We start from the raw sequence: 72,089 nt of genomic DNA on the forward strand, positions 1-72,089 counted from the left end.
TGAGATCCAGGGCTCCCTTCTCAGATAAAGAGAGACAGAGACCCAAGTCGAAAAGCTCATGTTTTCGATTTGGAAACCACAATTTTGACACAATTCCATTTCATGAGAACATTTAAAAGGTTTCGGTTTTGTTCCAACGTGGAATGAAAACAAATTTCCAAACTTTGGACACTGTCACGAACCAGAATCGCAATTCTCCGGAGAGCTGTACTTATAATGCCCGTGCATTTGCACTGCTGAATCCGATTCCTTTCTGCTGCAGCTCATTGATGCAGTTTTTGCAGTGGTGAGTTATCCAAACAGATTCATGCCTTACTAATAATTATGTATCAGAGGGGTAGCCGTGTTAGTCTGGATCTGTAAAAAGCAACAAAGAGGCCTGTGCCACCTTACAGACTAACAGAAGTATTGGAGCATGAGCTTTCGTGGGTGATTACCCACTTTGTCAGATGCACGTGGTGGAAATTTCCAGAGGCAGGTATAAATATGCAGGCAAGAATCAGTCAAGATAAAGAGGTTAGTTCAATCAGGGAGGATGAGGCCCTCTTCTAGCAGTTGAGGTGTGAACACCAAGGGAGGAGAAACTGCTTTTGTAGCTGGCAAGCCATTCACAGTCTTTGTTTAATCCTGAGCTGATGGTGTCAAATTTGCAGATGAACTGAAGCTCAGCAGTTTCTCTTTGGAGTCTGGTCCTGAAGTTTTCTTGCTGCAGGATGGCCACCTTAAGGTCTGCTATAGTGTGGCCAGGGAAGTTGAAGTGTTTTCCTACAGGTTGCTGTATATTGCCATTCCTAATATCTGACTTGTGTCCATTTATCTTTTTACATAGGGATTGTCCAGTTTGGCCGATGTACATAGCAGAGGGGCATTGCTGGCATATAATGGTGTATATTACATTGGTGGATGTGCAAATGAATGAACCGGTGATGTTGTGGCTGATCTGGTTAGTTCCTGTGATGGTGCCGCTGGTGTAAATATGTGGGCAGAGTTGGCATCGAGGTTTGTTGCATGGATTGGTTCCTGAGTTAGAGTAATAATAATTATGCAGAACATCCTGGTAGTCATACTGATGCTGATGGAAAAAATCTCCACTGATTTGATTGGGAACAGATTTTATCCCGATATGCTTTGATTACGTAACTCGATTTCCGTTACTATCTGTGCTGCCCCAGTCTGTGCTGCCAACATTTAACATTTGGCTGAGGTTCTGAATATGTTTCTAAAAGATATGCTCTAGTTCAAAAAGGAATTATTCCGTGACCTGTTTATGCAGGTGGTCAGATTATTGGTCCCTTCTGGCCTTAGAATCTATGACTCTGTGTTTCCTGCTGCTGCTGCTAACTGTTCTTAATTATTTGAGAAGAGTTCTGAAGTTAGGCCGTACTGTTTAAGAGCCTGATCCAAAGACCAGTGAAGGAGTCTTTTCCATTAACTTTATGGGTTTTGGATCAGGCCTTGAGGTATTGTTGCACATTAACTGGTCCATATAAATTCTACTGGTGGGCTTTAATGTTGTGCTGTTTGAAATAGCGCTAGGCTAAAAGGCACTAGGAATCTTTAATGCACACCAGTGGGGTCTACGCGGACCAGTTAATGTGCAACACGTTAGTGAGCTTTAGAAATCGTACCACCATAGAGTGCATTACAGACAGGCCCTCCCTGAACAGCACTGTGAGTTCTTGGCAAAAGATACAGGGGACAAAATTCTGCTCTCACTTTCCCTTGTGTAATCCCATTCATTTTGTGCTTGCAACTCAGCGCAGAATTTAGGCCTATTATATGTGTGCTTTTGTTGCTGTTGAATGACTAAGAGCACTCGGGGCTATCTTGTGGCCTGTAAAGTGCAGCCTACAGAGGGGTGGAGGAGAGAGTGATGTGGAATTCCTGACTCAGCTAGAATTACTCCATGAACGCAAGAGGAGCACACACAAGGAGTGGGAACTCTGCCACTTGTTTACAGGGTGCAGCATGTGCTCCCTGACCCAGCTCCCCTCAGCAAAGCCTCCTTTATGCTTTATTTCAGCTCAACATATTCAGGATGGTCGGGGACTACTTTACTAAAATGAAAGTGGGGTGGGGGACGGACTTTAAACAAGAAATCCCACATCTCAGACTAGTGGCCATGTCTATTTCAATTGAATTTTTAGCCTGCTTGGGTAAGATATATATATAAACAAGAGCCAAGATTTTCCAGAATGACTATAGTTCCTTAGTATTTGGGTGTTCAGCGTGAAACATCTTAGAAGGAACCTGATCTCTGGAGGTCAGGTGCCCGGAGTGGTAGAACTGTGGTGGTGGGGGGTAGGGCTGGGAGAGCTAGTGCTCCTGTTAGGTAAATATTGTGGGGGTTCTGTCCCATGTATACTTGTGAACACCCAGAGTGGAGGTGAGGGTCAGAAATGGAGGGGTTGGAGTGGTTGTCATGTGGCCCAGGATTGGTCTGGAGAGCAGACAGTAGGACCCAGGGTGGCCGAAATGGGTCTAAAAACAGTTAGGATCCCCAGGACCATCTGTTCCAACCTAGAGCCAGCTGGCTTCCTTCCCAGCCTCATAGGTGCTGGAACCAGGGGTGCGGCCATACCCCTTGGCTTGGAGTGGATTCCATTATAAGAACAGCCAGACTGTGTCAGACCAAAGGTCCATCTAGCCCTATATCCTGTCTTCCAACAGTGGCTAATGCCAGGAACTTCAGAGGGAATGAACAGAACAGGTAATCAACAAGTGTTCTATCCCCTGTTGCCCATTCCCAGCTTCTGAGAAACAGAGGCTAGGGATGCCATCTCTAATTTAATTTAATATTTGGAGATATCCTATCTCCTAGAACTGGAAGGGACCTTGAAAGGTCATTGAGTCCAGCCCCCTACCTTCACTAGCAGGACCAAGTACTGATTTTTGCCCCAGATCCCTATGCAGCCCCCTTAAGGATTGAACTCACAACCCTGGGTTTAGCAGGCCAATACTCAAACCACTGAGCTATCCCTCCCCCCTCTCTAATAGCCATTGATGGACCTATCCTCCATGAATTTATCTAGTTCTTTTTTGAACCCTGTTATATTCTTGGCCTTCACAACATCCTCTGGCAAAAGATTTCAACAGGTTGACTGTGCTTTGTGTGAAAAAAAAACACTTTCCTTTTGTTTGTTTGAAACCTGCTGCCTATTAATTTCATTGGGTAACCCCTAGTTCTTGTGTTACGAGAAGGAGTAAATAACACTTCCGTATTTACTTTCTCCACACTAGTCATGATTTTATAGACCTCTATCATATCCATCCCCCTTAGTCGTCTCTTTTCCAAGCTGAAAAGTCCCAATCTTATGAATCTCTCCTCATACGGAAGCCATTCCAGACCCCTAATCATTTTTGTTGCCCTTTTCTGAACCTTTTGCAATTCCAATATAATTCTATCCAGGGTTTACAGTTTGGTTCAATGGCTCTCAGCTCACTCACTATAAAAATTGTCCCAGCCGCCCAACCCCTCCCCATCGCTGAGTCTCAGCACCTTCCTTTAGTCCCCCTCCTATCTCTCTGCCTCCCCCTATTCTTCAGGAGCTCCCACCCCTCCTTGCGGATGTGCAGCACTTTCTGAAAGCCAACCATCTCACGCTGGACACCCTAACAACCAAAACACTCTGAATCACTGGAAAAATCTTGGCTGAACTTTCCTCACCATCACTTTGATGATATAAAAAACGGCAATGCGCAACTATCCAAATTTGGTTTCAGAAACAAAATTGTTTCCAAGCTGAGGCCTCGTCCATCCAGTTCCAGGCAAGAGGAAAGACACCCTCGGAAGAGAGGGGTTTACAATGGAAATGTTGACACAACCTTCAGCTGTAGCGTCTCGGGGAATACGAGGGTTGCTGGAATAAATCTCTCCACTGTTCCTTGGAGGGGGTCAGAATGAGAAATTCACTCTCCATATCAAGTTTCACTCATTGAAAGCCTTCTGGAGATAAAGCTCATAAACTATGCAGGCACAGATACAAAGTGGCCTAAAGGGTTAAGGGGCTGAAGAAGACACTGTAATTTTCATAAATGAGGAACAGATGTTGTTTGGAATTTTGAAAGCGCCCACTTTCCTGCTCCCCTACTTACCTTTCTGATACTGTGAATTGTTAAATGGAGGGACAATGAGACGTTACTGAATATGCGGCTTCTTCTCTATAGTCCCATCTGGTTCTACAATAAAATGAACGAGCATATTAGTAATAGTAAGGCCACATCCAGATCCTCAGCTGGTGTAAATAAGCGTAACTCCATTGATAAACCAGAGCAGCTACTCTGATTTACAGCACATGGGATCTAGTCCATAAACTTTATTTTATATAGTATCACTCCTACTGACATATCACAAGGGACCTTTGGTAGGTAGGTTCAAAATTATGTCATGTACTTATTTATATGGCATGTGAGGCCTGGTCCTCAGCTGCTAGGAATTGGGTTAGCTCCACTGACCTTGATGGAGCTATGACAAGGTACTCTAGCTGAAGATCTGGCCAGTTATATCCAGGGGAATTAGAATGGAACAGCAGGAGAAGGACATTAAAAACCATAAACAAAGGAGAAAAGAGGGATTGTCAGGTGAGGGTTATAGAGAAGCAGGCAGGTAATGATGAGGAGAGAGATAACAGGGTGGGTATTTAGTAGACAAGAGGTGCAATCGAGAGGGCTCTGATACCAAAATAGTCAGGACGGGCATGGAGCAGGTGCTAGGAAAATTGAAGCTGCAAGGAAAGGAGGGGAGAGTTTTAAAGCTGTAGAATGGTGTGAAAAGTTTGCAGCAAAATCCAGCCACTAGCCACATTCATCTGGCATCAAACTAAGTCAGACAAGTTTGAAGGCTTGAAAGGAAATGGTTAAAGCCGGGAACTCTCCCTTGGCTCCGCTATGGATTTGTTCTAGTAAACAATAACACCCAACTCTTCCACAGCACTTTTCATCAATAGATCTCAAAGCTCTCCACAAAGGTTGTCAGTATCATCCCCTTTTAGAGATGGGCAAACTGAGGTGCAGAGAGGGAAAGTGATTTGCGAAGGTCACCAAGCTGGCCAGTGTCCAAGCTGGGAATAGAGGCCAGGTCTCCTGAGTCTCCTAAATCCAGTGCAGTAGCCAAATATTCAGGTCTCTGGGTGGGACACCATTGACTCCAGCGAGGCACCCAATATCAGCAGATGCTTTTGCAACAGTTGGACAATTTTCCCTAAGCAACTAGTGATTCTGGCATAGTGTTGAGACCAGCAGGGGACCTGACTTAACAGAAAATGCTGAACCTCCTTACTCCAACAAACATGCTTTTAAGGTGGTGAACATGTTGAACACCCAAAAAATGGGGCAGCCAAAGTCACTTATGTAACTCCCTCTGCTTACGGTTCTCTGTCTGTTAAAAAGGGGATTCATAATAATACTTGTCTCCTCAACGGGGGGGAGAGGGTCAGTTTATTAGCATTCACTAAGTGCTGTGAGATGGAAGTACAAGGCATTGTTATGGCCCTCAGTGGGTTGGCTCATTTCACCAACCTGGGCCCAATCGTGAGTAAACCTGGAGCTTCTTTGTTATGGGAATGTCCCCCAAACCATGTACAATTCTCTTTAAAACAAGAGAAACTTGTCTTCAAATGGGGCTCGGTGGGTGATTTGAGATTAGGTCAGGCCCCAAATTTTCTGTGGCACTGGGGTCCCACAAGCCTCCATGGATCAAAACAAAAGGCATTGCTCACACAATTCTTTGTGCATCCAACTCTCTGAACTCCCTGCAGCCAGATCCTCTCCTAGGCCTCACCAAATGGCTGCCTCTCACTGGGCCAGGTCCAGCACATTAGCCTCCTTATCGAAAACGGCTGGGGTCCCTCTCTCCACTACCAACTGGAACCATGTCATAAGCGGAACAGGAGACAAGCGTGCTGTACTTGGGTCCTGTGAAATGGCTGCATAGATAGGGATGAGAGTGTTAAAAGTGCTTAGCGTTAGCTTAACTCTGTTCCCTTTGAAACCAATAGAAAAACTCTAATTGAATTCAATAGGAGCTAAGAGCTTCTGAAAATTCCCCTTGTAGGAAAATCCCTGTAATGCCCAGCCTTTCTAGATCAGTAAACCTGGTAAACTAAGTATCTTGGTGTCTTTCTATCTGCACTCATTTCATTTGGTTCATCCATGGCCTTTATCCTGCTTCTATTTTCCTCAGTCATGTGTAACACTGAGCTGCACTGTTAAATAGGTCCTTACCATGCGCATACAAGATAGTCAGCTATATATATATTTTAACATCCTCCTTTGACTTATTGTGTCTTGCTAGCCTTTGTGACAATAGCCAGTAAAACACATTACCCTAAGATTCAGGGATTTCCCTCCGAAGTCCTCTCTATTTAAAGAAACATTGGGCAATGTCCAGGTAATTTCCTGTGTTGGCAGCCTCTTTGCTTGCGTCCAGTAGAGATGCAGCTCATCTCCCACGGACACTTCATGTTTCCCCAAAGTATATAGTTCTAGTAGTCTAAAAATCCTTATGCTTTCTGTCTAGGTCACCCCCTCACTGGCTCCAACTTCCTGCTTATGAGCTCATTTACATCAGCATCTTAATATACAGCCAGATTCTCCCATCATTATTCACATGGAGTAGTACCCTATTCTGCAACCAGTCTAAATGAAGCCAGTGGCTCTGCTCATGGAATGAGGTATTACTTAGTGGAAGGAAGGTAGAATTTAGCCCTTATCAGCAAGCAAGGTTGCATTTCTCACCTTTGTCTATGGCATGATCCTGCATCCTGGAGCATGTAGACAAATGCTCTGAAGTTAACAGGGCTCTATAGGTCCATCTGCATGGTACAGTTTGAAGGACCAGGATCATGGCCTAGATGAGGGCAGTCAGGCCTAATGGTAAGAACCATTGGGGTAGCCAGGCCTGGCGGTTAGAGTGGAGCAGAGCCAGAGTCAAGAATCAGAGCCATGGGTCACCCAGCAGCACAGCTGAGAGCAGATCAGAACCAGGAATCAGAAGCCAAATACCAGAGCCAAGGGTGAGCTAGAGACATGGTTAGGAAACACAGCGGCGGGTCAGAGCCAGCCGTGTTATGGATGGTGAAGGGCAGGAACTGGAGCAGGCACAGGAAACAAGACCAAGTCCAGCTGCAACATGAAGTAAATTGAGCAGCCAGGAAGCTCTAGTTGCTGCTGGCTGAAGTAGCAGCTTCACTTCCCCCTCACCAATGAGGAAGTGCAGTCAATCAGGCAGCCCCAGCCAGGATCGGCTGAGCCCAGTATTTTGCTAGGAGACTGATTTTTTTCGCAGCTGGCTCCCTGAGAGGAATTGATCAAAAGTAAGTCAATGGAGTTACATTGATACTAAACTGGAGTAAGGGGAGAATCTGGCTGTTGGTTTACAGGCCAGGCGTGAAATTCTGCTCTCACACCAAGCCAAATGCAAAGTAACTTCATTGACTTAGGTAAAGTTACTCCAAATTTATACCAGCCTCAATAAGATCAGAATCTGGCCCCTCTGGATTTAAACCTCTGTAACTCAGGGCAAAACAAAGCAGAGCCCCCAATAGAGGCTTTCAAATGCACCCAGACTGCTTGTCTCAGTCATGAGCAGCAGGCTGGGGAGAGAGATGTACAAAGAAACCCACTTGCCCTGCCCATGACAAGGGCTGAAATCTTTCTCTCTGCGAGAGATTTTATAATATGTCAGAAATGACAGCTTTTTACCAGCATTGTTTTCTAGAGGTCTTTTTGTTTGTGGACCATCTCACCAGGTTAGCACAGAGCTGCAGGAAATCACCCTCTGGCCTGATATTTCAAATGGAGGTGCCAGATCCTGAGCTGATGTCAACTGGCAAAAACCCATTGGCTTCGATGTTTAAAGGAGAGATGCAGCCTAGGGTTTTTGAGACCAAAGAGTTAATCGCTGAAGCAGGCTCTGTTGCTACAGTAAGGAAATGACATTGGTAAAAAGTATTTCACAAAGTTCTGGACCCCTTCCAGTCAGACCGATATTTTCGTTATGTTTTAATACTCACATAAGTGTTTTGTTTAACTCAGCCTGTTAGGAGAGGAAGGGACTTCCTCGAATGTAATGTTAGATATTTTCTCACTCTGGCTCAGACACGTTCGATTTGATTCCACCAATGGAGGAACCATCAGTATCTATCAAAATATATATTCTGACACTTATCCTCATTGCCGTTTCTTCATATTTCTCTGAGAAATAACCTCCTCCCTCTGCTCGGGCACAGACTGAGACTGTTCTGCGTGGGACAGGGGAAATGTAACGCAAGTAACCCAAATAGCGTCTCACTTTCCTTTAACCTGGGTAGCTGCATGGACAGAGAAAACAGATGCCTCTGAATCCTCTTCTTTATGGTCTGTGATGTTTGATAGGGGATGGAGACAGATCTCAGTGCAGCAGAAACTGCTGGGTAGATGGCATGCCTGTGGGAGGAATCTGCAGTCCTAACGTATGGAGTGGTTGGGCTCTGCATAAACCTGAGCGAGGGGATGGGGATGGAGGAGATTCAGGAGCCACAATCTCCTCCTTGGGAAGGTCAGGTGTCATTACCCGAGCTACTGTTTTATCCCAGGGGCTAGCACAGCAGCAATGAAAGGACTGGAGCTGCCCCTTGCCCTTTCCACAGGGGCTCAAAAGGGTTCAGCTCCTCATACAGAGTCCCCTCATTCAGAATTTGTGCAATGTGTGTGCTTGCATGTTTCAAGCATCTGAGATTGTCCTACCTCTTTTTTTATTGGAGGCAGTGCTACCTAGTGGATAGAGCACTAGACTGGGGCTAAGACTGGGGATCTATTCCTGGCTCTGCCACTAGCTTGGGGGATGACCTTGGGTGAGTCGTGTCATCTCCCCTTGCCTCAGTTTCCCCCATTGAATAACGCTACCTACTTCCTCTGCAAAACGCCTTGTGATCTATATTTGCAAGTGTGCAAATTACAACACTCAAGGTCCTGTACAAACTTGTGTCATTCAAATGCCATGTGAGTCCCTCTTTACATGCATAATCAGTGCTAAGCACTGAATTACATAGAGATAAGTCATCTTGCCCCATCAGGGTATTCTCACTTTTCCTGCATGGAAGCAGGAGGGTGGGAGATTGCCTTTGTGGCTCCATTCCGACCCCTTCCTAGGACTGTTGAGGGCTCCACCTAGGGCAGGATCATCACGGGTTGGAACACAAGTGAGCAGTGGGCCCATGGTGCCGTGGTCAAGGCGGTGACCAGAGGAACACACGTTCTATTTGGACCCAGCGGAGAAGGAGACAGAGGCAGGGGGAGCTGATTTAAGCACAGGCATCTGCCGTGGTGGCTTGATTGTTCTGGCAGCAGACAGAAATTGAACAAAAGTGAGGCTGTGCAACTAAGTGCAGTGGGACCAAACCATTTGAAGACACGGCAGGTCACATCTTCCACCACCCCTGGTGTAGGTTTGCACCAAAAGAGAAAGCCCTAGCAGCAGTTGAGGGACTCAGCAGGGGGGACCTTGTAGAGTTCTCCTCCCCTTAGCTATCGCCAGCAGGTTTTAACGTGGGAGGGCTGATCGCGCTTCTGATAATTACTATGTAGTGGGAAGGCAAATTAAAAAATAAGTACCTATAAAGTTGCTGAGAGTAGAGACCTAATTATCTCTGTCATCTAAGCTTCATTGCAGGTGATATGGAAATTCCTTAAGGGGCTAATAAATGCAATTACTCAGAAATCTGCAGGGAGATGTCATCGCTCTCTAATCACCTGGCATTTATTTACCAGTCGGCCTCATTAAGTACCATGTCATGAAACAGTAGTCCCCTGCTATCCTGCGTTCCGCCACTTAAATCGCCACTGACATTTATTGAGAATGAAAGCTGCCCTTGAGTCCCAAAGGAGACACTGCAGCCATTTGGGGGATTAAATCTCTCTAGACACAAATGACACGACAGACTGGTGGTTCCCAATTGCTTTGGGATTTTGCACCAGTTGAGGGGCTCCTCATTTCCCATTCATTGAGCTGCAGAACTCTGCTCCAATTCCAGTTTTGTGAGCTACATGATGGGATAATGTGCTGCAAAACCGAGCCAAGGTAGGTGAGCGCACACACACCTCTCCTGGAAATGGCCGCAGTGAGGCACTGGGTGTTGAGCAGGGTGTACAGTTCTGAGAGGTGCCAAATGCATGCTGCAAGATATTATGTGCCCTCAGCTCTCATTAAAACCAAGAGGCCCTGTCCTGAGAGGTGTCCTGCACTTTGCTGGATCATGCCTCAGGATCAGAAGAATCCCTGAGAACCATTCGCAACAGCTGGAAATTGCCATGATTCTTCCTGGTGGGAACAGTGCTACTGCAATAGGCCCAGTGGTTAGCGCCATCTTCTGGGCACCAAGTATATCTAAAAGGAAGGTCGACAGAGGTCAGCGGAAGTAGGCTAGAAAGAGACATGGAAACAGACAGGGCATGGGAACCAGGACTGCCTGGTGGGAGAGGGGGGGAAGTGGGGCAAATTGTCCCAGGCCCCGGGCCCCTCAGGGGCCCCCACAAGAACTTTTCAGGGCCCCTGGAGCGGGGTCCTTCACTCCCTCCAGGGCTCTGGAAAACTCTCGCGGAGCCCGGGCCCTCGGAGCTTCTTCAATTCCGGGTCTTTGGAGGCAGGGAGTCCTTCCGCCCCGGAACCCACTGCGGAAGACCCCAGGCCTCCTGAATTCTCTTGGCGGCTCTGATGGGAACTCTCTGAGGGACCAGCTAAATCCATTACGTTCCTGATGCAAGAGTATAATAAAGGCAATTCACTGAAACTTCAGAGTCCCTGCTTGCTGAGGAATACTGCTGCAATCGTGGCAATAATGCACACTGACCTTGTTTAAACTACTGTAAAAACAAAACAAAAAAGTCCCCCCTAAAGTATTGTTGCAGATCTGACTTACAGATGCCAAAGCAAATAATTCACGATTAATATTTCCATCCCATTCTTAAGTCACTCTGCATTGTCTACATCTTCAGGAATAGCTAGAGGCCAAATTCTGTCCTCAGTGATGTCAGTGCAATTCCATGGATGCATTGATTTCAACGGCACAAGTGTCACTGGTGGCACAATCAAGCCCAACATGCTTGCATAACATCATTGATCTATTATATTATTGCTTATTATTTGTATGACAGTGGCACCTAAGAATCCCAGGCCTGGCCGAGGACCCCCTTTGCTAGGTACTGTGCAAACATAGAAAAACAACAACAAAGACAGTCCCTGCCCCAAAGAGCTTACAGTCTAATTACAATATAAGAGACAGCAGATATATACAGACAGTCAGATTGGGGAGTACAAGGAACCAGTGAGATAATATTGGTCAGCATGACCCCTGCAATAGATGTTCTAGTGCAATTATAGGCTCAGTGCAGGAATCACTGGGTGAAATTCTATGGTCAGTTGTCATGGGGCAGGACTCGCCGCTGCGGTGCCTTCTGTTGGTCGTCCTGGGAATTAGCTTCTTGATTCAGAAGTGCCCTCTGCAGGCCAGTGTCCCGCTTGCCACTGGGTCTCCCCTCCCCGGGGAACCTCCACCCTCTATCCCCACGTCGCCTCAGACTATGGCTACTGTCAGTCTTCATCTAGCTCCCTTTCACTGGGGCACACTGCAGTGTAAATGCCACTCATCACTGGCAAGGGGGGTTTGAACATGCTGCCTCTGCAACCCCAGTACTTTTCCAGCCTTTATCAAGGCCTGCAGCCTGGAGAGTTTCCAGGTTGGAGCTCCCCCAGCTCTTCTAGCCTTTCTCCAGCCCTGCTCCACTCAGTCACCCTGTTCAGCTCCCCAGCAGCCAGGCCCTTCACTCTCTACAGGTAGAGAGAGAGAGACTCTCCCTGGCCCACTGCCCTCTTATAAGGGCCAGCTGGGCCCTGATTGGTGCATGGCCACAGCTGAGGCTGCTTCTCCAATCAGCCTTTCCCCAGCCACAGCCCTCCCCAGGGCTGCTTTTAACCCCTCCGGGCAGGAGTAGGGTGACCACCCAACTACACCTGGGTTATGCAGAAGGTCAGACTAGAAGATAACAGTGCCTTCCGGCCTTAAAACCTATAAATAACAAACAATAAGAAAACAAGTTGAAGCTAAGCTTTGTGCACTAACTCTGCATTTCCTTGAGGAGGAGGACAGGACGATGCAGGGAACTGTAATGAGATACAGAGCCTTCCATTTCCAGCTGTGCAGGTTGGTAGGGACCAAAAGCTGTTACCAGCTGATGCTCTTGGGGCCCTTATATGAAATCAGTAGGTGCTCTCCGTTGAGTCTTCTTAGGGTCTGACCCAAAGCCTGTTGAAGAAACTTCCATTGACTTCAACAGGCTTTGGATTAGGCCTTTAGGCTCAGATCCTCAAAGGTATTAGTTGCCTAACTCCCCATGGGTGTTAGCTGCCTAAACACCTATGAGGATCTGGGCCTTAGTGGATAAGCATCCAATCAGAAACAAACTGTCAATCTGATGGTATTTGCTGTCAGTCTAATGGTATTTGCTGTCAGTCTGATGCATTCTGTTTAACTTTCCTCTCTCCTCCCTCCAACACACAGGCCTGTTTATGTCTGTCTGAATGTCTTGCTCTGCTTGAAAAACAGGGAAAAACAATGACACCCTTTTCAAAGCAGCAGTGCAGTTGGGTACCAGGGTAGCGAAAGACCCTTGAAACTTTTTTTGAAACAGTTTTACAGCAAGTACAAATTGGATTTCCTCAATAAAAGTCTCTCATCAACTAGCCACATCCTTACCCCAGGGAGAAGTTCCCTGTAAACAGCTCACATTCTTGTGTTGTTGTTGTTTTACCTTTAACAGTCTCATATAGTATCTTGTCAAGATGTCAGCACTACAAATACTTTGACATTTTTAGTGCAGAGTTTGGATAGCGGGTTGGATTTTTCAGTCCTCCGTGCCCATATAAGTCAGTCTACAATACTTAATTTCTATCTGAGATCCTTCACTTCTATTACAAACAGATCCAGCAGTTGGGAGATAAATTTTGTGGTAACAGTTTGGACTTTTTTATGAACCACCTGCAAGTTTTCTGCAAACATGTTTTATGGGAGCTCAAGGCAATGTTCACCCATCAAGACCTGACAGTAAGAGGAGGATGAATGAGGCCTTATCTCAGCCACACATGTAACCTTTTGTGTCCCCTGGCCTGACCTCCCTCTGCACTCATTTATGAAAATGATTCATCTTTAAAGAGCTTCCTCGTTCTGCCTGGAGGCGGTAGATCTTTCTGTGCTGGACTTGTGTAGGCCGAGGTTATAAACTTCAGTGTGGAAAGCATATATGAGGGCTTAATTTTGAACATTAGGCAAAAAGAATGAGCAATAAGAAACACTTAAAGGGGTACTAACGGGTTAATAACTAGAGAGTTTAAAAAAAAAAGAAAGAAAAGAAAAAAACAACCCTCCGCCTGTTCATATCTCTGTTCCTAATAATACCTTAGATTACCCAAACTGAAATAATTTCTCAAAATTCAGTTCAGTTTTCACTATATGTGCTGCCTGCTTTATATCTTGCTTTTCTTTTTGGAGACTGAAGATGAATGAGTCCATTTCCAGTCAGTGTTACTTCCTGCTTCTCAGGGCCTCAGAGTAAGGAGGACCATAGCTTCAAACTGAGCACTTTTTAGGGTTTATTTATGTATTTGACACTAAACTGGGAGAAGTGGTAGATACGCTGGAGGGTAGAGATAGGATACAGAGGGACCTAGACAAATTAGAGGATTGGGCCAAAAGAAACCTGATGAGGTTCAACAAGGACAAGTGCAGAGTCCTGCACTTAGGATGGAAGAATCCCATTCACTGTTACAGGCTAGGGACCAAATGGCTAGGCAGCAGTTCTGCAGAAAAGGGCCTAGGGGTTAGATTGGATGAGAAGCTGGATGTGAGTCAACAGTGTGCCCTTGTTGCCAAGAAAGCTAATGGCATTTTGGGCTATATAAGTAGGGGCACTGCCAGCAGATCGAGGGAAGTGATCATTCCCCTCTGTTCGACATTGGTGAGGCCTCATCTGGAGTACTGTTTCCAGTTTTGGGCCCCACACTACAAGAAGTATATGGAAAAATTGGAAAGAGTCCAGCGGAGGGCAACAAAATGATTAGGGGGCTGGAGCACATGACTTATGAGGAGAGGATGAGGGAACTGGGATTATTTAGTCTGCCGAAGAGAAGAATGAGGGGGGATTTGATAGCTGCTTTCAACTACCTGAAAGGGAGTTCCAAAGAGGATGGATCTAGACGGTTCACAGTGGTAACAGATGACAGAACAAGGAGTAATGATCTCAAGTTGCAGTGGGGGAGGTTTAGGTTGGATATTCGGAAAAACTTTTTCATTAGGAGGGTGGTGAAGCACTGGAATGGGTTACCTAGGGAGGTGGTGGAATCTCCTTCCTTAGAGGTTTTTAAGGTCAGGCTTGACAAAGCTGTGGCTGGGATGATTTAGTTGGTCCTGCTTTGAGCAGGGGGTTGGACTAGATGACCTCCTGAGGTCCCTTCCAAACCTGATATTCTATGATTCTATGATTCTATTTCAATTTCAATAATAATTAAAAGACCAAGGCTCTAGGCATCTTTGACAATGTAATTAAATTAATAATGTGATTAAATCTCAACAGCATTAAAAGATTAGTTCAACAGGAACTTAGCCAGCCACCGAGCAAACCTCTTTCTACTTCTTCATCATGATTGGAAGCATACCCTTCTCCAGAAACCCTAACAAATGCCTGAGAAATGCCCCTCAAAATGCCAAAAGTTCATTTAAAAAACAGTTTGCTGGTGACACTCCTGCCAGCTTCTGACTCAGCAATGACCTGTTCATGTTTCTTGCAATCAAGCAGTTTTTCTAGTAAATTAGGTCCAGACCCTCAAGGTATTAAGGTTCCTAATTCCGTAAATTGGAGTTATGCCTTAAATCATTTTGAAGATCATGAAACACTGAACAAATGGCGCTCAGATTCACCAGCTTTGGGATAGTGACCGTACTCTTTTGATTTTCTTTTCATTCTAATTGTTCATCACACTGAACCTGTGCCCCACTGTACTATTTGACCCTGGCAACAATGGCAAAAATTCTACTTGGCATAGCAACATGCCTTGAACAAATAAAAACTATGTTTAACTAAAGTTAAGGTTGAGAGCACATATCAGGTGGCTTAAGAGTAAAAACACTGCAGAGATGTTATAATTATGCCCAAATCAAGAATTATAAAGTCAGGAAATTCAGAGTTAAGATTCAACTTTTAAAAAATACAGTGTGTTAAGATATGGAAATGCACAGTTAAGGAACCAAAACAACCTTAACTCTGCCCTATAGTGACACCAAGAAATAAACATATCATTAGTAGAGTGCTATAGTGTTTGAAGTTGTAAATTAAATGAAAATTATTTAAAAGACACAATCTAATTTGTGTCCTCGCCCCACAATGTAATAGTTTTTATTGAATACAAAATTTAATTAATTTGAGGTTTGTTAGGGGGCGGGGGTTGTCTTATTTATCTGTTTGGTATGTGATGCCACTCAAGTCCAGATCCTCATCGGCATTTAGGTGCCTAACTCCCACTGAAATACCTTTGAGGATCTGGGCCTCAGTAAATATCACAAGGTGACTGTAGTGATCCCTCGGTCTCCAGTGGAGAGGGAGGCCACTCTGCCTTATTGTATTGAGTGGAATCCTCAGGCTCGGGTCACATTGGTGGGGCCCAGCTGTAAGTCGTCAATAGTTCTGGGCCCGTCTGACAGAGGCAAACAAACAACAATAGTCGGGTGCACTTGTCCCCACCCTCGGGCGTGGCAGAGCACTGGGTGTTGTTAGCTCACAGCACCTCATCTGGGGCTGGCAGCACTTAACAGTCTGGAGCTCTAGCCCTTTGGGCAGGGTGAGCAGGGAACAGGCTGTAGCTTAAGCCTCCTGGCAAAGGCAGCCAGCAAACACTCAGTTCTGGGTGCAGGTAGTGATGAACACTCACACAGTCTAGTGGCTCCGGATGGGATGAGCACCCACACAGTATAGGGGATCCACTAGGGGTGAGAGCCCCAGCTGAGTCTAGCGTCCTAGCTTGGTGGGCAGTGGATTCATTCAGGCCTCCTGGCCTATGGTGGGGAGTCGGCCATCTGTGGGGTAGGGTGGCAGGGGAGGCGGAGGCAAAGGTGGGTCCATCCAACCCCACCGTCTCCCAGCCCAGGGCCCTAATAGCAGCGGAGTGGTCCACCACTGGGTCAGTAGGAATTCAGCTGCAACACACTGACCTAGAAGCAATCAGCCATGCAGCCGGACTGTCGTCAGTTGCCCCAGGGCTACTTCCTACCTCCCTGGGTTTGGCACCTCTGGGATTCACAGATCCTCTGGCTCCTCTGGGTACACAGCATATGGTAGTCCCAGCAACTCCCCTTCTGGGTCCATCTCCTCTAGAGGCAGGGTGCTGCAGAGCACAGATTCAGCTCCCGGGTCATCTTCTTCCCTGTCTCTCACTCAACTAAACTCCCTTTATGTTTCCTGTCCTGCCTTGGTTCCTCCAATGAGGGGGGTGAGGCAGGTTTGGCTCCACCCACCAAGGGGAACGTAGTGATCCCTTGCTGTCCAGTCCAGAGGGAAGCCACTCTGCCTCGCTGCAGTGACCAATGGCAACCTATGGATTATTTACAAATTATCTAATATTAGTATTTGGTAGTCAAGCTTAGAGATTGGTCACCCAGGTCACATGGTTTTGTTGATGGTACCCGAATGGATAAAGAGGAGGAAGGTCTGAACACACCCCATCCAGTTTGTCACAGGGAAAAGGAAGGACTCAGGGGAATCAATCACACGTGTTCACTGTTCAATAAGCTAGACCAGTTGTGAAAGGTTCAGACATTTGCATATACCAAAGGTCCTGCCTACAGATGAATAGGACTGAAGCTGGAGTCTACTGTGGTCTATGAGGTTCTTATACTTCACCCGTCACGATGATATTGAAGTTCCTTCCTGGAGTTCATTAAGTTAGGTGACTAGCATCTAGCATGCATGATTGTTTGCCTAGTATTTGACCAGCACTGATTTTAACCATGTGTTTTGGTTCAAATAATTTAATTTTTCACTTCTCTGAATAAGTGACTCTGAAGATTCCTTTTCTGGTGCCTTTCCTTTACCACATTAGCGTAACAATCTTGCATGTAAGTGGTCCATTTGAAAAGTGTGTGCCAAGATGGGCTATTGAGATGCCAGCATGCCGCTCCTGTCCAGTGGAGGAGACAGATGAAAGCTTACTTTAGCGTTGTGGTTGGAAAACACTGAATTTTGATCTAAGATGTGGAGGAGGAGTACCTTACCATGAGGTCTATGGGAACTGTGGTAAGGCAGCTGACTTAATGAGTTAACTTCTCTTTGTAGCGCAACGGGGTCCTGGTCCATGACTGGAGTTCCTAGTCACTATGGCAATACAAATAAATAATAATACTAATAATAAATACATTAATTAATAACAACAACTTTGGAAAAGCTGGACCAGATGGTGTAATTGGCATGGCTCCATTGATTTTTTACAACAGCTCAGAATCTGCCCTTCTACATTCAAGAATCAGTATAGAATATTTCATTCCTAGTGGTGCTTGAGAGCTGACTTAGTCCCTTTTGATCTGCACACAGACAGAAGACTTGTGATTTCTTTAGTTCAGCCATCATAACCATATTGCACATTGATATTACTTTGAGTGATGCTCAGGATCAGAAATTGCATTACAGAAAGGGACATAGCCAAAGGCGTTTTTTTTTTAGGGACTCAGGAGTCTCTTACTATTTTGGGGCTCATGAAAAGCAAGCGACCCATAGCACTGATTACTCCTGAACTGGGCAGATGCAATGGGAACTGATCCCTCGACACCTGCCAGCCCTGATTTGCACCATCCCAGCTACAGTGCTCTTTCTCACGGGGAAAGACTGTGGAGTATTGCGCCACACTGCCTCCTCCTTCTGTGATGTGCCCAAACATCCATTAAATCTGGCTTGAGGCTGACCACTGGACTAATTTCACTTGTCTGACCTGAATTCCTTCCTTCATGTTGTGATTGTATTTATATATGTATTTGTTTTTCAGATTGAACGCTCCCTGGACTTTGAACAACTCTCGTTCTCACTTATTGGCATAGTTACAGCATTCCACCGGCAAGACAACTCCCTCCAGAACTTCCCATGGCTTGGAACACAGCTTCCTCCCTCTCCACCTACGGTAGCTGTGGAGCACATGCTGTACTATGCACACACATTCATGCCAGGGCTAACTTAAGTGGGCTGAGGCAGCCAGATCTGAATAATAGCACAGGACTCGATATAATAATACCGTGGTACCTGGAGAGGTTATGAAAAGTTGTATTTTGCCCCAAGGGCTTTTTTATTGGGGAGGGAGGGGAAACTGCAGCAGGATTAGAACCAGGGTACACTGCGCCAATGAGACGTTCATTTGGGGCACCCCCAATATTTTTTGTTGCCCAACGTGAGACACCTGAAGCTAAACTCAGCTCTTCTATCCCATGGGATGGTGGGTGTATATCACACAGTCAGATTTAATAGTGCAGGCAGCTCTGACTGTGGCATCATAGTGTTAATTTATCCCATAAAATGAGGAAGTCTGAAGGACCAGGGGATTGGCTAACAAGGCTTCCAGCCTATGCAGATATGAGAGAACAGCAGTGCAGGCTGGAACTTGTTTGCCACATTTGCTAGCTTCAGAGCCAGCTGCCAGAAAATGTAGTGGGGGTGGAGGGAGGGAGAGAAAGGGGAAAATATTCCCAGGTAGTGCTTCCCAGTGGATGGCAAACTGGCTTGGGATATCTGGGTTCTAAGTCTGGTTTTTTTCCACTTTTCCTCATTTTCATGCACCCTACTGCTAAGCTGTGGTCGGAAAAGCTGGTTGTAGTATGTCTAGCCCTGCCAAAAGCAAGACGTACCAGAAATGAAAGGCTTTCTTGAACGATTTCCAGCCAGCTGTCAAAGATTCAATAAGTTTGGACCATTCATTGAACTCTTTGGTTAAGCATCCACATGTAAGAGTACTTCTACTAAAGCAGTGTTTCTCAAACAGAGGTTGCCACTTGTGTAGGGAAAGCCCCTGGCAGGTCGGGCCTGTTTGTTTACCTGCCTCGTCCACAGGTCCAGCCGATCGCGGCTCCCACTGGCCATGATTCGCTGCTCCGGGCCAGTGGGGCTGCTGGAAGTGGCGCGGGCCGAGGGACGTACTGGTCGCTGCTTCCAGCAGCTCCCGTTGGCCTGCAGCAGTGAACCGCGGCCGGTGGGCGCTGCGATCGGCCGGACCTGCAGACGGAGCAGGTAAACAAACCAGGCAGGCCTGCCAGGGGCTTTTCTGATGCAAGTGGTGACCGCAGTTTGAGAAACATTGGTCTAGACAGTGCATGGAGGGGAAGTAATTTGCTTCTGGGGTGTATCTGTTGCAGATTACTGGCCCCCGGTGGAGGAAAGGAACCAGGGAAAGGATTGACAGCTGCAGTTCCTCTCTAGATCTGCTCCTGGAATGATGCTGTTATGTGCTACCCCTTAGTCATGGCTAGAGGTATGGGCACACGCTAACCCTCTGCGGGCAATTGTATGAGCCATTACTATTGTGCCTGATTGCTTAAGTTGCATTTCCTATCTTAATTGGAATCCAAAGGCCATAATAATGAGCTAACATTTTTAAAGTGAAGAAGTGCTGACTGGGTGGATTAGTAATGTCAGCGACCATAACCAATTCATGGGGCGAGTCATTGATCAATGGCCAATAGGGCTTGGGAATGTCATGTCTCAGGAATTATGAGGCAGTTAGCTGTCTTAAAAACATACTGTTAAAGCAATCGGAGGATAACATCTAAATCTGCTTATCGAAACCACTATCAGGAAGAGATGACAAAAAGTAGACGGTATGTTTACTAAAAGATCAGTTCTCTTTGTTAATTTTGGGCTCAAATTATATAGCCAGTAGAAACTTACGTGTTATCATGTTGAGATATCAGTGACACTGCATTATAACATTATAGAGGGGTTTATAGACTAATGACAAGGAGCAGAAAGTTTTGCAACTACATATAATTATCTAATATACTATGAGTGCCAAAAAATCACTACTCTGGATGGATAAACTGAAAGCACAGAAAGGGAAACAAAAAATACCTGCAGGTATTTGCTAAGGGGAGAGAGGAGGAAATTCAGTAGAACTTGTTTCTTGGGGAGATATCCCTGGAAAACAAATAATCCCCATTGAGGCCTCAATCCAGCAAAGCATTCAGACAAGTGCTTAACTTTAAGCATGTGAAAGGTCCCACTGAAATCAATAGGCAAATCAAATGTGCTTTAATTATGTGCTTAGGAGGTTTGCTGGATTGGGGCCTACCTGAATAACAGCTGGTGTGCTCATGCATTCTGAGGTTCAGAAAAAAATAGAGAGGAATTTGAGATGAATTTGGAACTGCCAACATTTGAATCTGGATCCAAACTATCACACATTTCCAGGTGTTTAGATCTAGAGTTTTGGTTCAAACCTTCATGGAGATTATGCAAAGTTCAGATCTGGGATCAGATCAATTGGATCAGACAGATCAAAATTCAGATAAATGGGGGTTAGAAGAAAATCTGGCCCCGTGTCTCCAGATGAGGGACCTTTCTACTGGTAATGCTACAACATCTACCCACCTGGCCCCTTTTCCTCTAGAACCATACTGGTTCCAAATGCTTATAAAATTGTGAACATTTTTACCCAACTTTCTTCTGTTTTCTTTTCCAATCAAAATTCATTTATTTAAATCAACATTTGAATCCCTTGATGGGGGCATTCAATCCTTGAGGGGCCATTTAGGGAACTGGGGTAAAAATCTGTCTGGGGATTGGTCCTACTTTGAGCAGGGGGATTGGACTAGATGACTTCCTAAGGTCCCTTCCAACCTTGATATTCTATGATTCTATGATTCCCTGAGAACATTTTTTTGATAAAGTTTTGACCAGTTCTACTTCTGGTTAGAAAATAGGTGGTAGTCATGCGGTATAGAGTGAGAACTGAGAAAACTGAATCCAAACTCCTCTTACCTTCATTTTATTTGTCAAAAGTCCAGTGAAAATCTTCATCCACATTTCACATTTTAAAAAGAGTTCAATCAGCCTTGATGTTTGACCTGTATTGGAGAATCAGTAATTAGGCAAACAAAGAGATTCCCAGCCAGAGATGCAAAATTCAGCTCCATCTCAGAATGATGTTTGTATTAGGGGTATGGCTTAGTCCTTTATAGAGATTGGGGCCAGAAACAACATTTGGGTACCCCCAAAGTTCAGGGATATTCTGATATGGCATTTGAATTTAGATCCACTTGAAGCCCTACCTGACCTGTTCTTCTACCTCAGAGCTGCAAATAGAGTGACCAGATGTCCCGATTTTATAGGAACAGTCCCGATTTTTGGGTCTTTTTCTTAAATAGGCTCCTATCACCCCTCCACCCCCATCCCTGTCTCCATTTTTCACACTTGCTGTCTGGTCACCCTAGCTGCAAACATCATTGCAGGCATGAGCTTGCCCTGCACTGTTTTTTCCTATGTATAGACTCTCTGTAGCTGAGCAAAAAACCAAAACCAAAACCAACTACTCATTGATTCCCTTTTCTATGCCTCCATGTAATTAATTACATGTGTGTGTGATCTATGGGATTTTCATTGGAGACAGAGTAGACTAGTAATGAATTGCTTGTGAGCATGTGCAATCCTGCTGATGACTCCACCATGTGGTGATACTGCTGTATTGCAGCTAAATGTAATTTCCTTCTCCCCAAGCCCTTTTCTTCTAACTAGTTTTTTAAAAAAGGTATTTAGCTCTTCACCGCAGGTGGTTTACTCTTGCATGTCTCTACCATACCCGAGTGCATGCTGCTGATAAGACCCTTCTACCAGCTGAATGCCATATCAGACACCTTCCACCTGACAGTCAGTGGTAAAGTGAGGTTGCAGAGCAATAGGAGAAAGGACGGCAGTGATGTAGTAACCACAAGCGATGATATAGACAGACATGTCACATCATACTTGATGCTCCAGTGGATCACAGAGCTGTATGAGGCAGGAAAGAGTGGGCCCTGTGGGATGTTATAGGCATGTATGAGGTGAAAAGGACATGGTCTGAGAGAGGGACATGTACCTCCCTTTGTCTTTCCTTTCCCAGAGCAGTAATCCCTCCATGGGCAAGGAAGGCTGGCTATCACTTCCTTTAGAATCCAGCATTGCTGTTCATCACATGGCCACAAAAGCCATCACTTAGCTTCGAGGTTATTTTTGAAATTCAGCTCTGTACCCATGTTCAGCCCGTTCCAGATCTCAGATACAGCCATGGGCTTTAGTTCTGACTCATGTCCATTTTACCTGTAGGATTTTGTACCTAGTCCTCATTTACGTAACAGCCGTAGTCTGCTTAATTTTCCACTTGGGATCAGTGTAGAGGAGAAGACAATACTCAAGTGGTCCCATTTGTGGAGCAAGGTGCTACCATCTGTGATAAGGAGGCCTACAAAAACATGACAGTGACTTGGCTGTTGGGGTGCTGAGACCACTGCCTGTCATGCTGACAACAAACATTGTCTCCTTGTTTCCTTGTACTCTCCATTGGTCTGGGTCCCCCTGTTGCCTCTTGTCTTATACTGAGATTGTGAGATTGGGGCAGAGATCTTTTTTTTTTTTGTTTTGTGTTTGTACAGCAATCAGCACAATCCATAAATTCATAGATTCTGAGACCATTGTGATCCTCTAGTCTGATCTTCTGTGTAGCACAGGCCAGAGAACATCCCCAAAATATTTTCTATTTGAATAGAGCACATCTTTAATGAAAAAAAAACAAAAAAACCAGCCAGTCTTGCTTTAAAAATTACTCGCGATGGAGAATCCACCACAACCCTTGGTAAAGGTTCCAGTGACTAATTATCCTCACTGCTACAAATTTACACCTTATTTCCAATCTGAAAATGTGAGGCCCTGGGCCATGCTTAGGGTTCCTTGGCACCACTGCAATATAAATAGTGGTATCAAAATCTGGCCCTTTTCAAACTCCTGGAGCAAGATGTGAGTCACCAAATTGCATTAGGGACACTGGTCTATCGTGGACTTTTGTAGGAGTAAGACTTCAGTGGGAAAGTCCCTTTTCCAGACCTATGAGGTTCTGGAAAGTTTATCTTGATGTTTCCAACCTCTTATCTTTTGTTACTCATTTTGGTTAAAAATCTATAGTAGTTAAATCGTGTTTAAACAAATGCTACACACTTACCTTTGCACAGAGAAATGAATCAAATGCCCTGCTTGTGAAACAAGAGGAAAATAAATACATGAATTAAAAAAACAACCAGGCATGTTATAGTTTTAAAGGTGAAACTTTGACTTCAATAGAAACTTAATAATGAAAATAAATTCAGCTCCCAGGTAAATGATTATGTCTGGGAAATTCCTTATCTTTCATTAACAATAATGCTTTTTATTTGCATCAGACCACCTTGCTTGGCATAACATCCAGCAAACATATTTCTCAAAGACCAGATTCTATACAATATGTATAGGGGTGCAATGTCAGGAATGGAGTTGCTGCATGGCACATATTATAGTCAGGAGGAGTAGTAGTCTCTGTCCTCAGAGGACCAAGAGGCTGCTCTCTCCATTCTCCGGTTTAGCTGCACAGTGATCAGAAAGGGTAGTGAAGAGCCAGAGCCCATAAAGAGGTCACAGGAACAGAGCGTATGTTAGAGCAGCCTAGAGGGTGCTCTAACTTATACAGGGGGATGGGCAGGTCCAGCATACAGGGAGCACAATGGCCTGTAGACATCCCTCTCACCCCCAAGCCCAAGTCATGTGACTGTCTACACCTCATGGGATGTGATCTGTATGTGCATTAATAGTTTCACACCTCTAGCTCTACATGTGTGTCCCATGGTGGGGAAAGGCTGGGCTTTCACAGCAGTAGCCTTTTTTTTTTACAGGGTGGCTCCTACATGGCTATTTTATAGGTAGTTGTTTTAAAGAACAGACCCCTGCACAGCAACATGCTTTGTGCCAGAGCCACACCCCTGCCCATTATATGTTACAGTCTCACAATCCCCTTTTGAACTAGGTAGGTGATGGTTTGGGCTGGAGTAGACCTGTCAGATGCAGGTACTACATCACCTTGAGCTCAATATGTCCCTGGGCAAGCTCTTGTGTTCTTGTTTACTCTGTAACAATTTATGGCCGTGCTTACCAGTGGGGAGGAGCAGGTCAAAAGGAAATGCGACCTTTGGTATTTTTCAACTGCACGATTGCTATGCAGCTCTTCAAAGGCCGGGGTTGTTGAAGAGCAGCAGAAGGGATGGTGAAGGGATCACTGTGTCCTTAGTATTTCAAGCTTGGCAGAGAAACCAGAAGAACCTGTGGATCCTGTGAGAGAGAATAAGAGGCGGGGCCAGGGCTAACGCACTGTCCTCTTGCCTTGCATCTGAAACTGACCTTATTAGTTGGCTGTACAGGGTGGCAGAACTGGGGCTTCTGTAAGGCAGCTAAGCACGTGCACAAAGACAAAGCAAGGAAAAGGAATACAGAGGAATCTGAATGGCAAGGTCATGTGAGAGCTTGTTGTTGGGGTCAATGAGTTTCTATTTCTGGACTTCTCTGGCCCCCACCACTAGTATCCGAGCACCTCACAGTCTCCAATACGATTGTTCTCACAATCCTCCTATGAGGTAGGGAAGTGTCATTATCGCTTTGTGTAGGTGAAAATGAGGCCCCGATCCTCAAAGGGAGTTGGGCGCCTAGATACCTTGGAAGGTCGGGGCCAGAGAGACTAAATCCAAGGTCACTCAGAAATGGTGCTGATCAAAACTGTCTTTTGATGGAAAATTGATGTTTCAATGCAGGAAATTTTTTTCGCAAGAAAAGTCTGTTTTCTGTGGCGTTTTTTTATTTTAGTTTTTATCAAAAGATGGAGTGCCCAAAACTGAAATTTTTTTTTGTCAGCTGGAATTTTGGAATGTTAGAATTTCTGCCAAAAAAAAATATCTAAATTTCCCATGACAAACAAAGCCATTTTCTAACCAGCTCTGCAGGTAAGGTTGGTAGAAAAGCAGAGAACTGAACATAGGTCTCCTGAATCACCTGCACCTTCCCCCAGACCATCATTCCACTTGCCTCACTGTTATATTAGCCAAATGTAGTAAGTGCCCAATGTATGCATATAAAATGATGGGGTCTAAATTACTGTTACCACTCAAGAAAGAGATCTCTGAAAACATCCACTCGATGTACAGCAGCAATCAGAATGTTGGGAATCATTAGGAAAAGGATAGATAATAAGACAGAAAATATCATATTGCCTCTGTACAAATCCATGGTATGCCCACATCTTTAATACTGCGTGCAGATCTGGTAGCCCCATCTCAAAAAAGATCAGAGGTGAAAGTAAGCCAGTCCAGCCTGGTATGGCATACTGGCAAGAGCTGGTACACAGCAGACGGCAGCTTCCCCAGGCTGGCAATTTAAAAGGGCTCTGTGCTTCCAGCAGTGGCCGGAACCCCAGGCCTTTTAAATTGCTGCTGGAGCCCCAGGGTAGTGGCAGCCCAGAGATTTAAAAGCCCCATTCCTTCAGGGTGAGGCCCTGCCCCCTTGCTCAGGAGTCCTGCCCTGCGTAAGTCCCTCAAGTTACTTTCACCCCAGAAAAAGATATATTGGAATTGGAAAAGGTACAGAAAAATGATGAAGGGTACGAAACAGCTTCCGTATGAGGAAAGAGTAATATGAATGAGACTTTTCATCTTGGAAAAGAGGAGACTAAGGGGGGATATGACAGAGGTCTATAAAATCATTGCTGGTGTGGAGAAAGTAAATAAGGAAGTGTTATTTACTCCTTCTCATAACACAAGAACTAGGGGTCACCAAATGAAATTAATAGGCAGCAGGTTTAAAACAAGCAAAAGGAAGAGTTTCTTCAGTCAACCTGTGGCATTCTTTGCCAGAGGATGTTGTGAAGGCCAAGACTATAACAGTGTTCAAAAAAGAAGTAGATAAATTCGTGAAGGATAGGTCCATCAATGACTATTAGCCAGGATAGTAGGGATGGTGTCCTCTGTTTGCCAGAAGCTGGGAATGGGTGACAGGGGATGGATCACTTGATGATTACCTGTTCTGTTCATTCCCTTTGAATTTCCTGTCATCGGCCACCGTCGGAAGATAGGATACTAGATGGACTAGATGGCGAGATGGACCTTTGGTCTGACCCAGTATGGCTGTTTTTATGTTCATATGTGTGCTGGCACAATGCTATAAAAACAAAAGAGTGTAATTATTGTACATTCCACAGTGGGGCTTGTAATATGACAGGCGCACTGCACAAAACCAATGAAACCAAAGAGCACAGCTTTTCTTAAGCAGGAGTTGGTGAAGCTGGCGGGGTTGGGTTTTGTGAAGGAGTGAGTAAACTGAGCTCGCTCTCCTTCTTCCTCTCTCTCTGTCGCAGAGGTTATACTGTGCACATCGCTGTTATCTCAGTGTCTGACTTCCCACCATTTCTGTTAGGTTGTGTCTTGGGCACAGCACTTACGCTGCTTGGTAAAAGATGTAGGAATAAGCTGGTCCAGTTCAGCTGAGCCAAAGCAGGGTAGGCGAGTGTTAAAATTTGCGGATGGCATCATCCAGCAGCTGATTGCTATTGTCCTGCAGCTACTGTGGCCAGGAAAGGAATCGTGGCTCAGGAACCCTACCCCTTGTCCCAGGGTGGGCCTCCAGGCACAATCCAGCCCTCAGAGATTTGAGTTCAATCAGTCCAAAACCATAAGGGGAGCTGTCCCACCCCTCTGCCTCCTCTTTGCTCCTGGCTACCTCCTGCTCCCCAAGGAAGGAGACTATTTGCAGTGCAAGCTGGACATTTCACCCAACTATAACTAGTCATGAATACAGCTCATAATAAACCCATACCTGGCTCTAGCTCCTTTCATTTGGGGCTTTCAAAGTGAGTTTACAGATGTGAAAGAACAAAAGCTCTCAACAGTCCTGGACGGTCGGAAATATGTCCCTATAAATGATGGGGAGTCCGCACGCAGAGGGACACCATGGAGGAAAGCTCCGTGTTAGAAGGTGGATTGTCTCTTGGCAACATCAATCGGAGTGATGAGAGAGTGACGGTGAGGCTGGAGGGAAGGGCTGACTGTGCAGCAGCATGGGCGTGCAGGCTTTCAGCTGATAGCATCAGCAGCACCCAAACCCGATGCTCACTCATGTCGAAGACACGCGTGCATAGGGTAACCAGACAGCAAATGTGAAAAATCGGGATGGGGAGTGGGGTGGAGTGGGGGTAATAGGCGCCTATATAAGAAAAAGACCTAAGAATCGGGACTGTCCCTATAAAATTGGGACATCTGGTCACTCTACACATGCACAGTGAGTGTGGTGTTACCCCGTCTTCAGTGGCGTAACGACAATGGTGCAAGTGGTGCAGTCATGCCAGGGCCCATGAGGTGGTGAGGGTCTAACCAGAGGACGATTTTGATATAGAACCTGGCAGTCTGGAGAGAGACGGAGATGGAAGGGGCTTGCGTCCTCACTGGTACAGTGGATAGGACCCAGGCACCCAGGGGACTTTATAGCCATTGTCTGGAGGTGTACCTGTCTGGAGATCGGGGTGGAGGACTATTCCTTCTGGCACTGCTAGCAATGGAGAGTGCTTGGATTTAGACACAAGGCATATACCCCTTCGTGTCACTGCCAGCCTGGCAGAAGTTGAGTTGAGTGTGCCATAACAGACACCTGACTAAGGGAAAGCCGGGTGGCTGCCCACCATCCCCACCAGGGCATGAGACGACTGAGATGAGGGGCCTGTTTGGCTGGGGTGATCCCAGGGCCTGGTCCTCAGCGGTTGGCAAGAACACACGGAGACTACATGGGGGGATTGCAGTTCTGTGGCATATGGGGAAAGCAGGGGTCTGGGGACTGAGCACACGGTAAAAGCACTGGCAACCTTACCTGGGAGGGGAGAGGGGAAGCTAAGGACTAGATCAGAGCTGGGAGGATGGGAGAAGCATGGAGGACAACTGAGTGGAGCTTGGGGGCTGGATTGGGGCTGTTGAGGGCAGGAGAAGGGGATTGGAGCACAGCTGGGGTGCTGGATCTGTCCTGGAGGGATGGAGAGAGTGGGAATTGGAGTGGAATTGGAGGGGACTGAGGGAGGGCTTGTAGGAGACCTGAAATGGAACTAGGGGTGGATCAGGGAAAGGGAGGGGGAAGGAGGGGAGCTAATAGGGCCTAAGGGGTGGGAAAGCTGAAGATTGGACTGAAGGAGGTTGGTGGGGGGTGAGGGAGAGCTGGGGGGGTGCATCAGAATTGGAAGGGAGTGAGGGGATCATGGGGGGGAACTGGAGGGACAGGAGGGCTGGAGCTATGGGAAAGCTAAGCAGGAGCTATGGGGCTGGACTGGGGCCATAGGAGGGGCTGGAGAAAAGCTAGGTAGAAGCTAGGGGATGGAGAGGCTGGATTGGAGCCATGGGGGAGATGAAGGGAGGGCAGATTTTGAAACTGGGAAGGGGGCCCCTAACCTCTTTTGCACCGGGGCCTTTTTGCACCACTGCCTATCATGGGCAGAACATGATGCCATGGGCACAGGTGTATCGCAGCCCCTGTGGAATGACAACAGTGCTTTGCATACATAGGGCGCCTTCCCTCTGGCCATGTGCAAGTATTAATTAATCCTCACAACACTCATGTGTGGCAAGCATAGCAATGTCACTGGCAAAGTAATTTCAGAGGTAGTGTCTTTAATATCAAATTCCCATGTCCGCACTGCATCATCTCTAAAACAATATATTATTTCCTCAGCCTGCCTGCTGTTGTTCAACCCTGTTTTATACCTTATGGCATTCTATATATATGATTAGTATTTATTATTTGTGTTATGGTAGGACCTACCAAAGTCAGGCATCCCACTGGATATACACACAGAGTAAGAGACAGTCACTGCCCCCACAAGAGTTTACAATCTGAACAGACATGACACACAAAGAATGAAATCTTTCTGCAGAGCTACAGATTTTTTTTTCATTGAACAGTAATTAGTAAAAAAAAGAGGTCTTTAGTCATTTAAAAATTTAATTGTTGACAAGATTTTTCACTAAAAAAAAAAAAGACAGACATCAAAACCAGCAGGTTTTTTGGCTTTTGGTACCAATACTAATAATAATAATAATTTTTGGTAACCCAAAAATGTTTACCAAAGCCCTACATTTTTTTGAACTGAAAACAACGTTTGGATTTCGGCTGTTCATGAAAAAATAAAAAATATTAATGGGACATTTCCACAGAAATGAAAAGAAAACCCAAATTATTGATATTTCCTGAGGAAAAAACATGAAAATTTTCTGCCATCTCTATGTGGAACCCATTACCTGTAGCGTCTAGGCATTATCTATCCACACACCAGCGGCAGGTCTACACTACAGCTGGGATTGACGCTCTGAGATCAATCCATTGGCGCTTGTTTTAACGGGTCTAGTAAAGACCCACCAAATGGACTGCCCTCCATTCAACCCCTGTACTCTACCCCAGACAAGAAGAGTAAGATAAGTTGACGGGATAGTTTCTCCTGTTGACCCCCCGGGTGTAGACCCCACGGTAACTCAACTTAAGGTACGTCGACTCCAGCTAAGTTATTCACATAATTGGAGTTGCATAGCATAGGTCGACTTACTGCAATAGTGTAGACATAGCCCAGATCTCAGAATTTAACCTCTATGAGCTACCTCATCCCCATTGCAAATAGTGGACCTGATGGGTCGCACTCAAGGTATTGAAAGCTTTGATTGGTCCTATCACCCTTTGGTCTAAGATGTGGCTTGCCACTGATGCACATTTATGCTGTGGTTTCTACGTGGACTAGTGACTAGACTAGTCTCTTTGCCTGCACTAAGATCTTATGATGGTACCTGGGGAGATGTTGCTTCCGGTGCCTTCAGCAGTCATAAATTAGCATGAGTCACTACTTTTTACTCCTCTTTTGGGCAGGGACTGAGCCTTGGCATGGATGGCTCTACATCAGGGTAGGCGAGGCTGTTTTGATGAGACATTAGTTAAGCTATTTTCTTTCATTGTTTTTGGAATCTTTTCCTTTCTGTGCTTCTTTATATCGTCGCTTTTCACCATTTTTATTACAAAAATGACTTGTTCTTAGAAAACCCTGGGTCAGAATTTAATCATGTAATTTTCCACAATTGGTAGCGAATATTTTTTAATGCAGTTTAGTTGTAGCTGTGGTCCCAGGATATTAGAGAAACAAGGTGGGTGACGTAATATTTTTTATTGGACCAACTTCCAGAGACACTTGATTTATGCCTTAGTTACAGATTATTGTATTCACTACTCCCTCTTTTTGTCCTATGACTGCAGAAGTGTTAATAGGCTCATAGACTCATAAACATTAAGGTCAGAAGGGACCATCATGATCATCTGGTCTGACCTCTTGCATATTGCAGGCCACAGAACCTCACCCACCCACACCTGTAACAGACCCCTAATCTCTGGCTGAGTTACTGAAGTCTTCAAATCATGGTTTAAAGACTTCAAGTTACAGGGTATTCACCATTTAAAGTAGTTTAAGCCTGCAACTGACCCGTGCCCCATGCTTCAGAAGAAGGCAAAAATCCCCCAGAGTCTCTGCCAATCTAACCCAGTGGAAAATTCCTTCCTGATTTCAAGCATGGGGCTCAGTTAGACCGTGAGCATGTGGGCAAGACCCACCAGCCAGACATCTGGGAAAGAATTCTCTGTTGTAAGTCAGAGCCCTCCGCATCCAGTGTCCCATCTCTAGCTATTGGAGATATTTTCTGCTAGCAGTCGCAGATAAACTATATGCCATTGTAGGCAGGGCCACCCAGAGGATTCAGGAGGCCTGGGGTCTCTGGGGCACTTCGGCGGCTGCTTGTCCGGAGCAGAAGGACCACCCACCACTGAATTGCTGCCGAAGACCTGGAGAGGAAGAAGCTCTGGGGGCCCGCGCCCAGAGAGAGTTTTCTGGGTCCCCCAGAGCGAGTGAAGGATCCCGCTCTGGAGCTCCAAAAAACTCTTGTGGGGGCCCCTGCAGGGCCCGAGACCCGGGGCAAATTGCCCCACTTGCCCCCCCTCTGGGCAGCCCTGATTGTAGGCAGTCTCACCATCCCATCCCCTCCATAAATTTATTAAGCTCAGTCTTGAAGCCAGTTAGGTGCCCCCATTGCTCCCCTTGGAAGGCTGTTCCAGAATGTCACTCATCTAATGGTTAGAAACCTCCATCTAATTTCAAGCCTAAACTTGTTGATGGGCATTTTATAGCCATTTGTTCTTGTGTCCACATTAATGGACCACTCTACTCTGAATGGTCCATTAGAATATGCGCTAATTACTTATGCTAAATAATTTCCACGTTTGCATTTAGCTGTGACCTGGGAGTACTTTTCCCATACCTTAGGAAGAAAGAGCTCTGTGCGGCTCGAAAGCTTGTCTCTCTCACCAACAGAAGTTGATCCAACAAAAGATATTATCTAACCCACCTTGTCTCTCACATATTTTTGAATGGCTAATTCCACTAACGCCATTCTGAGAGTCAGGATGTGCATGAGAATATTAATACCTTTTCACTCATAGATCTCAAAGTGCTTTACCAAGGAGACAGACTAGAACAGGGGTGGGCAAAATATGGCCACTAAATGTCTCGTGGCACAGTGGGGCACTCAGGCAGGCTAGTTGCCTGCTGTGGCCTCACGCTGCTTCCGGAAGGGGAGGCAGTTCCGCATTCTGCCTCTGCCCCAGCACCATCCTCACAGCTCCCATTGGCCGGAAACCAGCCAATGGGAGCTGTGGGGGTGGTGCTTGCGGGCGCAGGCAGCACACATCAACCTGCTGCCTTCCTCCCTGCAAGGGGTGCGCAGAGACATGCCAGCAGCATCAGGCCACAATCACTTCTGGGAGAGGCGTGGGGACATGGCATGCATGCAGCCTGCCTGAGCCCTGCTGTGCCGCCAGCTGGGAGGCCACCTGTGGTAAGCACCTCCCTGCCAGAGCCTGCACTTCACCCCCTGCCCCAGGTCAGAATCCCCTCCTGCACCCAAACTCCATCCCAGATCCCCCACCCCATCCATTAATATAGTATAAATGTGCACCCTGTGATGATTTACCAAAATTTGTGAAGTAGCCCCCCCGAAAAAATTATTGCCCACACCTGGACTAGAACCTAGGTGTCCCGAGTGAAGCTGAGCAAAATTATTCAGGCAAAAAAAAAAAGAGTGAAAAATGCAGATTCATTGACACCAAAACATTTCGCGAATTCATGTCAATTTTGCTGAATGATACGTGTTGTTTCAAAAGTTCCTTCTGTTTCATTATTTCCCCCCAAAAACATTAAAACTTGAAATCACAGTGAAAAGTTTAATTTTGGATCAAACAAAATGGTTTGACTGATAATTTTTTTTTACTTTTCGATTCAATGAAAATTTTCAAAATTTGTGGTTTTGATTTGACACCGAATGAACTTTTTCCTCCGGATTTTTCAGAATTGCCACCGTACTGAAAAGTCCTATAGTCACCCAGCTCTGGTCCCATACTTTAGTGATACTGGGTCATACAGCCATCCCTCATCTGGAATGTTAAGTGTTCACATATTCACATCATTTATTCTGACTTCTCATATTCTTTTCTTTTCCTGCGTGGGAGTTTGTTTATGGGAACATACAGTGATTGTGAAAAAACAGGCAAAGTAATTGTTCCATTTAAATGATCAGAGGTGTAAGTAACATGCCTTTAAATATATCTATGAACCAAATTCTGCCCTCATATACCTGAGTGTGATTCTCGCTGACTTCGCTGAGAGTGATGTGTGTATCTCCAAAGGCAGAATTTGTTCCTATCTATTAATCTACCGCCTACTTATTCTAAACTTATCTATTTTCTGTCTGCTTAATTCTATTAATTAGTGAATGTTTGTAAAACACTTTGATGATGTAAAGTCATATATAAATGTTAAGTATTTCAATTATTTTTATCTGTCTGCCTGTATCCTTTTACCTATCTGGCTGTCTACCTTCACTATAAAAATAAATGTAATACACAGCACTTAAATAGTATTTTTCATCTTCAAAGTACTTTACAAACGTTAACTAATTAATTTAATCTAGCCATCTTGCAAACAACTTCTCCAACCAACCAGTGGTTGTTGTTTCTGTGAAAGAATATGCCTTGCAAAAAAAAAGAGTTACATTTGATTTTATTATTTTTTAACACTTTATTACGACATGGTAATAAATAGGTATGGTGACATGGATTCCAAGGCCAGAAGGGGCCATCTAGTAGTCTGACTTCCTGTATAACACAGGCCATAAAACTTCCCCAAAATAATTCCTAGAGCAGACCTTTGAGAAAAACATCCAATCTAGGTTTAAAAATCCCCCATGCCCCTTGGTAAATTGTTCCAGTGGTTAATTACTCGCACCATTAAAAATGTACGTTGTATTTCCAGTCCAGTCTGCTGGGTGGGGAATGCACGGTAGTGTTGTGGTAGCTGGGTAATATAGCTCATACTAGAGGCAGTAACATCATATAATAGCCCAGACCATGGTGAGATATCACAGCACAGTTGTGTTTTAGGTTTACCCAGGGTTGGCGCTTCCATTTAGGCAACCTAGGCAGTCGCTTAGGGCACCAGGATTTGGGGGGGGGGGCCGCATTTTGCTGCCCTCTGCGGTAATTTGGTGGCGGGGGGGTCCTTTCGCGCTCCGGGTCTTCGGCGGCAATTCGGCGGAGGGTCCTTCACTCACTCCGGGACCCATTGCTGAAGTGCCCTGAAGACCGGGAGCGCAAAAGGCCCCCCCTGCTGCCGAATTGCCGCCAACTGGGAGCGCGGAAGAACCCCCACCTAGGGCGCCAAAAACCCTGGCGCCGCTCCTGGGTTTACCTCTGATTGTATGTGTTGTCATGGCTTTAAGTCAGATACTTCATATTACCAGAATGTTATGTTTTTCCCCCCAGTGCTGATTATATAGAAGCTACTGTTTAATATTCTGTTAACCCCCCTTCTAAAGATCATTTTGTCAAACATGGGTGCCTACCATTAGGCTCCTGGTTTGGATCCTCAAGGGGACTTAGGTGCTTAACTCTTATTGAAATCAATGGGAGTTGGGTACCTAAACCTCTTTGAGGATCTTGGCCCAAGGCATTGTCAAGCCGGGTCTTAAACCTTTAAGGAAGGAGATTCCACCACCTCCCTAGGGAACCCATTCCAGTGCTTCACTACCCTCCTAGTGAAATAGTGTTTCCTAATATCCGACCTAAACCTCCCCCATTGCAACTAGAGACCATTGCTCCTTGTTCTGTCTTCTGCCATCACTGAGAACAGCCGAGCTCCATCAGAACATGCTTCCACTCAACTGGAAACAGTTGTCTGATAGGAGGTTGCCAAGTCACCCTGGTTCCAAGCCCCCACCAGCTAGCTGAAATGGGCCGCCCTTCCTGCAAGCAGGACAAATCAGGAGGCTTTTTAAGTCTGTTCAGATTTAAAAATTCAAATCTGTTATTATTCCCAACACCTTTGATGGTAAAAAATCAGAGTTTTTTTAAAATATACTTTTCACCTTGAAAACTGTTTGTTTGCTATTTGTTTTCACTTTTTAAATAGATTAGCCAGTTTCACTTTAATGTCTCATCAGTTTCTGGTTCGGGTTCTCATATATTAACAGAAAGCTGTAATGTTTGGGTTGCAAACAATGCTCTAAGGGCCTGTTCCTACCTTCACTGAGCAGAGAAATGGGAATTTTGCTACAGGATTGGGCCCCTGTTCAAAAAATAGACCACTTCCATGATTAAAGTAGGCAGGATTCACCCCTAAATTCAAACAAAAAACCTGTTTTCACTGGCTTTTTTTTTTGATGGAATTTTCTACAGATTCTATTATATTTGCTTACGTTGGCAGAATGTAACTGCAATTTGACTAGGGTATTAGTGCTCACCTCCTTACACATGTCAAGGAGCCTTTGAGGACCACTAGTGATTAGGGTGTGGATTCTGTACTGCGTGCAAGTTGACGCTCTTAGCCGCACAGTTCTGCCTAGCGCCATGCTGAGGTTTAAATTTGGTACTGATTCGATGAGCACAGCACCTCCTGCTGAATTCCCATCACCACTTCCTCTAGCACCTGCGTTTTCATAAAACATTGCATTTTTATTTTTAACCTTTCTTAACAATTAAAATTAGATCCAAATTCTCTCACAGCCGGAGACTTTTTATGCCAGGTAACATCTGAAAGCATTTAGCATCATGTACTGATCATTCTCAGAGCGCAATGTACTACAACTTGATTTTGTGTGATAGCCTTCAGACAAACTGCATCCCAAACCAGGAAACAGATGTAAATAACAAATTAGAGCAGAGGCAGAGAAAGCTACGGATGGTTTAGTGGATGAGGCAGTGACTTGGAAGTCAGGAGACCTGGGCTCAGGCGTAGACTCCCTTAATGACTTTGAGCATGACGCTATCTATCCTGTGTCTTAGCTCCCCATTTCTAAAGTGGGGATAACATCTTCCTACTACAAGGCAGTGTTGTGAAGATACAGTCACTCCTCACTTAAAGTCGTCCCGGTTAACGTTTTTTGTTATTACGTTGTTGATCAATTAGGGAACATGCTCGTTTAAAGTTGTGCAATGCTCCCTTCTAATGTTGTTTGTCATCTGCCTGCTTTGTCCACTGCTTGCAGGAAAGGCAGCCCATTGCAGCTAGCTGGTGGGGGCTTGGAATCAGAGTGGACCAGCAGTCCCCCATCAGTCCCCCCTACCAGCTCCCCACTCCCCTAAGTTCCCTGTGCAGCAACTTCCCAGCAGGCTATCAATTGCCAGGCAGTTCAGCTATCCCTCCCCCCACTGCCATGTGCTGCTCCTGCCTTCTGCCTTGGAGCTGCTCCCCAAGCCTCCTGCTTGATGTGCAAGAGGGTAGTAAGGTGGGGTGAAGCTAATGACACGGTGTCCCCCTCCCCCCTGCTCCTACACCCAGCTTACCCCTTCTCCCTATAGAGCAGGGTGGGGACACGACAGAGAGAGACAAAGAGAGCTTAGGGCAGCAGCTGCTGTCTCAACTTCCTAATCCACTTAAAAAGACAATGCACTTAAGAGTGGGTCAGCTTACTTAAAGGGGCAGTGTGCATCTCTCTCTCTCTCTCCCACACACAAGGTGTGTGTCTGTCTCTGTCTGCTATGCTGTCTCTCCTCCCCTTCATTCCTGCTGCCTTGTGAAGTGTGAGAGGCTACATTAACAATAATGTGTTAACCCTTGAGGTCTCAGCCAGTGCAAGTTCATCATTTAGCAGCAAGACATTCCCTGGGAAATATCCTACCCTCTTAAGTCACATATTTCAGGAACATAACTACAACGCTAAGAGAGGAGTTACTGTAAAATCTGTTGATGACTGTGATGTGCTCAGATGCTCTGGAGGTGAGTGCTGTGTAAGACCCTAGATAAATAATGGCAAGCAAGGAAAGATGATTTCCTAGAGAAAGACACACAGGTAGCCTCTTCCAGGCAGATGGGAGGGTTCTTGCCACCCCTGCGACCAGATTGTCTGGAGGGACAGTGTGGCCTACAGAAGGAGAGAGATTGGAATAGGAGGCTATAGAAAGAGACAAGGTTAAGGAGTCAGAATAGAAAAAGCCAGGTCAGCAATCTTCTGGCCTTTGCTTTAAAATGATGAAGCCTCAAAACAACCACTGAGGATTTGCAAAAGCAATGAGAGAGAGAGAGTGAGCGAGCGAGCATTTATGTAGCCCAGTGACACTGGAAGGTGCTGCTATCTGAACATGAAATAGGTGAAGCTGACAAGTCAAGATGACTTCAGAGCCAGTTTGTAGCAGCAAGTAAAAGATCATAAGCATTCTGATTCAAAACCGATTAGACGATAATTCTCTGGCCTGCACTGTGCAGTGAATGGTTAACACAAGGTCCTTTACAGATGCAAAACCTCTGAAATGCCCCTCTGGGAAAAAAGGAAAAAACAACCAACTGACAGAAACTCACAGATCTTTTGAATTCAGAAGGAAAAATATTCAGAGCGAATGTTATTTAGACATTTTACTCATTGATGCAGAGGAAGACAGAACATGTTTTTAATTGCCAAGCCATGTGGTTATGCATGGGCCTTGTCATGCTTGTGAGGACTTGTTCCTTCAGAGCTCCCCCTCCACCCCCGCACCTCTGGCCCCCCGCGCCGAGACGGGCTTGCCAAGACTTTGTCTCAAAGTGGTCACAGTTATAACATGAAGCTTCACAGGTATTTTTTGGAGAAGACGTCAATCTGTCAGAGGTGTCATCAGAACTGGATATATCTGCCCATCTGTTACCACTTGCTAATTACAGATTTGACTACTAATTGTCATAAATCTCAGCGCAAAACATGCGACAAAATGCACTTGAAAAAAGAAATGGACCAAACAGATTTGACAACCGAGTCACAAGGCAGAAACGATCAGTCCTTGTGCCACCGGGAGCCCTTTTACTGTTTAATATTCCAGTGGATACATTTATTGTTGTGTCAGTTTGCTTGGGGCAACATTGCTGACATTCTGTAACAGGAATTGTGCGTGAACATGGCAAGAAATAAACCAACTTCTCACAGGAAGATTTTCCCTAATAAAGCCAGACATTTCTCAAGGGTCAGGCTGGCATGAACTTCAGCTTTAATCCCCAAAATGAAAGCAAACCTCTGTCAAGAAACCGTCTCCTGTCATAACTCTGTGAAACCACAAATTGTGCGTGGTTTTGATGAGAAACCAGATTGCCCCCTGAAACTGGGCTCCAAAAGTTAACACTCTGCAGATTTGATTAACCTAACCTTAGTTCTGAGTCTAAAAATAAACCCAAACCTAAGCAAGTTTCATGCAGTTTTGGATCTCATCTCCAGCATTTTAAACAGATCTAGTTATTAGTATTTTAAAGAGCGGTTATACTCTGAAAATTGACAGAGTCCTATGTGATTTTGGGTACCACAATTTTTGGTGGGGCCAACTTGAAACACCGCAATAGGGCCTGATGTTCAGAAAGTACTGAGCATCTGCCCTCTGAAAATCAAGCTCTTTCAGGATAGAATCATAGAATCATAGAATATCAGGGTTGGAAGGGACCTCAGGAGGTCATCTAATCCAGTCCCCTGCTAAAAGCAAGACCAATCCCCACTAAATCATCCCAGCCAGGGCTTTGTCAAGCCTGACCTTAAAAACCTCTAAGGAAGGAGATTCCTCCACCTTCCTAGGTAACCCATTCCAGTGTTTCACCACTCTCTGATTGAAAAAGTTTTTCCTAATATCCAACCTAAACCTCTCCCACTGCAACTTGAGACCATTATTCCTTGTTCTGTCATCGGGTACCACTGAGAACAGTCTAGATCCATCCTCTTTGGAACCCCATTTCAGATAGTTGAAAGCAGCTATCAAATCCCCCCCCCATTCTTCTCTTCTGATAGTTCTGACACAATTACGTCTGAGACTCGCTTACTGTTTAACGGACCATTTTTCCAAGTGCCCTCAAGTCCACATGGGTTATCTTGAAAAACTGCTGTGCCTCATTGGGTTCCAAGTGATATATTCATGTGCTTCATTCTGAAGGAGCATCTGTCATAGAAGAGAGCTAGTCTATGAGTGGCTGGCATCTTGGGCCATTGCTCAAAGAGGGCAGAGTTAAGCTTGCATTGTCGGAAGCTGGCCTAAAATATTAGAAAGTCACTTTATTTCTTTGTTCAGACAGTGGCATCTGAATAAATTGGGGCTCAATTATGGTTTTACCCTGAGGAAGGGGCAGTGCATTTGGTGCTGTGCTAGGAGCAGACCAGGGACCAGATTGAGGCTCCAAGTCACCGTTGGCTTCCTCGATCTCCCTTTTGCTTCGGAGAGAGTTAATAATCAGCACCAGCCCTGTATCTGGCTCCAATGACTTTCCTTGCCTGCCAACTCCCCATCTACCTATACATGAAATAAAGTTGCCCGCTATGGTGGATGTGTAAGTCACACCCACTCTTTGTGGTACTTTGTCTCCCTCTAGTGATGGGTGGGCCACACTAGAGGTTAATGAGCCTGCTACAGACTTAGCTAGTAGGGTTGGATCTTAGATCTTGGGAAGTAGCGGCCTGTGCATTTAGATTCAGAAATTCAGCTTCAGTCCCTGCTGCTGACAACCATATCATTAGCAGCTCTGAATAGGCTGTTGCTACCTACAGCTTCCATTACTCATCTGTATGGGAGAATCAGACAAGCCACAGTCTGGCCCTCTCTTTACATGAGATTTGATGGATGCTTAACCCTTTGTAGGCTGTGGTCCCGTGTAATCACAACAACTTCCATATTCATTTAGCTGGCAGTCTGGGAAAATAATTAACAGCAAAGGAGCAGACTTTTGTTTGCCATTAGCAAAATAGTAAGTAAGTGTTTTCCTTGTTTGGGAATATCTCACATTCTATTAATGCCATAATTTGGTGTTATATACTCTAAAGACAACTTTTTCAGTGGTTTAGTGTGTAAAGTAAAGTGACACTGGAAAAGAAGGGTGTTCTTTTTTTCTTTTTTTGCATTTATGAAAGGGGACATAATTAGAATTCTAGCCATGAAGGGTCAAATGTTTGACACTGAAAACAGGTTGCTTGTCCAAAATCCTTTTTTGTTTGGTGATGAAAAGTAAAGAGCCACAGCTAAAATTACGGGAAAGAACGCCAGAACTTTTTATTGAGCAATATTGCTAATGCTGATGCTTGCAAAGGTATTGATACCCTAATTCTCCAAAATCAACAGGTAGTGGATGTGTAGGAGAGTAAAGAGGATACGGAGAGGCAGGTTTTGTGCACCCGACTCCACTTTTGCAGGGGACCATTTTGCACTTGCATTTTTGCCCTTGTCATAAATTGTGGATAGAAATATTTATGTAGGTTGATATCTGTTCCCCTAACATCAGAGGCAATCCATTGTTCTAGCTGTTCTCTCAAAATGCCATTGTAAAACCGAAAGCTCGCTCTTAAATGCCCTTTGATCGTAATCAGCACAACAAACTACCAAAAGCAAAAACGTGTTACCATTCCTCCACCATTCTGTCCAAACTATGGCTTTTACAGTTAGGTTAATAAACCAGATCTGGTTTGTTCCAAGCTGGGAAGTGAGACTGCTTTGCTAACTGACCTCCTCTCTCATGGGATATCCATCTACCTGTTTGGGCTTACCAATCAGATACTTAGATGTCTGACTACTAATTTTTGTACCCACAGTGAACTACAGGGGCAAAATTCAACCTACAACAATTGAAGCTGGTTTTAGATCCTGCTGCAAAACTTTCCGTGGCAATGCATTCAGACAGTGCATTTGAACAGCTACAATGGGTAAATCTATGCTGCAACTGGGAGGTGCGACTGCAGCACATTGGGCATACCGGAGGTAGCCGTGAATGAGCTAGCTCACTAAGAAATAGCAATGAAGCTGTGGCAGCATGAGCTAGCCACTCAAGTATATAGCCAGGGTCCCAGGCGGGCTTGGACTTGAGTGGCTAGCGTCTGTGACTTCTGTGCTATTTTTAATGAGCTAGCTAGTGACTACACATGCTCAAATCTCACTTCTCGGTTGCCATGTAGACATACCCAAGGTCTCCCTTCACCAGAGTGCTGGGATTTTAGGGTGATGATTTTTTGGGGAGGTGTCTGCACAGAGTATGCCAGAGCTGTGTATCCTTTCTAGCCTGTTGTGGCAGGTCGCTACACAGCTCAGCAGGCTAGCTGCAACTCACACAAAAGCGTTCCCATTTGCCAAATGAGTCAGCCCTGAGCATATTCACGTGTCCCCGCTTTAATACATGCAGAGAGCGTCCTGCAGGTGAGACAAACCTAATTCTACCGGAGGCAAGTCAGCATGCGGGCCAAAGAATTCTTTGTTTGAGTCTCAGCTGTTGCATGAGCCATGCCACTGCAAAAGGGGATTCCATGCAAGGGGAAAGTCAGCCACCAGTTGGCAGACACGTTGCCTGTCATCTTTTTGTCATCCTCTGGCAAACCACAGGGTCCTAGGGGGTCACATCTGGTCAGTTGGACATGCCCCTAAAGGTCAGTGCTTGAGCAGATTGGGCATGGCAAACAATTTTAAAAACAGAAATCTGGTCTTTGATATTTTGCAAAGAAGGGTCCAGCACATGAGATAAGGTGCCCTTTGTAAATAATTTGCCTGGTTTTGCTAGCTGCTTACAGAGATTCTTCTTTAGCTCAACTAGTGGGACCTCTGCTTTAAGGCCCTAAATCAGAAAAGCACTTAAGAATGCATTTCAGCATACTGATGCAAGAAAGACCTTAAGAATATCCTTGACTTCAGTAACACTTTTGCATGTGCTTTAAGTTAAGCAGGTTCTTAAGTCCTTTCCTGAATAGAAATGCTTTCCTGATTCAGGGCCTCAAAATAGGAGGATCTGGGCGGTGTTCCTGATGCCTCCTCTGAAGAGCCAAGTGTCAAGCCATACGGTGTACTGATAATGTCACCACTGGGACATGGGCAGTCTGACTTAGTGGTCGGAGCAGGAGTCAGGCCAGATCAGATACAAGGAGGCCAGGGTCGGAGACAGGCCAGAGACAAACTCAGTGTCAGGCATCTGGTTACCAGGAGACCAGAGTCAGGCAGTAGGAGCAGGTATTGCAGGTGAAGCAGTCCAAAACAGGGGAACCCAACTGCATGGACAGCTTCCCGTTCCTCTGCTTCATTCAAATAAGAGCTGGGAATGAGTCACGACCCACAGTGTTCCACCAATCAGAGCCCAGGACTTGAGACCTCTGTTGAAGTTCAGCTTCTATGCTGGTACCTGTTAGCACATCACCAGGTGGTGGGTTGGAACGTACCACTTCTCAAGAGTCTTGCAGTGCTGTGTTCAAGGCCAGTTGTCCCTGACAGATAATTAGGAAGACCAGGGCCAGTGCTTCCATTTAGGCAGCCTAGGCAATCGCCTAGGGTGCCAGGATTATTGGTGGGCGGCATTTTGCCGGAGGAGGCGGCAGACAGCTCCGATGGAGCTGCCGCAGTCGTGCCTGCGGACGATCGGCTGTTCCCGCGGCTCCGGTGGACCTCCTGCAGGCACCACTGCGGCAGCTCCACCGGAGCCGCGGGACCAGGGCGCGGGGTGGCGAAATTGCTGTGCGCCTAGGGAGCTAAAACCCCTAGCACTGGTCCTGAGGAAGACCTACGTGGCCATGGACTTATTAGAATGCGTTAGCAACTGGGTCAATATCTTGTTGGTGTATGCAACATGCAACCACCTTCCATGTATCCCCTGGAAGCAAAAATATCCATGAACGCTTGCTTCTGCCTTGAGTGTGCTGAATGCAGGAAAGCCAAGTCCTCTTTACATATAACTCTTAGAACTTCTGTTCTGGTAGAGGGGGAAGTGGGCTTGCAACTGTTCTTTTGTGTTGGGCACAAAGGGTAGGGAGGGCTCATAGAAGCAGAACTAGATGACGTTCTCGCCTCACCTTCAAAGGGCTTCCTCTTCCCCTTCTCTTTGCATGGTGGATTTTTTAAAAAGACCACCCTTTCTCTTTTGCAGGGGGAGAGTTTTAAAAGGAACGGTGCGGTGGGGTGTTTCCTTCTGACAGAGCCTTGCAAAGGTGAGGAGTTCATAGGAGGTTCCCTCTTTCTGACATACATTCTGATTGGTTGGCTTGAGAGGGAGAGCTGGTTGGATTTCTGTTCCATGGAACATGTTGATTTTTCATCCTAAAATCCGAACCCCAGATTTTTCTGTTGAGGACTGGCTTTCTGCCAAAAAGTGTTCAGTTTTGGGCCATAAACTTTTCAGTTAAGGGGGTTTCATTTTTTGCGAGAAAGCAAACACTTTTTGTGAAAACTTTCATTTAGTTAAAAATATTCTATTGAAAACCAGTTTTGACAGAAATTTTGTCTCCAGTCCCAGCTTAGGGTGTAGGGACAGTGTAGGTTTGCTTGGGCTGTCGTGGGCTTCCCATTAGAATTGTTCAGTGGCTGATGTGCTTGGATGGCACAGCCAATAATCAGCACGATCCATGAAATTCACTACATTAATTTCATTGAAATAACCCTGCAAGTCTCATTTTCCTCCTAGTTTAGAGAGAACATTGTGGCAATTAAAACAAAATGAAATGGTAGGCCAGGAACATTAGATTCCCTGATCGTCTTCCCTGTGTGTGTGTGCATGGCTCGAATTCGTAGGAGTGAGTCTAGTGCGCACAAAATCAAGAGTCTATTAGCACTAATTAGATCTAAAACCAGTGCAGGTATCTACTGGCTAAGCTTCCTCTCCCACAGTGATTTGAAGGCTCTGTGCTAGGTGCTGTATCTACAAAGGAAAAGAGACTGTCTCTGTCCTGAAAAGCTTGCATTACAAAGAGACAGGATAGATGAAGGACAGGAGAAAGGGAGTATTAGTATCCCCATTTTACAGACAGAGGAACTGAGGCTAAGTCTACACTTAAAACACTGCTGCTGCATTGTTGTAGTGCAGTGGTTCCCAAACTTGTTCAGCCGCTTGTGCAGGGAAAGCCCCTGGCAGGCTGGGCCGGTTTGTTTACCTGCTGTGACCACAGGTTCGGCCGATCGCAGTTCCCACTGGGAGTGGTTTGCTGCTCCAGGCCAATGGGAGCTGCTGGAAGCGGTGGCCAGTACGTCCCTCGGCTCACACCGCTTTCAGCAACCCCCATTGGCTTGGAGCAGCGAACCGCGGCCAGTGGGAGCCACGATCAGCCGCACCTGCAGACGCAGCAGGTAAACAAACTGGCCCGGCCTGCCAGGGGATTTCCCTGTGCAAGCGGTGGAACAGGTCTGGGAACCACTGCTGTAGTGCTTCAGTGTAGACATTCACTACAGTGATGGGAAGGGTTCTCCTGTCACTGTAGCTAATTCACCTCCCTGAGAGGTGGTAACCAGGTTGATGGAAGAATTCTTCCACCAGTATAGCGCCATCTGCACTGGGGGGCGGGGGGGTAGGTCAGGACAGCTGTGTCACTCAGGGCTGTGGATTTTTCACACTCCTGGAAGATGGAGCTAAGCCAGTGTAAGTTTTCAGTGTAGACCAGCCCTGAGAAATTAAAGAGATTTACCCAAATTCAGATAATAAACCGTGAAAGAGCCAGAGATTGAGCCCAATATAACAGTCCAGGGCAGCTAACCCCAAGACCATATTTCTCTTAATGCTCAGTACCTAAATCAGAGGTTGAACCAGGGTATTCAGAGAAATAAACAGAGGGATTTGTGTGTCTGTCTCATGGTTCTGTTTCTCGTGCTTAAGATCAATGATCTTAATTTATGATGCAGGCACTCAACGCCCCCTTAACGAAATGCAAGACTAGATTCAGGCTAAACATCAGTCGTGACTCATGACCCACTTGGGGGCACATCTCTTTGCTTTATCATTCCAGAACGTAGCATTGGAAGTCAATTGCACACAGAGATGAAGGGAAACACTCCGAGTGAGTCAGTTGTTCAGATAGCAGGCGTTGCCAACACTGGAACCCAGGAGCAACCTTCTCTAAGGACGTCCCTACCAAATCCCTAATCACGGTCCAAAAGCCAAGGAGCCGATCGATTTTTAACCCAGGTCCTAGAGAGTGGCCAGAAGCCAGGCACGTATTTCTAGACCTCAGAGACGCTGAGCTCAATGGCAGGTTTTAGCTCTCATCAGCAGCTTGGTCTGTGTGTGGTTTTCCCTTTGCCATTAGCTCCAGGCACATTGGAAGTTTTATTCCTCCTGCAAGGCACAGTGGGAAGGGCTGACAAGATGGGTTCAATGATTGAGCAATGCTGATCATTAATCAAGAGCCTTCTGCAGATTTTTTTTTCCATAAATGTTCCTAGGAGGGTGTTGAGCAGCCTCAGTGTGAGTCAGCAGCAGCTGAGGGCACACAGTGCTCTGAAGTGGGTGCCCCACACATCTCAGGATTTACTGCTTCAGGCCCCAGATAAGTAGCTGGTATTTTCAGCCCGGATCAGGGTCATTCAAGATTACTAGCAGCAGTGGTTTTACAGCACCAGCCTTGTGCTAGCAGCAGTACAGATGGGCAGCAAGGCCCCTAATGGGGATTTGGTGCCTAAATACCTTCGTGGCTCTGGGCCTGAGGTGATATATGTCTACAGGGTGAGTCCCCTGCTCAGGAACACATACTTGCACTCGCTCGATGAAGAGCAGTGTAGCCACAATAGCAGCTGCCTGGCTTAGCCGTGTGGAGGACATACCCTCCCAAAACTGGTGGGTAAAGACTCAGCACAATTAAGTCATGGATGCCACCATTGCTGTTGCCTGTGCTACCGTGGCTGCATGGGCAGTGGGTACCATAGGCTGGGAGAGGCTGTGCCTTCCCCAACAGCCAGGCATGGCCTTGCCCATGTTCTGCCCCTAGACTCCCTGCTTCCACTTAACGGCTACGGCCCAGCACACCACCCATCCTCCTGGCACACCTGGGGGGGAGGGGCTAGTGCCAGCGGCCACAGGGGGGGCTCTGGGCTACGGTTGGGGAAGGAAGGAGCCGGGGGGCTCTGGTATGGGGGAGGAAAGGGCCTTGGGCAGAAGGGGTGGGGCTGTGGGCTACCCTCCCACAGCCGGTGGCTCACACACTGCCCATTCACAACCATCCTGCTATTTATACTTGTGCTAGCTCGATCAGAGCTAGTGTGGGGTACGTGAACATGAGCGGGGGAATCACAGTGCAGACGTAGGCTAAGAGACAACCCAGGCCCCAGCAAGCAACTAGTCTGAATAGAAGGAAGGGAAGCAGACTCGCTCAGGGTCAGGCAACACAGCAGTAGTAGAGGCAGAACTAGAACCTGGGTCACCTCATAGACTCATAGACTCATAGGTCAGAAGGGACCAATCTGATCATCTAGTCTGACCTCCTGCACAAGGCAGGCCACAGAACCCCACCCATCCAATTTTATAACAACCCCTATCCCAGGACCGAGTTATTGAAATCCTCAAAAATGGTTTGAAGACCTCAAGCTGCAGAGAAACCACCAGCAAGCGACCCGTGCCCCACGCTGCAGGGGAAGGCGAAAAACCTCCAGGGCACCTGCCAATCCGCCCTGGAGGAAAATTCCTTCCCGACCCCAAATATGGCGATCAGCTAAACCCTGAGCATGTGGGCAAGAGTCACCAGCCAGCACCCAAGCAGGAATTCTCTGCAGCAACTCAGTACCCATCGCATCCAACATCTCCCCGCAGACCATTGAGCAGACCTGTCTGGTGGTAATTCAAGATCAATTGCCCAAATTAACAATCCTATCATAACATCCCCTCCATATACTTATCAAGCTTTGTCTTAAAGCCAGGAAAGTCTTTTGCCCCTACTACTTCCCTCGGAAGGCTATTCCAGAACTTCACTCCCCTAATGGTCAGAAACCTTCGTCTAATTTCAAGTCTAAACTTCCTAATATCCAGTTTATACCCATTCGTCCTCGTGTCTACATTAGTACTAAACTTAAATAATTCCTCTCCCTCCCTAACGTTAACCCCCTTGATATATTTATATAGAGCGAGCATATCCCCCCTCAGCCTTCTTTTGGCCAGGCTAAACAAGCCAAGCTCTTTGAGTCTCCTGAGTCACCCTGCTGGTGTCCTAACCACTAGCCCACACTACATCACGGAAGGATGAATGTGTGAAGCAGAGCAATCACGCATTTGAAAGCTAATGCTTCAGCTGGTAGTTATTGACTTTTTCCCCCCAATATGTAAAGACTAACCATGTACTTGACTTTATTTTAAGGATCAAGGAAAACAGCAAGAAAAGAAAGAAGAGATTTAAAGTCTTGGTGCGAGAGAGAGAGAGAGAGAGAGAGAGAGAGAGAACACAATCTGGCCATCCCAGTCCCTGGCTCCAACCCACCCTGCTGTGTTCAGGTGAGAATCCATTTTCTGTTGCAAAGTCATAATAATAACGAGAGCTGGCGAGGAAAGGAAGAATATTGAAAAAAAAATCTTAACATCACAAATCTGAAAATTTCTAGCCAGAGTCAAGAAGAAGAAAAAGCAGCAGCTGTTAAGTAGGACTTCTCATTGATAGGTCTTAAAGCACATTTTAGTCTTGTATCATTTTCCTGTAATATTACTGCTGTGTCCAAAACATGCTTTCAGACTTCATCAAACAAAACAATTGCAATTCACTCCCTGAATGGCATTTCTAGCAGATCGCTCTGGCCTGGTATATTCATAAAACTTCCTGCAGTACTGTATTTTCCTTCACATATACAGGTCATCAGGCTTGATTCTCCTCTCAGTTACACTGGTTTTACACCACGGAACTGAAGAAATTCCTGCTGATTTAGGCTCTCATTCAGCAAAGTATTTTCAGCATGTGCTTTGCAGAACGGGCACCAGCGTTGCATGACCTTGAGCAAGTAATTTAATGTCTGTTTCCCTTACTACCATTTGTCCCTTCCTACTGTTTGTCCATTTCCACTGCATGCTTGCTGGGGTTTGGACTGTCTCTCAGGTTACACCTATGCTACGAGCTAGGGGTGCAAGTCCCCTGCTCATGTACACGCACCAGCGCAAGTATAAATAATGGAGTAGCCACAGTAGCACAGGTAACGGCAGTGGTGCATGGCTTAATCCTGACGAGAATGTACTTACTGGTTTCATGGGGGTTTGTACTCGGCACAGCTAAGCCATGCCTCTGCTTCTGCTGCCTTGGGTACACTGCCAGCTCGATGCGTGGAGAATCAAGCCCTTTCTGTCATTCAGTTTTCTAATAAACATTTCTGTAGCATAATATTAATTAGGGACTCTCCCATCCTGATACAGGATCACACTTAACCTGCTATTCCCTGTTAAATCATCTTCCCTGACATGTGAAATTCAGGCTGCCTTTGTTAGATTAAACCCTTTTTATCTGACCTGCCTTTAAGCTTCATCTACTTAGTTGTATCACTGGGTAGGTAACAGAAAATTGCCAATATGTCACCTAGTGGGTAAATCAATTCATGAAAGGAGGCCTAGTGCTGTTAGATTGACTGAAGAACAGTTCTTTTCTTTTTTCCAAGCATATCTTCCTCAGCACACCTGGGTATTCCTCCTGAGGGCTCAGGAAAAAAAGTTTGCATTGCCTTGTTCTTAATTAGCTACATCCCTTCACCTTTATATAATAGGTGAACGTGATTTACTCCTCAGCGTATATTCCTAAGAGAGGTACCAAAAAGAAGAGGTCAGATTACTGCTCCAGTGATGTGAAAAGCAGGGAAGGAGCTAGCGGCAGCATTATCGCTAGTGACAATCAGGGATGTTTTCTGCATCTGTTCTGGAAGGCCGGGTGCTCTAGCGAAAGGTTCCTCAGGCTTTTACACAGACAGAGCACATCTTTCTAGAGAGGACAGCCAGGATGCTCAAAAGCGGGTGGGTGTCTCAAAAGTTGTCCCAGACAATCAAGCATGGGAGAAGAGGCATCCACTGGGTGAAAGCCAAGTCACTAGTGATTTTGGGTGCCCAACCTGAGATACTTTATAGGGGCTTGATTTTTAGAGGGCACTTTCAGAAAATCAGGGCCCCTTTAAGGTATCTCAAGTTAAGCACCCAAAATCACTAGTGACTTGGCTTTTGTCCCACGAATGCCTCTCTTCCCACATTCAGTTTTGTAGATCAATATCCTTCACAAACACAATCACACCCTAGCTCCTCTCCCATTTGTAGTCCCATTGCATCCCTGAGGCAGCTAAATAAAAAGCTACATTAAGAACATATTAATGTATCTGAACCTTCTTTTACTGCAGTTTGGAAGCTGTAAACAAGGAGGAGAAGCCAACACTATGTGACTAACTGGCACCCTGCAGATGCTCCACAGTCCACCAGTGGTCCACAAAGTGCAATTTAAGAGGTCTGGGCTAGTGGATTAAGCATGAGGCTGAAGACAGATATGTGGGAGCTCTAATTAGGGCTGGTTGCAATTTTTCTGTCAGAAATTAACTTTCCAATGAAACAATTTTTTTTCCCTAAAAGAGTTTATTTTCTATGGAAAATTTTGACTTTTTGTTGAAAAACCCAAACACTCTCAAATCGAAAAGTTTTCAGATGCACAATGAAATATTTCAACTGGAAAGCCACAACCCCTTTCATTCATATACATATAATTGATGTAAGGGTTTTGGGGTTGTTTGGGGTTTTTTTTCTTTGCAAAAATGTTCGTTACTGAAAGTCAGTGGGACTTAGGTTCCTAAATCATATAGGTGCTTTAAAAACTTTAACCTCTTGTCTCATTCTATATCCGTAAATGACACCGGGGCTTCAGAAATCATTATAATTAGACTGAATCAAACCTTGAGAGTTCTACTTGTTCCTTACTCAGTGGAAACTTACTGAAGTCATAAGCGAGTAAGTGCTTCAGGAACTGTTCTAGTGCTTGTAGAATACTTAGAGGATATAAAGCTGAACATCATAGGATGCTAAGAGCTATTAAAGTGTCACATATAACCAAGACACAGAGCCTGGAATACAATCATTGCATACATCTAGCTATTCTGAAGACGATATTTTGGACCCTGTGGGCTTGGTTTTCCTCTAACTTACATTGTTGTAAATTCGGAATAACTCATTAAAGTCACTGAAGTTACTTCAATGCCCGAGGAAAAATCAGGCCACAGGATACACATTATCTTAAAGCCTGCTACTGAACCACTGTCACAAAAGTCTCTGGAAAATATGGACTAATGTGGATTTCTGCTAATTCCATAAACAATGTATTTAATTTCCTCAGGCAAACTGGACTAACCCTTCCTTTGAGGGCAGCTATAGTTTTGAATGAGCTGCAAGTAAATCCCTTGTGGCTCAATTATCACTGATCACCATTTGGTCTGTTGGATATTGCTAGGGGAAATTTACTGTGATTGTCTGTGATCAATGGTGTGTACTCATACCCATTGTGAGACTTCGTCAGTTCACTGACGCTTGGTGCCTAGGAGAATAGGGTTGCTGCTTTCAAACCTTTTTCAGCTCTCACGGTCTTCCTCCCTCTCCCTCACTTTTAAGACCCAGCTGTCCAAGCTCAGAAAAGAGCTTAGACAGCGAGCTACTGTAGTGAAAGGGGGATGTTGTCGTCCAAAGCAGGTTGCATTTAATTAATGTGCCCATCTTATGGTTTTGCTGGTTTCATTCTGTCTCATGCTCTTAGCAATCAGAAGAATATTTGAAAAGAGCAATACAGCTCCTGCAGCTGGATCCAATCCTAGGAAGATTATTGAGTCTTGGTAGCTTAAAGAGTGTGTGTGTGTGTTGAGTTCAAGTACGGCTGATGACTCATGCTGGGGAAAGGGGAGGGTGGGTTCTGTATGATTGCCAGTGAATTCAACACAAGCTAGTGGGCTTGATGCAGGAATCACTAGATGGAATTCTATGACCAGTTCCGTGCAGATTTTTAGATTAGTTCATCATGGCCACTTCTGGCTTTAAAATCTATGAATTACTTTTTCCTACAGAGTTTGGACTGGCCTCTCATCCTAGCAGTCTCTCTTCTAGCATTTTACCACTCTCAGTTCTGGCCTGGGCAAGACCAAGATGAGCAGAGATGTAGGAAATGAGGGGGAAAATAAGTAATTTAAAGGACTTTCGTCAGTTAGTTTTAGTTTTAACCATGGAAAAACAAAGAAGAAAGACCCAGCATGAGGTCTGGTCAAAGCTGTAGGCTGGATTTTTATCCTAACTGGCTCGGCCATCCCTCCTCATCTTGACTATCTTATGTTTCTTGTTCAACATCCATCCCATGTGAATCATCTCATGTCTATGAGTCTATGAGTTTATGTAGCTTTGAAGCCATTTCTTTCTGTAGCAGAACCAGTGCTGCCCTTGCCTGTCCCTGCTCACCAGCACATTTTCCCTCCTGCAGACCTGCCAGTGCTCATTGATTTGTGTAGAGACATCTTCATTTTAGATTCGTCGTAAAACAGCATATTCCCTTCTTGTATGTGCTTCAATTAGATGTTTAGGGCTAGTCCCAAAAAGGGAGGTGCAATGATCCAGGTGCAAAACTGCATGCAGCTACACGCTTGCAATTGCGTGCACCGTAACTCCGCTTGTACACAACTTTTTCAGCTATAGACCTGCCACTAATCTGCACCAACGCGACATTCTACGTGCTGATGAATGCACAAATGTCTAGTTAGGCAGTTAGCTTGCCATCTGCATGGGCATTTATTCTTATAGCATGGCATTGCAATAATTTTGTGGGCATTTGCAAACATATTTTGCACGGATATGTCCCTGAATCAGATAACACAGTTTGACAGCCCTGTTCTCCCTTAACCCCTTTACTGTGTCAGCTTGCATGATTTGGTTTCTGTCCAGTGACCTTATGAATCTTTGGGTTAATTGCTAGGACTTCTCTAGGTTACTGGGATTTGTCTCTTCATTCTTCTGTTCCATGGAGGAAAAGAAGAATTGGAGATATACCAATCTCCTTGAACTGGAAGGGACCTTGAAAGGTCATGGAGTCCAGTCCCTTGCCTTTATTAGCAGGACTAATTTTTGCCCTGAATTCCTAAGTGGCCACCTCAAGAATTGAACTCGTATCCCTGGGTTTAATAGGCCTATGCTCAAACCACTGAGCTATCCCTCCCCTCCTAAGGAAGGATTGGGCAAACCAGTTCAATTGAAATAAGAAATATAGAGACGCTTGAGGCTTCATTTTCCAGTGAGTGCAATGGGAGATTAGGCAAATAACAGATGGAAATATTTGTCAACTTCAGCATTGAAAAAATACCAACTGAGACTATAATTAAGTGATCAAAAGGTGCCAGCGCTTGCAGCTGCCAGTGAAGTAAAACTCAGCCCACTTGTTTTGGTGCCTAAATATTGATTTAGAACAGGTTAGAACTGGATAGATGGTTAGATAGTCAGGTTTGAAAATGTAGGCCTTAATCACTCTCAACCTCAGTGTCTCAGTTTGTAAAATGGTGATACTATTACTACTCTGGGCATCATTAGTCTTCTTGAGACTAGGTGAAGTTATGAGGTACAATCTGGGCTAACTTGAAGTCAATAGCAAAACTCCCATTGACTTCAGTGAGGCCAAGATTTCATGCATGACCTTTGCAACATTAATATATAGCATTCCTGATATTTGCCATTCAGGCGAAGCAGCAAACTCAGTATTATGATCTCAGCATAGGTTTAAAATTAGGCAAAATGAGTTCATGCATTCCTAGTTACTCCCATGAACTATGCTTGCATTTGCTGTAACTTGCGTTATATCACAGTGGTTGGCATTTAAGTGACATAATGCATAATTAGCCGTCAGGACTCTCGGTCTCAGGATATTGTTGAGTCGATTAGTACCGTCAGTCTGAAAAATGATCGAGGCATTTGTGGGCCTAATTCATAGCCCACAGAAGTGAATGGGAGTCTTTCCATTCAGGGTGCTGAGGCAAGAAGAGGTTAAGGAATTTGTGTGGTCACAATCCGCCCCAAGGCATCATCCCTTATCAGGCTTGGGAGTGGGCCCTTAAAAAGGAGCTCATCCCGGGTTGGGTGGTAGTCTGAAATCGGTGCTAGAGGCCAGGGCTCCCAGACCAGGGCACTGGGTTATTTGCTGAGGAGCAGCTTGAGAGCCCTTGGAACCCGAGCCCACCGAGAAAAGAAGAGAGTCCAGTTTGTTTCTTTTGTTAAACTAGTCAGGACTAGTCTTGGCCTTTAACCATGAAGAAGCTGAGTCTTAGAAGCTGAGACTTTAGTGGTACTTGACAGACTGCTTCTCGTCCCTTGCATGAGCTGGAGGGCCTCTCGACTCAGGGTCTGGGAAACTATTTTTCTTTATGTTTGGACTGTTTTATACACCACTTGGAAGGGGGTGGACTCACTAAGAGGTGCAGTTGGAGGGCTATACCCTGGGGCAATAGCACTGTCATCATCCAGGGTACGATATATGAGGTGAGGGAGGTGGCTGCCTTCACCTTATGGGGGCGACCTTGAGACACAACCATTGACATTATCACCTGCAGTGCTATAATGTGAGATCAAAATGGAAAGAGCTATAGGGTGAGGTATATAAACCCCACTCTGGCAAGGGCAGAGTTAAGGGGAGGCAGAGAACCCAAGTAGCCCATTCTGATATCTGGAGGGGAGACTCGTAATTAAAGATTAAACCCAGTTAGGGACAATGTAAGTGTGGTTCCCATAAAGGAAGGGCTGCAAGGTCAATAGGATAGGACTGAATGAGGAGCGCTATAGTAGGAAGCTTACACCATTGGTCTGGCCCAGAAGGGAGAGGGCAGCAGGGATGAAGGAATTCCAGAACGCTGCCAGAGAGGCTGAGGCACCACTGAAAGTGAGGCCCTTCAGCAGCAAATGGGTGAGAAGCTGCCTGAGAAGACAGATCTCCAGAAGGGGAGGATCCCAGTCTCCGAACGTGAGTCTGAGCAATAGCGGAAGGAGGTCCATAGTAAGAAGCAGGTTGGGGAATCAGTAAGGGGTTGGAAGAGACTGATTCCAGCATCTTCATACAGGGGCCCTGATCTGGAATGAAGAAGAGTGAGTGGGTCTGGGTTTCCCTGTTATCCCCAGCAAAGGGGCATAAGAAAGCCTCCTTGAGGAAGAAGGAGCAAGGACTTAAAGCCAAGGCTGGGATTGGGGATGATGACCCGATATAGGGTCATGGGACTTTTGGCCTGTGGGGCTCTTTAATAGTCCACAAGCAGAGAGGTTATGACCAACCTGGACAGAGCTAGAGCTGTGAGAAGAAACTGACTGTTGCAGCCCCAAACAGCTGTCAGGCAGGAGAAACTGAGGCAGAGTCACTGTAACATAACACTTGGCCATGAGGAAACACCTTGGCTGGTGAGTTCACTCAGTTGCAGGCTATCAGTCTTTTTATTTCAAGCAACCACCTGGAGTGTAGAAGACATCTTCTTAAAAGGTACCATGTTGTATAATTAGATTTGGGTGTTTTTAACCTTTCTTTGAAATATCTGTGCTGATCACTGTTAGAGACAATCTGCTGATTTGAAAGACTATTTAGTCTGTGTATATGGAGATTCTTATATTCCTCTGTAATGGTTTGGCCCTTTCTGCCAGCTCATGACTGGAATAGAGTTGTACTCAATCCTCATGCACGGGAGACTTCAGACGTGCCTGTGAGTAGCTGCTCTGGTAATATTTAATCTGTACACACATGGTAAATTATAGTGCATTTGTTGCATGGATACATGGATACTGTATTTGGGGAGCTGTATATGTGGGTATTGACAGTTCTGTGGTTCAGGCATAGGGCCAGGACTCAGGTTACCTAGCTTCTGTTCTAGGCTTTGGTACAGATTATTCTGCATGACTTTGGCCACGTGATTTATTTTCAAAAATGGGCACTGATTTTTAGAAGCCTCAAGTTCTGGTGCTCAACTTGAGGTAGAAAGGGTATGTCTTCACTGCAGGGTAAGTTTGGGTGATCAGAGCCCAGTTGGGCTAGGCCTGGTGTGAGCTGCCACTCTGCAAAGCCATACTCAAGTGGTGTGGCACCCACTTGTGTGTGTTTGTAGGACCTCTGGGGGCATATCCCATTATTCGTTGTGCTGCAGTTAACTGAGCCACTCTACGATTCTTTCCAGTGAATTGTGGGAGAACTTGTCTGTCCTTCTGGGCACGTGAGGGGAAATGGTTGGAAGGCCTTGGAGGACTATTGGCATTTGAGTGATTTAACCTGAATATTCACTACAAGTGGGCAGTTTACCAGCCTGAGTGAAAGCAGAACAGGGCTCTAACCCACCCTCCTAGCCAGCCCAGGGGTAAAGCACCACCAAATTTGGGTTAGAGGGATTTTGTGTGTGTATGCATGTGATGGCTGCTATCTTGGCTGACACACTGGGGACTAAACTGGGGACCTCCAGAGCTAAAAGCTTGAGTGGTTATAGCATGAACTAAAGAGGCAAGATGGTGTAGATAGGGGTTATAATAACACATATCTTCTGGGGATCAGCAGAGGAAGGGACTCATAACATACACTCATCACAATCACATGTGAGTGGAAGGGGGGCTAGGGACAACATCCAGGTAAGATCTCAGGCTATCTCTACAGGGAAGACAAACCCTAAGGCAGTGGTTCTCAAACTAGGGCTGCCGCTTGTTCAGAGAAAGCCCCTGGTGAGCCGGTCCGGTTTGTTTACCTGCTGCATCCACAGGTTTGGCCGATCGTGCCTCCCACTAGCTGCAGTTCGCTGCTCCAGGCCAATGGGGGCTGCAGGAAAGGTGGCCAGCATACCCTTCGGCCCACGCCACTTCCTGCAGCCCCCATTGGCTTGGAGCAGCGAACCGCAGCCAGTGGGAGCCACGATCGGCCAAACCTGTGGACGTGGCAGATAAACAAATCGGCTGGGCCTGCCAGGGGCTTTCCCTGAACAAGCGGCAGCCCTAGTTTGAGAACCACTGCCCTAAGGGGCTTGAGCCTGTTCGGGCTTAACATGGGACTTCCAAAATTGAAGCCCACAAAATTAGCAGACACGCTGGACAAATGTGGACTTTGTTCCCATCTGTAAAATGGATCTAGTCATACTCCCTGACCTTGCAAGGATGGGCTGAGGCTGCTTGTTGTGATCACCTGCAAAGTCCTTTGAGCTCTTAGGGAGAAAGGCCCCAGTCTGCAAGTATGAAGGGTGATCAATCTGAAAATGAACAGGAGGAAATTCTTTAACCAAAATGCACTTTACTGGTGGACTCACTTCTTGCCTTCAGAATGTCACCTGTTGCATAAATACATTGCTACAAAGGTAACAACTCGACATAAAAAAAATTCCTTCTGTTCCCAAAGGCAAAATAGTTCTGTGGTGTGAAGATACTGCTCTCACCTGACATTGTGCCATTAGTTCAGCTGAAGAGAATTGCTCATGGGCAAACAGAAGACAGTGATGGATTGGGGATTTTTTTTCCACACAGGTGTTTCTGAGTAACTTTTCATAAATCTTCATAGATCAAAACACAGGGAATAACTTATTCGTGTTGTGTTATTAAAAAAGATTTACTGAATGCAGTACTAAGTGGGTTAATTGGGTGGTCTTTAAAAAGCTTAAAATTGCTGATTTTTCAGTCATTCTGAAGTGCCTGTCCGCAGTGAGGATGGTTTTTAATCCATGTGTGTTAGGAGTTATTACCCTGCAGAGAGTAAAAATGTAGTTTTGTGGTTGTTGACATGTTGTCATTTTTTAAATTACTGGTAGATATCGCATGCTACATGGTACAGCAAATGAAACTGATCTGCATAGTGTGTTGAGTAATGGACTGATAGGAGTTAGGAGGAGACAAAGATTATCTGAACCACATTATTGTCACAATTGTTAAGCAAAACCAGTAGGCAGCCTAAGGGAAAATTATAAGGCAAATATCATCGTCTCAGTGTTGCCCAAAGGGAAATTCTAGTGAGCTTCACTATGAAATTTATCTGACAGAATTCCAGAAAGTACTTATAATCACAATTTTTGTGTATTTAAGATAGTTTTGCAAACAAAATTTTCATAGTAGACTCATGAAAGCTCTTTGCCATAGAGTCTTTATTTCTTTGATGAAAGTGTGAACCAGGGTAGTCAAATAATGATACTTAGCACTTACAGGAAGCAGGTTTTTTCATCTTCAAAACACTCTACAAACCATATTTAATTGACCAGTCTTCATAACTCCCTTGAGGTAGGTAAGTAATTCTTGTGTGAAGTAGGTAGGTAAGTATTGTTATGACGAAAGGTGCTAGGGCAGGTGTGTTCAGAATCGTTGTTGCATAAACAGTCTCTATAAAACTTTCCATGGAAGAAGTTATCCCATGTAGTAACTGCATCTGGACAGTCATTAAGAGAACAGTGTAGGCTGAATCACTCTCCCTTGTCTGGGTGAGCTGTAAAATCTGTCTTTGGGTTCCTTCATACTGCAGAGTATCTGAATAAAAGAAGGGCCTTTGTCTAGGCTCACTTTTCAAGACTGTGTGGTCCTAGGGGATCTCCAGGAGTAAAGCCCAGGGGATGGGAAAGGAAAAGGGAACAGGAAGATGTCAAAGGCAATGCCAGGAAACCAAAATTCCAAGCCTGTCTAAGTCACTGATTGCACTTGGATCTCCATGTCAATAGAGCGTTAAGTCTAGCCCGTGCACATGCTTAGATCAAACTCAGGAGAAATCACTCTGAAAAGCATGTCATGCTCAATGCTGAGTAGAAAATGTTTCCCTCTGTGCCACAAAAGATTAACGATAGGGAACATGTTCAACCTAGGCTTTGCCGCAAAGAAGAGCACATTCACTACATCCAGCTTTGATTCACAGTTCTCTCACCATTTGTGACAGGAGCAAGACAATTCAATCACAAATACCTCTTGGAATACTGTAATCACATTATTCTGCAGGTGGGGAGGGATATTAGAAAAAAACCTGGAAACGAGGTATGAAACTTACTAGCTTATGCTTTCCATGCTCAGGGCCACATTGTTCCGTTGTTCCTCTCTGAAGGTGTGGAATTTTAGCAGTCAAGTAGAGGTTCTCTGAGCCATTCTGCTTGTATGACAGATGCAGGCAAAATGCCCAAGGCAGCAGTGTAGAGCATGCACTAATACTGCTGTTGAAAGGTGCAGCATGCTTTCTCCCCAGTGCCACAGGCTAGTAGGGGTACAATGCAGCAGAGCTTCTCTTACCAGGCTGGCTATGTATCCTTGAGGCCATGGTGGAGAGCTGAGCGGGAAATGGTTTTCCCATTCCATGAAAACTTTTCGAGATTTCAAAACTTTTCATATTACACAATGGGATGAAATTGAGACCATGTGAAGTTTTACACACACACACACACACACACACACACACACACACACACACACACACACACACACACACACACACACACACACACACACACACACACACGACCAGTTTGGTGCTTAGGGCACTCATATGGGATGTGGAAAAGCCAAGTTCAGATCGCTGCTGCTGTTCTCTCACATCATATGTGTGCACCTTGACCACCAGCTGTTGGTGGGTCTAGGATGGGCCAGTCTCTGCTGTTCTAACTATTAAATAATCATCAGAGCATAGAATTGAAACTGGATCACGGGTGACTGTCCTGGCAATAGAGACAGTGTCTCTCTGGCCCCAAAACTACTTAATTCTTTATACCGAGTGGAAGAGCTCCAATAGGAGAGGTTGAGAGACATCCCTTTCCCCCCAGAATTGCTAGTAACTCACTGTTCAGGACACACGTGTGGGTTGTAAAAGGCCCAAGTTCAAGTTCTTGCTCTGAATCAGACAGACTGTAGACTTGAACCTGGGCCTTCTACATTCCCAATGAGTGCCATGGCCACTAGGTGGTTGGCTTGTCTGGCATTGTACTCTCTTTTAAAAAGTGGTCTTTTGATGCATTGACGTTTTCTGACCAAAAAAACATTTTGATGAAAAATTCCTGCCTAGCTCTACTGCTGTGTGTGTAGCTAGCCTCTTCCTAGCACTCAAGAGGCGCTAGTAGTCAGTAGTAAGCTGAGATCTTGAACAGGTGGCCAGGGTTGAGAGCAAAGGCATTTTCTGCAATAAGACCAACTCTCATAACATTTGATGTTTTCCTTAAAGACTGAGCTCCTGGAATCCTGTGATTTTTGTGAGAATCTCAGCTTGTGTCTTTTTTCAATGTAAGTTTCTAGGCTTTGTGTTTGCAGAGAGAAGCTTGAAGCTTTGACCCAATGCTCCGAAACCAGAAGGTGAACAAAAGGAACCCCAAATATATTATTTTAAAAAATCTCCTGAAGAAGAGCTCTGTGTAAACTGGAAAGCTTGCCTCTCTCACCAATGGAAATTGGTCCAATAAAAGATATTACCTCACCCACCTTGTCTTTCTATGGGTTTTTTAAGCCACTCTCATGACTTTTGGGGACCTGACTCATGGTTTCTGAGTGCATGGGGTTAACAATACTCTTTCTATGCCCTATTCCTCAAAGCACCACAGTACAGGGGCCAGTCAGATTATGTAGATTATATAGGGTTGTATTGTTTGCTTTGTTTACCCTTGTAGATAATACATTTACAATAGTGCCTGGAGGGGGAGGAGGGGATGGAATTAGGATCCCAAGGTTCTATTTCTAGGGAGACTTTCCAAACCCAGACATCAGTGTGGGAGGGGAGAGATGCACTAAGGCCACGTTGTGATTAAGTGAAGGGATGGAAAAGAGAGGATAAGCAGCACTAGATCCGCCAAAGCCACTCGTCACTAATATCCTCTGGCCTTGCGAAAGGATTTTGCAAGAACAGGTGTCAAGTGTGGGAGTGACTGCAAATGTGCTGCGGTAGTTAGAGTGTGTGAGTCTGTGTTAGCCTTTGAGCATGTATAAATGTTTCCAGAAGTCATAGTACATGCAGATGGAGCTAACTGCTCATGCAGTTAACAAAAAAGGCTCTGCTTTCTCTCCATCTAACTGAATTCCTCCCTAAAATATGGATTCCTCCCCGCGTCCTCTGGTGGGCTATCACCAGCACCCTGAGTGGGCGGCTGGATTTGTCCCCAAGAGAACTGGGTGTTATGTTTTCACCACAGAATACACTTGTTATATTTTGGAACATGAGATCAGTTGGGCATGGGAACTGACCGGACGCGTTCTATTGTGTTAAAATATAGCTGGGATTAGGAATGGAAATTGACACTTGTATCCCTTATCTTCTGCTGTGCATACACCAAAACCAATCATGTTTCCCGGAATCTTAAAGTTCTGCAGAACGCGCTGTTTAGCCAGCCACCTCTGCGTGTATGTGACCAAATCCCCGTGTTCTGAAAGGAGGTTTGTGGGAGGAGACACAGAAAGTGTGAGAGAAAAAAGAGCTACTGGAATGGGATTCCCTGTTTATTTAAGATACAAATCACCATAATAGCAGAATGCCTCACTGTGTCTTGTGACTTACCCTCACAAGACCCCTGGGAAATAGGGCAGTGCTATTATCCCAGTTTTACAGATAAAGAGCCAATGCCTAGACCCTCAAAGGTATTGCCATGGAAATTAATCAGTTAGGCACATAAATACCCTGAAAGATCTGGGTCAGGGAGACTGAGTGAATCTTCCAAGATCATACTGGAGGTCTGTGGTAGGGAGGGGAATTGACCCCATGTCTCCCAGGTTTCAGGTTAGATCTCAGGGGGGCGAGGCCCAGATATCTCGGAAAGGAGCAGCAGCAGCGGAAGATGGTGGTGATTCATACATTTTGAGCTTTTGGGGTGGGGTAGATGATACTGAACCATGCAGCTGCCAGCGACTGAGGAAACTTCCCGTTCAGTGTGGGAGAGGCTTCTGCTAGCAAAATGTGGACAGAGGCCCCAACATGAGCTAAATTAAAATAGAACAGGACTTACTGACATAAACTAAGTCAGTTCTGTGCTATTTTAATTCAGTTCGTGTTGGGGCCTCCCTCCACATTGACTCAGGCTCCTAGGGGTAAAAATAGCCATGTAGACATTCCAATTCGGGCTGGAGCCTGGGCTTCAAGAGTCTCCCACCTCATCAGGTTTCAGATCCTGGGTTTCAGCGTGAGTGGGAATGCCTATGCTGCCATTTTTAGCCCTGCTGCCCAAGCCCCATGGGCCCAAGTCCATTGATCCAGGCTCTGAGGCTCAGTGCCATAGGGTTTTCTTTGCAGTATAGACATACTCTACCTCACCGTGGTGATGACTTTCTAAGAAGTAAAACTGGGGAGTCCAGCAACTATTTAAATGTAGAGGGTCAAATTCTGCTGCCATTTGCATTGCTGTAAATCCAGAGTAGCTCCACTGCCTGTAACGGTATTACTCTAGTTTTATACTCTGGCACAATCATTTTGCATTCATACTGCCCACAGACTTCATTTTACACTTGCTAAGCACTAGCCTTTCTCCAGCATAATCACCCAGCAATATTGCTTCTGGAAAATGACCACAAAACCTAATTCCTTAATCCCGTTGAGCAAACTGTTTTAAATGGGCAGGAGCTGTAGGATAGCCACCCCTCCAGGATAGTCCTGAAGTCTCCAAGACATACAGATTAATCTTAATTAAAGATTACATCATGTGATGAACCTCCAGGAATAGGGTCCAACCCTATGGGAGAGTTGTGTCCATTTTCACATACACATACAGCTAGATTCTTATCTCAGCAGCACCTGTATAAATCCAAATGAAATCCAAGGACTTGAGTAGAATATATTCTGGATCTGGCCCATCTACTGTGGTAGCTAGATATTAGGGTGATGAGTCCATCAGGAATGGAGGCAGGATGACAGATATAGTCACATGAAAGAGACTTCAGAACATGCTCCAGTAATTTACCAGCAAAGCGTTTGCTGAATTAAGATTGTCTGGTCCCTGCTGCTTTATACTCTAGCCACTGCTCCAGATGTCCAAAGAGAACAAAAATTTTCCACCATCCCACTGTCTGGGAGATTTCCCGTATATCAACTTCCTTTGCACCCCCTGGAGTCAGGGGCCTGATGGGGGTGGTATGAACGTGTGCAATCTCTCTCTCTCTCTCTCTCTCTCTCGCTCACTCTCTTTCCATAAATTACTTAGTAGAATAAAGGTCTGGAAGACTCTTGGGTTCATGCAGAACCCCCTAAACTTGAAGGCCCAGGCAAATAGGTCTTGCTTATTGTTTTGTTTGTTTTTACGTGTTTTTAAATAAAGATACTTTTTAAAGTGGAGCTGTGTTACATAGGGTTACTAGTATAAAGTGCAAGGTGGGGGCATAATTAATGTACATAAAATAAAGCACACATAGTTTCAAGGAAAACAGATAATCATGGTGTCAATGGGCCAGAATCTGATCATACATAAACCTCAAGGAGTTCCACTGACTTCAGTGCAGGCAATCTGGATTGGCAAATGAAGCCAGAAATGGGTGTTAGGACCTGCAGATGGAAAGATCAATTAGAGAATGTCCACCATGCAGCCTTTGTAGGTTTGATCCCTATTGCAGAACTACTTGTGTTTTGTTCTGGTTAGTTTAAAATGTGCCAAATGTTGGGTCTTTTGCTCTGAATCTTGGCATATTATTTCATGGGCCAATTGCTCTCACTGTCAGGACACATTACTGATACAGGCCCTGATCCTGCAAAGCACTTAAGCACATGCATAGCTTTACTTACCTAAATAGTCCCACTGAAGTCAATGGAATAGAAAGATGAGATAATGAAACTTTTTGAAAAAGACAAATCACGATTTTTCCATATTTTTATCATTTTTTTCAAACTGTTTATCAAAGTTATTTTCAAGTGCATTAATTATTTTTTGTTTCTTTTCTGAAACTGTAAAGAGAAAAAATGGTTTTCAGTAAGCCAAAAAAATTCAATCATTTCAAAACCAATTCTGATAATTTAGATTAAAAATATTATAGAAAATTGCAAGCAACGGAAAATGCATCCATTTTGAGCCTCCCTTTTTTTGTGCGAAAATGTAAAGTTGGTTTCCTTGTTTTTAACCAGCTCTATTGTTTGCATATTAGTCACTCAGTTCTATAAATGATGCTGAAAAGATACATGGAAATAGATAGAAATGATTATGTAATGCACATATGGGAGGTATGTGTGTTTGCCTACATGTGCATTCTACCTAAATCTCTATAACCGTCTTTCTCTTGCCTCCTTAAATAAGGTTGATTAGAATTTTGCACCACATGGATACTCTGGCCAAGGTTTTCAAATGAGGGCCTAAAGTTATATTATATGATTATTTATTATATGTATCATTGTAGCCTCTAGAAGCCCTAATCCTGAGCCAGAATGCCATTGTGCTGAGCACTGTACACACACAGAATAAAAAGTCAGTCCGTGCCCCAAAGAGCTTACAATCTAAGTATAAGACAAGAGCCACCAAGTTGGTACAGACCAATGGGCAGGTAGATATTGAATGGCCTCATTTTCAAAGATGCTGAGCCCACGGAGTATTTCCCATTCGTATCAATGACTGTTTAGCGCTTCTGAAAATGAAGCCATCTATTTAGGTGCCTAAATTTACACCTAGAAGCTCTCATTGCTTTTATATATAAATTAGCATTGTATATTTTGCTGTATTGGACGACCAGCTTCCCCAAAAAGTGTTGGACTTAAAATGCAACAGTTAATTCATTAAACCTCTATTAAAAAATTGATTAGCACTTATTCCAAACATTAGCCTTTGTTGACAGCAATTAGAAATACAATCACATAAAAAAAGTTACAACAGCAAATCAGGGCATAACCAACAAGAGAGGAAACCTCAAATAGCCCTCTCCCTAAACACATAGGCTGTGCAGTGGTGTTGTTCTATAATATGGAGCATCAATTTCCTTGATGAAGAAAGATGCCATTTAAAGAAATTGGGCTTATTATGTCCTAATGACAAGCATAATTAGGAATGTCTGTCTCCGAATGCCATAAGAATAGAGAAAACATTTTTGTTCACCTGAGCACACTGCCATCCCTGACCCATCCAAGTAATTCAAGCCCTGGCTGAATTGGACAGGGACAGGTATAATTGGCCCCCCCCGATCTCTGCTGCTTCCAGTCGTGCAATTACCATAATAAGGTTGTCTGTAGAGAGGTCAGTAGCTAGCGGCCACTCTGGCTGGAGCCTTCTAAGACTGTCAACAGAAGGAGAACAAGGAGTCCATTGGGTCATAGAGGAAGACTAAATGAATGCTGGTAATTGATGTAGTGACAGCAGTGTCTGCCGTGAGACAAGAGGAGTGGGTAGTAGCAATGAAAGACATGATGCCCCCAAAAATAAAATAATAATAAGAAAAAAAAAACCACAGGAGTTTTTCTTTACTGAGATGAGTGGCACAGAGGGACGTTACATGGTTTTAAAGACCATTGATTAATATTATGCATTTGCATAGTATCTCTCATAGCAAAGCACTTCATGTGCTGTACAGAGACAGTCACACAGTAATGCCACCACCTTTGAGATGGAGGATGCTGGTCAAAACTTGGATCAACAGTGCTGCGAGGACAAATCCTTGCTCTAATCAAAATGCCATGAGAGCTTTAGGACTTGATTTTCGGCCCAGCCTTCCTATCTCCCGCACCCCTCGCCTCCCCACCTCCATTAAAAATTGTCTTCAGGTACACACTCATTTTGGTCTCTAAGCATCAGTAGGGTGGAAGGATGGGCTTGTGGGTAAAGCTGACTTCATGATGTGCTTTTGGAGTCTGGTGAGGATGTACGGGAGCTGCCTTCATGAAATGTGTTCTCTGTTTAAAGATGTGATTCAACATGCACATTTTGAGCTTCCTAAGGTGGTTTGAGATTTAATTTGAACACAACCTTCTGTCGCTATGGTTCTGTGATAGATTTTTTTTAATTAAACATAGTCTTTAATCAATTAAATGACAGCTGGAGGTGTTGGCTTAATATTCTAAACAGCTCTCTTGCGATGTCTATACTCCCTAGAAACACAGGTTCAGATCCCAGCAGGGAAGCTTCTGTCTTTTATCCTTATTGGCTGGTTCGATTGAGTTCCATGTCATTTAATACCTAGGCCTTTTGATTCAGACTGAGGTCTGCCGAAACATAAAAGCCAGACTTTCAAAAACAAATCTCCTCCTTTTTTTCAATTTGTACGCCATTTAGACGGCTAAATACCTGATTATTCCTTATTATTATTTATATTGCAATCACACCTAAGTGAGACTAGGGCTCCACTTTTTTGGGATTGTAATCTTTTCAGGTCAGTGAATATCTAAATAGACTAGACAAAGCATGGGAGAGAGAAAGCAATTATTATTTCCATATTGGGGGAGGGTGGATCTAAGACGAAGGAAAATTATGTGACATGCTCAAGGTCATATGTAAGTTTGTGACAAGGCCAGAAACAGAATTGATGTTTTTACTTTTAAACTGAGTACATTTATGTGGAATTCAGTGTGAGACAATCAACAAGGACCCCCACAATCACATTTTTACAGAGTCACGCCTCAAAGCAGAACTGCACTTTTAGCAATATAGCCTCACAGCAAAGTATGCATTATTTAGGCATTTTACAGGTGGGTAAACTGAGGCACTGAAGTGAAGTGACTTGCCCAAGGTCACATGGTAAGTCATTAGCAGAAATGGGGAATGAACCCATCCCCAGGCTAGTTTCCAGTCCATTGCTCTAATGATTGGAACACGCTTCCTCAATTCAATGACCAAGCCTCAACATTGGAGGCCTATGAAGAACCTGCCTGAGGATAAACTCACCTGCTTCATGTATCAGTTTCTGACCTGCTGCAGTGCAGTTGAAGACAGGAGCTTCAGTTTCATGAGCGCCTGAGTCTATCTGCACACACAGGTCCAGATTTGACGTCAGAGTAAGCTGATGTAGCACAACCAAAGTCAGTAGCAGTCTGACAGTTTACATCATCTGAGGATCTGGTCCATAATATATATGATATTTGTATTCTTTGTACTGGTGAATTGATGTAAAGAAAGGCATCTAACACAGCATGGTGGTTGCTACTGGGAATTAAACCAGCTCTTTCCCCAGCAGCAAGCACATGCTTTTGCAACTTGAGTTAAAGCCAGCCCACCTAGCTAATATTTGTAACAGTCACATCCACTGAACGTGAAGGCACAGAGAGGGACACAAAACACTGACCAGAGGGGCTACAACAGCACACGGGCCACAGATTTCACATTATTTGTAATCACAAGGTTCATGATACAAAGTCAATAGGAGTGACCCTGCTGATTTCTATGGGCTTTGGATCCAGGCCAAGCTGCATTGAGAGCAAAATTCTACACATAAGAAAGCAGGAAAAATATACCTCCCTTTAGCCTTTGCCCCAGAAGATCTCAACTCCTATTCTTAGGGCCTGGGCCTGTCACACACCATGCAAGTTGCTGATAAAGGTGAAAACTGTGAAAAGAGCTGCCCCTGAATGTGTGGATGAGCACAGAACAGTTGTGAAGAGTGCAACTAGGAGCATTGCCAGGTCATCCAAGAGCACAGGCAAGGGTGAGGCTTAGTGGAAGGAAAGCAGGATCAGAGGAGAAACATTGCAGTTCATGGCCCCCCCTCTAATAAACCAGAGCATAGTGTCAGTTCCCAGAAGACTGGGATGCCTGGATTTGTGTCCAAGGGGATGCAGGGAAAAGAGAGGGCAGGAAGGTAGGCGCTATACCCAGCATCAGATTGGGACATAGCAGCAGGACACACATACAACTGCATATGAGGAGGGAGGTGGCCAGATATCAGAGGGCAGAGCCAGAGGTGCATCCTAGACTTGGCCCCACACCAGTCCTGAGGGCAGATCTGCCACTTACTGCTGACCAGCCAGCAGCTTCATAATGTGTCTTCCCGACCAAGGGTGGGTGATAAAGTGTGTGCCAAGAAATAGCTTCATTTATGTGTAACAACCACAAGGGGAGCAGTTGGGGAACTACTTACAGATCTTGCTTCTCCTCTGCTCCAGTGTAGTTCTGATCTACATAAGCAGCAATACCCTTGGCACACATCAGGTGGACCTGATGTCATTTAAAAAAGAGGCGAGGGACATTACAGAAATGGCCAGATAAGGCATCCAAATAAGCTGTGGAATCAGCAAATAATAGGGGGCGAGGGGAGTGTTTCTAGCCTTGCCGGTATGTAGCCTAAGCAAAGAACATGCTGATGTTGGGCTGTTTACACTGCATGACCTACAAGCCTCTAGCATTTTCAGGGAGAAAACTTTAGAGAGGCTTCTTATTCAGAAAAAAATGGGACAAAAGTACAGAAGAACAGCCATACTGGGTCAGACCAAAGGTCCATCTAGCCCAGTATCCTGTCTTCCAACAATGGCCAATGTCAAGTGCCCCAGAGGGAATGAACAGAACAGGTAATGATCAAGTGATCCATCCCCTGTTGCCCGTTCCCAGCTTCTGGCAAACAGAGGCTAGGGACACCATCCCTGCCCATCCTGGCTAATAGCCATTGATGGACCTATCCTCCATGAATGTATCTAGTTCATTTTTGAACCCTGTTATAGTCTTGGCTTTCACAAAATCTTCCGGCAAGGAGTTCCACAGGTTGACTGTGCATTGTGTGAAGAAATACTTCCTTTTACTAGTTTTAAACCGGCTGCCTATTAATTTCATTTGGTGACCCCTAGTTCTTGTGTTATGAGAAGGAGTAAATAACACTTCCTGATTTACTTTCTCCACACCGATCATAATTTTATATACCTCTATCATATCCCCCCTTAGTCATCTTTTTTCCAAGCTGAAAAGTCCCAGTCTCATTAATCTCTTCTCATACAGAAGCTGTTCCATAGCCCTCATCATTTTTGTTGCCCTTTTCTGAACCTTTTCCAATTCCAACATATCTTTTTTGAGATGGGGCGACCACATCTGCATGCAGTATTCAAGATGTGGACATACCATGGATTTATATAGAGGCAGTATGATATTTTCTGTCTTATTATCTATCCCTTTCTTAATGATTCCCAACAGTCTGTTTGCCACACCCTTACACAGGCAAAATTCCAATTGATTTCACGTTGGGTAAGGACTGCGGGACTAGAGATCCAGTGCTCTTTTTCATTTACCTCTAGGCCTGGAATGGATGAAAATATTGCAGCTGAGTAGGTAAAATGACCATCATCTCACATTTGGGGAAGCTCCTCTTCCCACCCCCAGAACTTCAAAGCACGTCTTTCCCTATGGAAAGAAAACTTTATTGGCAACAAAGAATGCAGACGTGGAAATGACTCCTGCATAGCGATGAGCTACCCAGAAACTCTGGGACTGCATCTACAAAAGCATAGGAATATGGTGCCTGAAGGAGCACCAGGGCTTCCCAAACACAGATGCAAGGTACACAGTTGTTTTGCTAGGGGAATGGTGTTATGACAAGAGTAGACGCATTTGTGTAGATTGCAGGCATTTGTGGGGTTTTTTTTTGGCCTGTTACAAAAAAGATTTGCCAAGTTAGAAAGAAAGACACATGAGGTAAGAATGATGGGAAGATGACTACAGCTGATCCTTTTCTCTCTTTTGCGAATCAAACATTCAAAAAGTATTTTTATACATGCAGTAATAAAATTTATAGTTCAGCAATGCATAGAGATCTCAGTCAGAGATTGAGGCGCCACTGAGCTAAGGGACTATTCAGGGAGCAGCCCACCCGGTATACTAGGCACTGAACACACAATGAAAAGACATCCTTGGCCTGATTTGTGCTATGCTTTTCCTATATGAATCTACCATTTCACTACACAAACCTTTATAAGACAGCCCTTCCTATATATTGAATGGCTAGAAACATTCAGTGTTGGAAGAAGGCCATATGAGGTTTTGGTATTCAGCCTCTATCTTGATGATGTTTTCATTCCATATGTATTAATTTAAGTAAATTCACTAGAAAGTTTCTATCTTACTTTAAGCAGCATTTTGAGTCACAATTCAGGCCTGATTTGGAGACGTTTCTTTGGATTTCGAGGTCACAGTTTTCACCCATAATTCACTGTGGTGCAATGAATTGTGCATGCGATTCCTAGCGCTGTGATAGCTGAGCACGTGATATGATAAACAGGTAGTTGGATCTGAGAACTGAGATTTTCAAAGCTGCCTAAGGGATTGCTCACTGGGAATATCTGCGGTTGCTTTTAAATCCCACCCCAAAATAATATGAATTGCACACACAGTTTACTATGCCATCCAGTTGGTGGCCTTTTAAAATTCATGGTATCAGTATTCTCTGTATATGCATTTTAATAAAAATTGTTTAAAAATTATCCTATAAAAGAAGAAGCTTGGAAGAGGATTTATTATGCAACATGCTGAAGATACAAAGCAGCCATGAATACCAAGAATGATTAATTCTGTGTCAAACCGAACATAAGAAAAATCAGACTGTTACAACTGTAAGTCCTGTGGCCTGAAACTCAAGAAAGCAGTGAGCTTGCTGTTGGCATCTGTTGGTGAGCAGGGAGAAGAGCAGCTCAGAGTTGCTTGACAACTCCAGATGGACAGGGCCTCTGCTGGGGAGGGAGCCCTCTACCATCATGTCTTGGTAACTAGGGGAAATGACTGAATGGGCCAGGCCTGATTTGCATTTCAGTTTTGTGATGGAGAGTTAGCTGAACTGACCCTGATTCGTGACCAATTTCAGTTTTAGCAAATCAACATTTTGTATTAAAAAAAGCATTTTCCAACAAGCTGCAGTCTCTACACAGAGCTGTGTTTAGAATTGCTTCAGAGGTGATGGAGAGTTGTCTGGGAGATCATTATACTGTTGATTGGAGCTCTCTAGTCCCCTGTCAACTATTCTTGGTTTAATAAACGTTAACCATTCTGGGAGCAGGAACCTTCTGAGGGCAGAGACTGTTTTACTATGTATATGTACAGCACCTAGCACAATGGAACCTTGATCTTAGCTGCTTACCACAATATCAAGACCAGAAATTCAAGTGGATGCTTTGTGATTCTTGAACCCACATGAGTTCTTATTCTGAAACTTTCCTCTCAATCCCCTGCTTCAGTTGCTCCTCTGGTAAACCTGTTTTCAGTCTTCTGGGAGCAAGAAGAAGAGGCTACAAAGAAGCAACTTGCATCATTCAGGCAAGTTTGCTATGTGAATGGAGAAGACAGCACTGAGCAACAGTACAGTGTATTCCACTCTATCGTGATATGGGAATAATTTACAACTCACTTGAGGCTCTGCATTTCATTAGTTCTGCGTGGGTCTCTCTTACCAGAGTCGGCAATTTTTCTTTCACTGCTTTTGACCTGATTTAACACTAAGTGGATCAGGGGGAGGTTGAGGACATTTGAAATTAATTAGGCAAACCGGACATGTTTCTTTTTGCAGGTCTGTTGGGATGGCCACCTGTCCCCCATTAATTTTGGGTGGAAATCGGTGACATTTGGTTCATTTTAATAACGTTGTACATCTTGGCCATGCTATAGTGGTCAGAACATAACACAGGCTTGGGACAGAGATCACAAAGTTAGCTAGTGTCAGACTGAATGGCTGCGTTTCAACCACAGAGAAGAAAATGAAGGATAAAATAAAATAAAGCAGCAAAAGTACCCAACAGCAGCTGAAAAGTAAGTGTGTGTGTAGGCAGGGGGGGAAGAGCAATAATAGGAAATTTGCAAAACACTTTCCTCCCTATCTCCCTTCTTTCCTTCTATTACTTTTGTTTTCTTCTGTCTCTTGCACTCAGTGGTTATTGTCTTTAGCCAGTGGAGCCAAGTTACACATTCTCTGTTGGGGCTGTTTGAAGGGTGGACAAATAAAGGTTAGCTCGTACAGGGCGGCAGCTGGGTGTGAAGGTAGCTAAGAGTGCTTAGTCCTGTATGTGTAAGTTGTGAGTTTTCCTCTCAGCTGTAAACATCTTTGTCCACATTTTAGTCAGCCATGAGAATGAGTACAGGACTGGAAAACATGCCATATGGCAGGGCTAGTCAATAGGTGGTTCGCAGGCCAACTCTGGACCGCCAGATGCTTTTGAATGCCCTGTGAATTTTTTTTTATTTACTTATTATTATATTATTGTTATTATTTTTGTATTATTTTCTCTGGAGTCTGGACCTTGACTCTACCTTGACCAAGAAATTTGGACCTTGACAAAAAGTAATTGATGACCCCTGCCCTACAGTGATAAATTCAAGGGGCTTGATCTGTTTAGCTTAACAAAGAGAAGGTTAAAGGGTGACTTTATCACAGTCTGTAGGTACCTATCTGGGGAACAGAAATGTGTTAATAGAGAGCTTCAGTCTAGTAGACAATGATATAACATGATCCAATGGCTGTAGGTGAAATCTAGACAAATTCAGACTTGCAATAAAGCATTTATTTTTAAACAGAGACGGTAATTAACCAATGGAACATCTTCCCAAGCCTTCTGGTGAATTCTCAGTCGCTGGAAATTTTAAATTCAAGACTAGATGTTTTTTTCTAAAATGTATGCTCTAGTTCAAACAGGAATTAGCTGTTGGAAGTTCTCTGGCCTGTGTTGTGTAGGAGGTTGAACAAGATGATCACAATGGTCCCTTCTGATCTGAGACCTCCAGAGTATGAACTCACTGTATGCTATATGGAGATATCCTTGAAGACCACACAGAAACTTGAGTTTATGCAGAATGCAGCTGCCTCATTTAGCAGTGTCTCCTAAAGGAAACATACTCTACCTGAGCTCCATAATTTGCACTGGCCCATTTTTGGGTGCAATTCAAAGTGTTTGTTTTAGTCTACAAAGTCTAAAACAATTTGTGTCCTGGGTAACTCATAAACCAGGTCTCTTCTTGTGGGATACTATGATTGCAGAGCTCTACTGATTATCGTTTCAGCTAATAGCCCCCAGATTTAACTGGGAGGCAGGTTAGGCCCAGTGAAGGGTCATCAACTCTATGATTTAGTTCCCCATTAGTCTGTCAGATCACACATTTGTTGACCTTAAGCACCCTTTTTTCCCTATGTTTTTCCTGGCAGGAAAGGCTGAGTATGGGAAAGAGAAGAGTCTGTGGGCGGGTGGATAATTTAGGCTGGTTTTCACTTTGGATATAGATTCAATTTATAAGATAGTTTTCACTGGGTTGCATATTTTGTTTGAAGATCAGGAGAGGAGGATTGTCAAACTAAAAATATCCAGATAAATATATATATAAAATTAAATATTATGCAGATTTTATTGTGAATATTGGGCATCATTCTTTCCATTCTTGTCTAGCATTCTTTTCCCAACAGTTGTTTTCTGCTGCAAAATACACGGGTCAAACTGGGTGACCCTCCCGTTTCTGTTCAGGTCCCTATTTTCTCATTCCACACAGCAGATACCCAATAAAATCTGTGAAAGTTTTGTAAATGGTCTCTTCTTTGGTCTCTTGGTCTTTTCTTCAGCCATTTTGAGTTATGCTACTGACAACCTTCAAAAGGACATCTACATAAGGTATAGAGTTGATGAAAAACCCTTATCTCTGAGGGGTTACTGCAAAGACAAAAGTCCTTGAGGAACTCGTATGCGAAGCTCTTTTTGCAGATGATTTTGCACTGCTTAGTTGTAATGAAAGTGACCTACTACTTATCTTGGATTGGTTCTCAGAGGCAACTAAGCAGTTTGGACTTACCATCAGCCTGAGAAAAACTGAACTCCTCTTCCAGCCAGCACCATCAATAACTACCACTGCGCCAAACATCACCACAGATGATACAAAACTAAAGGACATTAATCACCTTACATGCCTTAGCAGCAGGAGTGAAAGTA

At 44.8% G+C, this 72,089-nt stretch overlaps 1 long non-coding RNA gene across 1 annotated transcript; it reads left to right on the plus strand.

Moving 5' to 3' along the window:
• Nucleotides 1-19,425: 19,425 nt before the first annotated feature.
• LOC127043216 (uncharacterized) lies at nucleotides 19,426-46,843 on the plus strand. The gene is made up of 3 exons (XR_007772181.1): nucleotides 19,426-19,525; nucleotides 42,533-42,593; nucleotides 46,716-46,843. It is a non-coding gene; the product is annotated as an uncharacterized LOC127043216 (long non-coding RNA).
• Nucleotides 46,844-72,089: the final 25,246 nt, after the last annotated feature.

Source organism: Gopherus flavomarginatus, chromosome 1 (genome assembly GCF_025201925.1).
Source record: "Gopherus flavomarginatus isolate rGopFla2 chromosome 1, rGopFla2.mat.asm, whole genome shotgun sequence".
NCBI lineage: Eukaryota > Metazoa > Chordata > Testudines > Testudinidae > Gopherus > Gopherus flavomarginatus.